We start from the raw sequence: 72,089 nt of genomic DNA, 5'->3' as shown, positions 1-72,089 counted from the left end.
AAGAATAAGTTGCTGGGTGTGTATGTACCCAAAGGAATAGAAATCATTCTACCAAAAAGACACATGCACACACATATTCACTGCAGCACTATTCACAATAGCAAAGACATGGAATCAACCTAAATGCCCATCAGCAGTGAACTGATTAAATAAAATGTGATACATATATACAATGGGATCCTATGCAGCCATAAAAAAGAACAAAATCATGCCCTTTGCAGCAATGTGCATAGAACCAGAAGCCATTATGCTAAGCAAAGTAATGCAGGAACAGAAAACCAAACACGGCATGTTCTCACTTGTAAATGGGAGTTAGACGTTGCACACACATGAACACAAAGAAGGGAACAATAGACACCAGAGCCTACTTGAGGGTGAAAGGTGGGAGGAGGGTGAGCGTTGAAAAACTACCTATTGGGTACTATGCTCATTACCTGGGTGACAAAATAATCTGCACATCAAACCGCTGTGACATGCAATTTACCCATGTAACAAACCTGCATATGTACCCCTTCGAACCTAAGACAAAAGGAAAAATGAAATAGAGACTAAAAAACATAGAAAAGATTAATAACATGAAGTTGTTTTTTAAGAAGATAAACTGCTAGCTAAGGCACCAAGAAAAATAGAAGACCCAAATAAACAAAATCAGAAATGAAAAAGAAGACATTGCAACTGATACCACAAATACACAAAAGATCATCATAGACTATTATAAATAACTCTATACTAACAAAACTGAAAAACCTACAGGAAATGGATAAATAGTGGACACATACAACCTACCAAGATTTAACCAGGAAGAAACAGAAAGCCTGAACAGACCAATAATGGGGAATAAGATTGAATCAGTAATAAAAACTCTCTCAACAAATAAAAACCCTGGTCTAGATGGCATTACTGCTGAAATCTACCAAATTTATAAAGAAGAACTAATGCAAATTCTTCTCAGGCTCTTCCAGAAAATTAAAAAGGAGGAAATTCTTCTACACTCATTCTATGAGGTCAGCATTACCTTGGTACCAAAACTAGACAAGGACACAACAAAAAAAGGAAAACTACAGGCCAATATTCCTAATGAACATAAATGCAAAAATTCTCAACAAAATACTAGAAAATTGAATCTATAATCACATCAAAAAGACAACACACCATGATCAAGTAGAATTTATCTAGGAATAAAAGGATTGTTTGACCTACACAAATCAATAAACATGATACATCACATCAACAGAATGAAGGATAAAAACCACTTTTTATATTGATCATTTCAATATATGCAGAAAAAGCATTTGATAAAATCAACATCTTTTTATGATAAAAATTCTGAACAAATTAGGCATAGAAGAAACAGACTTCAACATAATAAAGACCATATATGATAAACCCACAGCTAACATCATACTGAATGGGGAAAAGCTGAAAGCCTTTTCTCTAAGAAGTGGAATAAGACAAGGATGCCCATTTTTACCACTCTTATTCAATGTTGTGTTACAAGTCCCAACTACAGCAACCAGGCAAGAGAAAGAAATAAAAGGCATTTTAATCAAGAAAGATGAAGTCAAATTGTCCTATTTTGCAGATGACATGGTATAGAAAAACCTAAAGGCTCTACCAAAAACTTCCTAGAACTGATAAACTCAGTAAAGTTGCAGCATACAAAATTAACATACAAAAATCAATGAAGTTTCTATACACTAGTAACAAACTAGGTGCAAAAGAAATGAAGACAGCAATTCCATTTATAATAGCTACAAAAAATTTAAATACATAGGAATAATTTTAAGGAGGTAAAACATCCTTTTTGTAGTAAGACTACAAAACACTGTCTAAAGAAATTGAAAAGGACACACATAAAATGAAGAGATACAACATGCTCATGGGTCAGAGGAATTAATATTGTTAAAATGGCCATAATACCCAAAGCAGTTGACAGATTCAATGCAATCTCTATTAAAATACTAATAAAATTCGTGACAAAAATAGGAAAAAAAATCCAAAATTATAGAAAAGTAAAAGAGCTCAAGTAGAAAAAGTAATCCTGAACTAAAAGAATAAAGCTAGAGGTATCATACTATCTGACTTCAAAATATACTACAAAGCTATAGTAACCAAAACAGCATGTCATGAGTATAAAGACAGACACATAGCCCAATGGAACAATATAGAGAATCCAGAAATAAATCCACATAATTACAGCCAACTAATTTTTGACAAAGACACCAAGAACATGGGGGAAAGAACACCCTATTCAATAAATAGTGCTGGAAAAACTAGATACAAGTACACAGGAGAATAAATATTAAATCTGAAAATATTTTAATGACAATAATAGATTGTGACCAAAAATAGTTTATATTAAGACTACAAGGATAGTTCAACATCAGGAAATAAATCAGTTATGATCTAAACTGTTAGATGCAATGATAGAACAACATATTATCTCAATATGGACAGAAAAAGCACCCAATATAATTCTCCATTCATTTATGATTTAAATAAAAACCTCTTACTAAGCTAGGAGTAGAAGTAAACTTCCTCAGATTAATAAGCAGTATCTATCAAACACCTGTAGCAAACATCACACTTAAAATGGAACACTTTACAAGGATCGTCTGGTCAGGAACAAGACCATGATTATTTATTACTCCTTTTATTCAACTCTGTCTTGGATACCTAAACTAGTCACACAAATTAAGAAAATAAATAAATTTAAAAATTGAAGTCCAATCTGTTCGTATTTTCAGAAAATATGATTGGATTACATAGAAAACATGAAAGTCATTTTAAAATATATGAGAACTAATAAAATAGCACGATTTTTGAACATTAGGTCAAAATTAATAGTTTACTCATAAATGAGTAATAACAATTAGAAAAATTGAATAGAAAAAAATCCCATTTACAAAACTGCAAAAATACATAAAGCATTTAGGAATAAATCTAAAAAATATGTGAAACTTTCATGATGAAAATTATAAAACATTATTAAAAGAAAAGAAAGAATATCTAGATAAATGAAGATATTTGCCATAGTTATATATGAGAGGACAGAAAATCTTAAAGACATTAATTATTCCCTAATTAAATTGTTAAAATCAATGCAATTCCAAAGAAAATACTGGTAGGGTTTCTCACTCAGTTTCACAATTTGATCCTAAAAAGCATGCAAGAGAAGAAAGGACGAAGAATAGAAGATGAAAAGCTGGAGGAATTTATGAAACATGCAACTGGCGTAGGAACAGATCAATGAATAATTAGAACTAAATAGAGAGCCTAGAAACAGACCTAGCCATAAGGGGAAATACACTCTAGATGAATATGGTATCATCAAGTATAACAGAATGAATAGATTATTTAGTGAAAGTTTGTGACAGTTGATTATTTATGTAGAAGACAGAAATTAAAATTAACTCCCTGCACAACTAAAATTAGCACCATACACAAAAAAGTTCTGGATGAGTTAAAAATCTAAATGTGAAAAGCAAAAACTGTAAAACTTCGTAATTGAGAAGCATGTATGTATGACCTCAGCATAGAAAATATTTATTTCTTAAACACAACATGAGTATAGGCCATAGAGGAAACATTTAAGGTTAAATACATCAAAATTAGTAACTTCTGCACAACAAAAGATATCTCAGTCAAAATAACAGGTAATCTATCTATGGTACAGATACTTACAAAATATATAACTAGAAAAGATTCATCTCCAGAGTCTGTTTCTAAAAATGCCTACAATTTAAAAAAATGCCTACAATTCAATAAGAAAATAAAATCAATACAATGAAAAAATGGACTATGTATATAAACAGGCAATTCACAGGAAAGAAAACTTGAGAAGACAATAAATACATGAAAATGTGCTCAAACTCATTAATATCTGCAGAATGCAAATTATAACACTAATGAGATACCATTTCACATCCATTAAATTTATGAAAATTCAAAAGTTTGGCAATGCCAAGTGTTGGTAAGGATATGCTGGTAGGAGGGTAAATTAATACTATTACTTTGAAAAACAATTTGGCATTATCTAGGAACTCTGAAGATGCTCATACTCTCTCCAAAATAGTGTTTTGGAGAAACTCTAACTCTTGTGCATGAGGAAACGTGTAATAATGTCCATCGCAGCTGTTTTCCTGGGATCAAACATTTGGAAATGATTTAAATATCTATCAATAGAAATGAATAAATTTCAATATATTTTCTGGAATGGAATATGTTTAATGGAATACTTAAAATGAATGTGGATAACTTAAAATGAAGTTGAGAGACAACAAATACTAATATTGATAAAACACAAATTGCAGAATAATATAAACAGGATCATTCAGATAAAATCTTAAAATGTGAAAAATTTTGCTATTTACAGTTTAGGGATGCATACATAGATAGTAAAAGTATAAAATAAGCATGAGTATTCAGGAGCATAGTTATCTCTCAGAAGAGAAGCAGAATAGGACTGGCGCTATGGTACCCTGTGGTCTCCAATTGTAACTTTCATTGTAACTGTTTCCCAAAAAGAAAGAAAAACTCTATATATTTTCTGTGTTTGAAATATTTCACAATCATTTTAAAATCCAAAAGGAAAATTAAAATTAAAGTTTTGAAAGATTTATTTTCCTTTTTCATCTTTGTGTTTGTTCAGAAAGGTCAATTCCTTTTTTTCTGAATATAGAATAATTAGGCCTTCTTTTTATCTGAATATTGTGTGAGTGTATGTGTGTGTGTGTATGTGTGTGTATGTGTATGTGGTGTAGCACATATTCCTTTAGTAATAACATTGAAAGTTAACGTAATTGGAAAATTTGCTTCTCCATCAATCATTTAGAATATTTAGTGGAAAAGTGATTTTTCTGGACTATGCAGATAGCTATCTCGTAAAGGCCTTGACATGTGTGGACATGACCTCACCCTTGGTGGTTTCCAGGATTTGGATGGGAACCAGTTTCTGCCTATTTCACCACCTCAGGAGAAATGCGAGGTGTTCTTCCCGGGGGCACCCAGTCAGCGCTGCATCTACCCGAGAGTTCCTGCCCAGCCATGCAATCATTTCTGAAACTAATGAGATCAGCAACTTTTCACGAAACCATGAGTCATACCTATTGGTGAGGATTTCCAGGCTTGAGGAGTGCCTTGAAGTGCCGGCTTCACCAGATGTTCTGGCATCACCAATCCTTCCCCTAATTCTGAGTGCCACATCTGACCTACTGCCAATGGTCACAAGGTCACCAATAGCCAAAAATCGCCTTGGGCTTCAGGTAAGGACCTGTAAAATCAATGCAATACCAATTAAAATTCCGGTTGGATTGTTTTCAAGGAACTTGACCATCTAAAATTTATATTGGTTCACAAATAACCAAGACAACATTAACTTTAAGACGTATTAGAGACTGATAATAAAAACAGTGTGGTAATGTTTCAAAAACAAATTAGCCAATGGAAGAGAAAAAATTAGTGTCAGACAAATAGACATAATAGATTACACATTCATTGAGAGACACTTTGTTTAATAAATATTGAGAAAACTGAAATTAGATCCCCATTTAACTCCATGAACAAGGATAGAGTCTAGATTAATTAAAGGCCTAAATGTGAGCTATAAAACTAAAATAAATAGAAGAAAATGTAGAATATTTTTGTGACCTAGGGGCTGGTGGCAAGGAAAGAGAGAGCATTAATAAAACTTCCAGAGCACAAACCCAATGGCAAAGAAAAAAAACCCTTGAAAGATTTGACTATAACAAAACTGTGGATTTGTGTTCATTGAAGGACACCATGAAAAAAAAAATAATAGGAGAATGACAGTATTTAAAAGGACAGTGAGAGAGCACCTCAGAGGAAGATACTTATAATCTCTAAAACCAATATCTGAAATATTCAAACAAATTCAATAAATTTCCCCCAAATACAATAGCCCCAATAAGAAAATAGAGGTATGAAAATACAATTTGAAAAAGAGGAAACACAGAAGAGTATTTAGTATATTAAAGTCATTCAAAATTAATCAGAGAAAAGCTTTTATTAATTTTGATGTTTTTAATTGATAAATAAAAAAATATATATTTATAGTGTACAAAATGATGTTCCAAAATATGTATAGATTTGTGGAAATGCTAAACTGAGCTAGTTACCATACATTAGCTCCACATACCATTTTTTGTGGTAAGAACACTTAAAATCTATTCTCTTAGCAATTTTCAAGTACACAATACATTGCTATTAACTATAGTCACCATGTTTAGAGAAAAGTAATTTTAAACAAGAAGATATCACTTTCTACCTTCTGGACCAACAATAATCCCAGGCTGGACAGTGGAAGTGTTGATGAGGATGAGATGCCACAAGAAAGTTCATTACTGTGGGTGGGAGTTAGGACCCAAAGATTCCAGGTGTACATCTCAATGAATTCTTTACCCAACCCCATAGGAGACCATGTACAACAAACATATTAAACAGAATGGTCGCCCAAGGTAAGAGGCATGGAAATTGGAGTGGGTAGGAAAATAAGACAATACATAAACATGTAAAATTTAAAAAGAAATGCTTTGGGGCCTAATAATAATTACGTTACATAAATTGTGGAGCGTGATCAGCTCTGCAGCTGAGAATATTCTTGCCCTGTAAGTGCTCATTATTTCATACGGAAAAAATATACTACACATGTCAAATTATATATCTCTATATGACATATATATCATATATACATGGAATTACGGTGTCTGGTAATGTCCAATATACAGATGTTTGTAGTAAGCCAGGAAAATTGTGATTAAAAAAAAAGCCATAACACAGAGTGTATTACAACATAATGCAGAGTGACCAACATTTACTTTTGCAAATACTTAACTCATTATACTTCTTCTCTGGGTATATATTAGTGGCACAATTTGCACAATGAAAAAATCTGGGCATAAATTGTCTGAGATAAGGCATCATAGATGTGTCTGTACAGATTTATGGAAATGCATTTAGAGTACCTAGTTTTTTGCAATTTTCGTCAGCGCATTGAACCACACATTGATAATGAGAGATAGCACTTTGAAAATATCGCCTATTATCTGTTATATCAATAAAATATCCATTATGTATATTTTTCTATGTCTCTAGCCTTTATGAACACCCTGTAGAAGAGCATAGTACCCAGAGAAAATAAATAATTCCTATGTCCTTTTTCCCTCCATCTCTAGAGTTTCTCACCCATCATGTTTTAATGCTTGCTCCTACCCTATTTATATAGTAAATATATTGAAATAAAAGAAATGCCATGAATAGGAGAACAATCAAGCCCATCACTTTTCCCACTTGAAAGAAAATTATATGGTCATTTAAAATAACATTAAAGTAGAAGAAGACTGAGAGCACTAAGGAGGAGATGATGCATCTTGGCCAGGAATACAGACAGATTTAAGAGCAGAGCTCAAGTTTTCTCTGGTGAGTCATTTGGTTGGTATCCTTAGTGCTTTATCCCAACTGCACACCTCTACCAATCCTTTGGGAATTCTGAATGGTTGTTGACAATAGCAGGTCATGCATGGAGAAAAAAAATAAAATAAAAATATATTTTCAAAACTGATTGGGTAAGGGCATAGAGATTTGCAGAGGTATAAAGAGTAATCCTAGATTAATACAACTAAGTTTCATGTATGCTAAGGAGCCATTAATTGTAAGATCCTCCATATTTCATGTATCATTAAGAAAGAAAAAAACACTTTCAATTAAACTATCACATAATACCATCCTTGAAAAAATAGTAATACATGTTTAGCAGCCTGGCAAGCCTGGATTTACATCCCAACTCTTCCACTTTTAGCTGTATGGCTGTGAACAAGTGAACTAACCTTTCTAAGCCTCAGTGTCAGTCTTTGTAATATAAAAACAGTAATAGTACTTGCTAATTTATGTGGAGATTAGATGGGATAGTGGATCTCATTTAGTGGTTAGCGTGGTATCTAGCGTATACTGATTATCAATACTTAAAATATATTAGCTATTTTAATATTAAAGAAAAGTTTATAGTAATATGCAAAGTGCTTAGGGTATGATGATAATTAAAACACAAGACACAAAATTATACTGTAATTTAATCTCAACTACATTTTTAAAAAGTAATGCATAGAACAAGGGCTGGAAAGAAATACACAAAAATGTTAACACATATGTTAAGACATAAAATACGTATTTGGGAGGTAAAACTATGGATATTTTTCTATTTTATATTTATTTTTTTCTAGCTTCCTAACTTCTCTATAATATTAATTGTAATGAGAAATAAGTATTTTTATAAGTTACTCCTAGGTCCTTCTTTTATACTCAAATACCACTATTGAATGAATAAACCAATGCATCCCACTGTACGGTAAATAAATGTGCCTGTAAAACATCCATCCCACACTTCTCATTCCAGCCCAAGGACAGATCTATCCCACAGAGTCCTACCTGAGAGTCCCTCTCCACAATAGTTTAGCTCTTTCCTTCTTTTGAAATAGTATGATGGGTGAAGCCTATCCCTGATCACATGAGTTATTTTTTCCCAGGATATTTGTGTGTTAATAATGAGCAAAACTTTACGCAAAAGACAAAAAGCTCAAGGTGGAATTCTAAGTGGCCCATATTTGGGAAGGGAGATTTAGAAGGCGAGGTTTTTCAATCCCAACAACTTCATTTTCCTCTGCCAAAAGGTGTCCCATGTCTTAAGCTTATGGCAAAAGTCCAGATTTTCTGAAATAGTCATAATGTTAAATACTCTACCACTTGTGCTGGTCAGGAAACATGTTCCAACCTTAGTTTTGCCTGCAAGATCCCTGAACTCATCTCCTTTTATATTCCAGGCATCTGGCTCTCAACACACCCTAAATCAATTGATTGTCAAATGATCAATTACTCCTAGCCCAAAAGAGACTTCTTTCTTTCCCAGCAAAGTCATGATTCCCCTTGCTCGCAGACCTCATTCCTCACCTCCTTAATCTACCTTAACAGAATGGCACAGTGCAGGTGGCTGACACGAGAACTAATTTTCTCAGGCATGTTCTAAGAACCAGTTTCCAGGGAGACAGAATAAGTGGTCAGTACCATGCCCTGCCCATGCTTTGGAAAGCCACTGGAAATGACTGGTAGGTGAGTCATGTAGCTTTGTCACTGTGTTTGTTTACAGGGACCAAAGCTATATTTGTGTTTAAGCATGAAGATTAAAGAATCCATCTCAGGAAATAATCAAAGGCTCATATTACTGCAAAGTACCTGCAAAAGGTGCTGTGTTGGCTGCAGGTGGAGGTATTTGAGCCTTTGAAACGCCTCTAAAAGGCAGCAGACACCTGTTCCCCTATAATGGGTAGTTTACAAAGAAATGTTTACCTATGAAAAGGCAGAAGCAAAGAGGAGATTGTGTCCTTCCACATACTCAGAAGGAGGGATGGGAGGCAGCTCTAGGACAGCCTTTCAAATTGTTGGTTGATGTGGTGAAAATAATGTATAGCATGTTTCAGAAAACTTGCATTCAAGTTCCGCTTCTGTCATTTAATGGCTATCAGATCTTGGGTGAGTCTCAACCTGCCTGAGCCTCAGTTTTCATCATTTTTAAAACAAGGACAATAATTATAGAATGTTGAGATGAACAATTGAGACAACTTATATTGAGTTCCTGGTATGTAGCAGATATTCAATAGATGTTTCATTCCTTATTCATTTTCTTTCCATTTTTCCAGGTATAGAAATGTAGGCTTAGAGAGACACTATGATTCCCCCAAAGGTATCACACATCAGTGAATGGTAAATGACAGACGTCCTTTCTCTCTCTGAAAGTGAAAAAACTGGAACTTTAGTTTTCAGATTTGAAATATAATATATTTCCTGAAAATTCTTTTTACCTTCTCACCTACCAAAGCCAGACGGTAGAGCAGGCAGTTGGGATTGACGGTGAGGAGGAGAGCCAAGAGAGGAGAAATCTCCACAGAAAACACTTGCTGAGCAATCCCTTAGCTCTGTGGAGTGATGTCATCCTCCCCAGCTGGAGAACCAGGTGAAGGCAGCACGTGGGAGGGTCCAGCCCAGCATCATTGCGTGCGGATGCTCACTGTAGTCATCACTCACCGCCAACCCAACACCATGTCATTGTAACAGTAACTATAATAATGAAAACTCCCTCTTACTGACTGTTTCTTTTGTATCCAGTTACAGACCAAACATGCCCACCTCGTAGGTTTGTTGTGAAGATGCACTAAGGCAATGTATATAAAACACTTAGCAGAGCTCCTGGCTTCTAGTAAGTGCTCAACAAATGGCAGCTGCCTGTGCTTTACATATATAGGCTCATTTCATCTTCATAACAACTTTATGGAATGGGCGTTACTATCTCTGTTTTACCAATGGTGATGCTTAGGTGGATAAAGGAACTTGCCCAGGTCAAAACTCTAGAAAGCAGTCGATACATAACCCAGATGTGTCTGAGGCCAAAGCCTGTGCCTTTAACCATTAGGATATACTGGCTCATAGTCCTGCTTGTGAAAGTTGTGATATGCCAAACATTCTAGGTTTAATGTTGCCTGGGTTTTTTCTTTCCCCAAAAATCTCCCATGGGCCCAAGCCCTGGAACTGAGCCCAGCTGGAGGGAAGCAGATGCTGTATTGTACCAAGGGAGGTCTGGCTCCATGCTCACTCTTCATTGCCAGGAGCCTGAGATGCAAGACAATGGCACAGAAAGAAAGACACTGGAGTGAGCTTTTATAATAGGGAGCTTAGAGGTCACCTAATCACCAAAGGTCAGTGGACTTGTTTGTTTGTTCCAGTTTGATTTGGTGTCATTTTGTTTGGAATGTTTTGTTCCAACGAAATTATATAGGAAAGCTCAAAATGTAAAACCAACAAAAGTGGAACCACTCTGTTGAAAATGAGTGGGAAGCCCAGAGCCTCATCGCTTTTGAGGAGCCAGGCATCACCTCCTTATTCAAGAGGGGTGGCCATGCACTTGGAGACTAAAGGACTGTGGCCTCAGCATGTGGACAGAGACAGCTTGGGTAGTGGAACGTGCGTGGGGCTTTGAAGTCAGCCAGCCAGAGGTTCAAGTCTCATCTCTGTCTTTTATGAAGTGTGCAATTTGCGAAAGGAAGATAGCTTTTCTGAACATGTCTTATTGAAAAATTAGCTCTGATCTGAACCTAAGAGGAGAAAAAAATGCAATAATAGATGAAAATATCTTCAGACAGCAAATGCTGCTCAGAAGAGGGGAAACAACTATAAGGTCTGAGGTCACCAATTTTCGTTTTTGTTTTGTCTTTCTGGTTTGTTTTGTTTTTGTGGAAAGAGGAAGAAACTTTTTAAGGGTTAAAATGGATAAAGAAATAATGCCTTAAGATAAGCATACACAATTACAGAGGCTGAAACGTGCACATCCTTGCCTTGATTCAACATTTACTGTATGCCCAGAAGTGTGTGTTACTGGGATGGAATAAGCAATATGACCTACTACCTGCCTTGGAGGCGAGTGTACCTAATAGTCACACACACACACACACACACACACACACACACAGGGAAAAATTCCAAACTCTTCTCAGTGTGGTAAATTAGGACACTGCAGCAGCTTGGTGTTCTCAATCTTGGGAGTCCCTGTGCTGGTTCTTGTTACAGCCGGAAAAAAACACTACAAGTTTCTCATATGGGGCAGGCTTTGTCTCAGGTCTCAACAGCTCAGGACTTAGACTCTGTGTTTTTTCTGGATCTGGTTGGACCCTGAGATTCATTCATCAGCCTCTGCCTTGATTTTCCCACTCCTGGTATAACAGGATGACTTGAAAAGCCTTTCTTTTCTACCATGAGTGCCTTTTCCATCCCCAAACTTGTCTCTGGAAAGAAATATGAGGATCAGAATGCAACAGTTTTTAAAAGGGCACTTCCCTCTGGGGCTCAGATATAAGCTTTCTTAGCTAATATATTGAAATGTATAGATAAAATAGGCTCAGAGGGGAAACAAATGTTCCCATAGCTTCTGGATACATAATAAGCCAGGATTATTGTCTCTTAAGGAAAATAGGCCCAGTCATTGCTGGTGGAGAGGGACCAACCCAAGTCAGGGAGCCCAGAGGCTAATGCTCTTGCCCCTTATGGCTGAAGGCAGGATATGGGGAGGAAAAAGACTGGGGAAACATTAAGATCAAGGCAGATGAAACATTAAGACTGTATTAGTCTGTTCTCATGCCACTGATAAAGACATACCCGAGACTGGGTAATTTATAAAGCAAAGATGTTTAATGGACTCACAGTTCCACATGACTGGGGAGGCCTCACAATCATAGCAGAAGATGCAGGAAGAGCAAAGGGACATCTTACATGGCAGCAGGCAAAGAGGGCATGTGCAGGGGAACTCCCCTGTATAATACCATCAGATCTCTTGAGACTCATTTGCTATCATTGAGACTTATTTGCTATCATATCTTTCCCATGCTGACTAATATCATGCTATCGGTCAGCATGAGAAAGACCCATCCCCGTGATTCAATTACCTCCCACTAGGTCCCTCCCATGACATGTGGGGATTATGGGAGCTACAATTCAAGATGAGATTTGGGTGTGGACACAGCCAAACCATATCAAAGACCGAGGCTCATTAACAAGGAAAAGACAAGTGTGGGATCTTGGGGAAGTTACTGAATATCTTGAACTTAGGATGAAAAACCAAATACATGTGAATTAAATTATTCCAAAAATATTTATCAAGCCCCTATAATGAGTATGTTATTAATAGTATCTATTACTGCACAACAAATTATCCCAAAACTTAGCATCTTAAAATAACAAGCGTTTATTTTCTCACAGAGTTTCTAAGGATCAGGCATCCGGGAGCTGCTTAGCTGGATAGGTCTGGCTCAGTGTCTCCCATCAGGTCACAGTCAAGCTGTTAGCCAGGGCTACTATCATATGAAGTCCCAAGGGGGCTGTAGAATTCACTCCTAAGACCACTGATATGGCTATTGGCTGGAGGCCTCAGTTCCCTGTCATGAGGGCCTCTCTATGAGGCCGTTCATGGCATGGCAGCTGGCTTCCCCCAGAGTGAGTACTCTGAGAGAGAGAAAGAAAGAGGATGCCCAACACGGAAGCCTCAATATCTTCTGTAACCTAATGTTAGAAGTTTCATACCATTACTGTGCCATGTTATATTAGCACAAACCAAACCTGGCACACCGAGGGAGCAGACTATATAAGGATGCGAATACCAGAAATCAGGCATCACTGGGAGGCAATCTTAGAGGCTAGTGACCCCAAAGTGAGACAGTCCCCAATCCCCTTTCTCTGAAACAACGAAACAGACGATAACCCTTCTAACTTAGACATTTTAGAATTCTAAGACTTTATTTAGCTAAGTAAAGAAACTATCTTTCACTCAACAATATCAGAAAGGCAAATATTTTTCATAACATCTAGTAATAGTATAATTATTTCTTCCATTTATTGAGTGCTCAGTATGTGCTAGGTAGTGTGCAGACTTTACATAGATTATCACTGGGCTCTCAGCTACTTGGGAGCATTGAGTTTTGTTTGCTGGTTCACTATCATAGTCCCAGTGCCTACAATAGTACTGGCACACAGAAGTTCTCAATAAATATTTATTGACTGAATGATACAGTTAAACCTTCCAAATAACCTTGCAAAGTGTTATCTCTCTTTTACAAATAAGAAATCAGAAGATTGTAGTGGCTTGCCCAAAGTCATAAAGCAAATACGTGGTAGAGTCAGGCATGGGATGCAGGTCTATGTAGTTCCAAAGCCTGTATTCTTATCCATCACACGCCACTGTCTCCTTTGTTTCTACTATATATCCTGACCAATGAAAATATAAAAACAAAAGGGGGCTGAGGTTATATCAGAAGTATACAACTTCACAGATGCTTTACAATAAGCTATTTCCAATCTACTACAGTTTGAAAAGTTGATTCCCTGTTACTTGTTATTAAGGTAATATAGTAGCCAAGGATGAGCACTATTGCCCTGGAAGGAAAGGCAGGTGATAGATCCCTAAACACACACACACTCTCTCTCACACACACACACACATTCAGATTTTCACTCTGCTTGAAAGACCTGTGAACAGATAACATTGTTAATATGTACCAGTTCCAAGTTTTCCCTAATCCTCTGCTTGCCAATGATGGCTTTTATTTTGGCTACTCAATTTCTCCCCAGACTTCATATTTGGAGAAGAGTTCTTCCATTGCCAGAAGAGTCTTCCAGATGTTGGGATCAGAATCAGAAAAGAAATGGAAGCAGGAGAGATAATGGAGGACAAGGTAGGGTTGGAGGAATAAAGTTTAAGAAGGAAATGAGGATTTCTGAGAGGCACAAGAGAGCAGCTGTTGTGAGAAAGTGGATAGGAGAAGAAAAAGATGTTAAAAGAATTCCTATGAATGTTTATCCTTTACAGGTTTTTACAAACATAACTAAAGAACTTGAGTGGTTTTGAAGTCACTTTTTGGTTTCTGAACAGTATTCTTTGATCAAGGCAGTGCACTGAGACTAGATAATAGAGGATATAGTATTGAATAATTACACATAAGAAACTTAACGATAAGAAGAATTTCATAGACGACAATGGAAGCACCACACTAAGAGATATCGTTGAAGTCAGAAAAAAGAGAACACAAGGAAGGTGAGAACGTCCTGCTAATAGGTAGTGTTTAATATTCTCTTCTTTAGAGAATACTAACAGATCCCCAACTGTGAAGTTATCATGATATCATTGTACTTGAAAAAAAAAAAGTGTATATAGGCTTAAAAGTATATAGATTTAAGTAGCAAACTGCAGAGCCCCTGAGTTTTATGCTGGTCCCAACTCTGATTAAAGAAATTGAAGAAGATACAAGTAAATGGAAAGATATCCATTTCATATGTTCATGGGTTGGAAGGATTGATACTTTTAAAATCTCCATACTAACCAAAGTGATCTACAGATTCAATACAATCTCCATCAAAATTCCAATGACATTTTTCACATAAAGAGACAAAATCCTAATTTATATGGAACTACAAAAGATTCTAAATGGCCAAAGCAATCTTAAGCAAAAAGAACAAAGCTACAGGCATCGTACTACCTCATTTCAAAATCCACAACAAAGCTATAATATAATAATCAAAGCAGCGGAGCATTTGTATAAAAAGAGACACCAATGGAACAGAATAAAGAGCCCAGAAATAAATTCACACACTTTTACTTAATCGATTTTCCACACAGATATGAAGAACACACGATGAGGAAAGGACATTTTCTTCAATAAATTGTTCTAGGAAACTGGATATCCACATGCAGAAGAGTGAAATTAAACCCATATCTCACACCATATTAAAAAATCAACTGGAAATAAATAATTTATTTCAATGTAATACCTGAACCATAAAACTATTAAAAGAAACATAGTGAAAAATCTCCATAACATCTAGGCAATAATTTTTTTAATATGACCCAAAAGCACTGGCAGCAAAAGCAAAAATAAACAAATGAAATTACATAAAAAATAAAAAGCACTGCACAGCCAAATCACCAGAGTGAAAACATAACCTATAGAAAAGCAAAAAATATTTGCAAACCATACATCTGATAAGGTGTCAATATCCAAAATATATAAGGAACTCAAACAACTCAATAGTAAGAAAAAGAAAAGCCCATTTAAAAACAGGTAAAAGACTTGAATAGCAAATTTTCAGAAGAAGATATGCAAATGGCTAACAAGTATATGGAAAAATGCTCAGTGTCACTAATGATCAAGGAAATGCAAACTCAAAGCACAATGAAATATCATACCACATGTGTTAGAATGGCCATTATCAAAAAGGCAAAAAATAACAAGTATTGACGAGGTTGTAGAAAAAAGGGAACTGTTGCTAGAAATGCACGTTAGTATAGCCCTCATGGAAAGCAGTGTTGGTTTTCCTCAAAAATTAAAAATAGGACAACCATATGATCCATGATTTCACATGTGTGAAATCTAACAAAGTCAAACCCATATAAACAGAGTACAATGATGCTTAACAGAGGTTGCCAGTGGGGAGGAGGATTGGGGAGATGCTGGGGAAGAAAGAAAAACAAAGACACTGAAGCAACTTCTAAAAAAAGAGTCAGAAAAGCAATAATCCATACATTTGACCCCCAAATTTTACTTTCAGAAATATCTCTTTGAGCCAAGTGTGGAAGTACATGTCTGTAGTCCCAGCTACTTGGGAGACTGAGGCAGGAGGATTTCTTCAACCCAGGAGTTTGAGACTGTGGCACACTATGATCATGCCTGTAAATAGCCATTGCACTCAGCCTGGACAACACAGCAAGACCCAATCACAAAAAAAGAAAGAAATATTTCTTAAGAAACAAAACATTAAGAAATATAAAGATTTATGGAAAAAGAATATTTATAAAGGTTACTCAAAATTAAAACATATTATGATACAACCTATATGTCCAATAAAAACATAATGGTAAGTAAAATAACAAAAACAATTACTTAAGAAAAGGAGAACATAAATAACTTTTATTTACGTATTTGTACTTTTGTATTTTAGAAATGTTCTTCAACTGGATGTGATTTACTTTGACAGTATGGAAGGAAAACATGTTTTGTTTTTAAAAAGACGAGTCCTAATAGCAACAGGACAGATTCAGTTTGGCTGTGAAGAAATATGGCTAGATGGAACAGGACGCCAAGCCCTGGTTACAGTAGTTTGGTGGTGTAAAATTTTTATTTTGGGGATTTAAGAGGAAAGTCTTTGATGGCTGGGCCAGTGTAATCAAGAAAGAGCTGAGGAAATGTATACCCAGAGACAGAGGAAAGAAGTGAATAATCTTTTTGGGTTCTTTCCAAAAAAGAACAAATATTCTTCTTCCTAAAGAACTGATTTTAGTATTTATTTTACTTTAGTTGTGCTACTGACAAACTCTGTTTTTGTTTGTCTTAATAGTCTGTTTGGCTTTCATGTTTGAGAAATATTTTTTCTGGATATAGAATTTTAAGTTGGACTTTTCTTCAGTGGTTCAAAGAAGTTATTCAATTATTTCCTGGATTCTGTTGTTTCATAAGAAAATATATATTATTATTTTTTTTTCCTCTGCCTATTTTAAAGATATTCTCTTTGTCTTTGCTTTTCATCAATTTTACAAGGAAAGACTGGGTGTAGTTTTCTTCTGATGTTTTCTTCTCAGAGTTTGCAAGAATGATTAAACCTGTGGGGTTTATTCATTTTGGAAAATTATATCCCATTAACTCTTCAAATTTTGCTGCATCACATTCTCTCTTCTCATACTGGAACTCAAATTATACCATTTTTAGAAATATTTACTGTGCCTCATATATCTATTATACTCTTCAGTGCTTTTTAAAATTCTTTTTTTAATCTTTTGTTTCATATGGATGTTTTCTATTGGCCTCTTTCAGATTATTACTTCTGCTTTCTTTTGTATCTAATCTTCTGTCGAATCCATCCATTGAGCTTTTCATTTTAGTTATTACATTTTTTAGTTCTAGAATTTTAATTTGACTGTTGCTTTTAAGCTAACAGCTAAAATTCTCTATCTTTTCATATATTTTCTTAATTTTTTTTTGTGTTTTTCTCAAACATGTTAATCCTAACTATTTTAAAGTTCACATCTGATCAGTTCAACACTCCCATGGGTCTTTCTATCAGCTAGCTTTTCTCTTGGTTTTGGTCACTTGGTCCTAGTAATTTTTGATTGAATTGCATATGAGAAAGACTCTGAATAATGTTATCTTCCTCCTGAAATGGTTCACCCTTTCCTTCACCGGACAGATAGATTGGGCACTATCAACTTTCTCCAATCAAGGACTAAGCTCATTTGAAGTAGATTTTCAATTACAGCTAGGATCATCTTTGATTTATCTCCTCTTCCTGGAATTCTCAATAAGACTTTGAGGTGTTAACTGGAGGTTTTTCTGCACAGTTGGTCCTGAATTCTAATCCTCATCCCTTCGGTATTCTGAGACTACCAAAATTTCATTCTGTTTTTCAGAGTCTAAGTTCGTTCATTTCCTGCCCCAAGAAGTTTCAAATTGACAAATATTAATAGTAGGGAACTGATATGATGTTGGAATCAGTTATCCAGCCCTTTCTTCTCACTGACATTCTGACCCTTCAAATATTTTTTTGTCTCTTCGGCCTCACAAGACTAAAAATCTCACCGAGTTTCTCTGCCCTCTTAGTAGCTACCCCTTGCTTGGGCCCTCTTTCCAAATCCCAAACTAAAAAATTCCCAGAGATAAAAAGTCACAATGTCCTTTCACATTTCTGCATCTCTCCCTCTTCCTTGGAATTTTGTCCCCTTGAATCCTGGCTGCCATAGCAGCTCTCAATGCCTTCTTGGATTCCTTACATTTTTCCAGCTCCAGATAAATGTTCATGTAAGGAAATAGCTTATGCTCTAAGAGGCAAGCCATCACTACTATGTTCTATTCCTCCTTAACAAGAATAAGTCCCCTTGTAGGAGCATGAGAAAAAGCTAAACTCCCCAAAATTGGCCCATGTGCCCTCTGTTTTTTGACCTCTGAAGCTTTGTTGCTGTCATTTTCTCTACAGAACTGTTTTCCATAAGCCCCTGTCACCAGCTACCTTCACAATTTTATGAACTAGTGCTCTTCATTTTGTAATCAACAGAAAACTTATACTATCTAAAATAAGAACTTATTGGCTGCTGTAACTGAAAAGTTTAATAATAGGGGTTACTTCAGGTCTAACCTGGTCCAGGAGTTCATGATATCATCAGGGACCCAGCAAAAGTCCTCCGAAATTTGGTTTGTCCTAACCCTTCCCAATGTGTTGACTTTATCCTCAGGCTAACTTCTCTCATGGAAGCAAACAGATAGTTGCAGTAGTTCTGGGATTTGCATCCTCATATCATTCAATCTTGAGAAAGAGAGTTCTATGCTCCAATATTTCCACCCAAAAGTCCTAAGATTCACTCTGCTTGTGTCATCTGAGGTCATACCATCTGAGGTCACACAGATAACCCTCAAAAAGGATGGAGAATGCTGTGATCTGCTCAACCTGGGTAGTAGGTTCCATGTCTGGAGCTGAAGAAAGAGCTAGTTTCCTTAGAGTCACATAGTTCCCCATGTAAACTGAGAACTACCAGAAAGAGAGAAGAGAAGAATGTAAACTCAGGAGGAACCAAGAAGAATTCATTACATTATGAAATCTGGCCAACCAAGAGGTGAATCCAAATAAAGAAGTACGAGATGAATAATAAATGTGAAAAAACAGGTGGTAAATATTTGACACACATAGATTTAGATCTAAGATTAAACAACTTTGGGGTTCTGATTTTGTCAAAAAGAATAAAAGTATTTAAACCTCAGTAACGTAAAAATAAAAATAGACTAACCCAAATCAGTAAGTAGGAAAGTAAAATGTGAGAAACAACGAAAGAGTTAACTTTATCATCTTTTACAGCAAGGACCCAACCAACCCATCTAAAAATGAATGGATTTTGTAAAAGCATAATTACTCCAATGTCAATCTTTTCATAATTTTATTTTTGTAAACTTACAGATATCTTTTGAAGATACGGTATATTAAAAGAACGTTTATTTGAATTGACTCCATCTCTTTTTCTTCAAGTTGAGTTCAAGTCAAACTGACTAATTTTTAATTTTTAAATAGCATGTCAGGTCGTATCTTTATAAAGTTATTTGTCTGTACAATTATTCTTTTTAATGAATAACTAATGCATTAATATGACTCAGATACAAAGTTTTGCAAATCTTGATTCACTGCACCCTCTCACTTTCCATCCCTCAATCATCTATCTTTTTATTATTCTAGAACCCTGGAAAGGTGTCTACCAAATGTATATAAGGATTCTTTGAGTTGTGGGATTTGTAGTATACATTTTTTAACTTCCTTTGTATTTTCTATATTTCTTCATTTTTTAAATAATGATCAGACATCAGGTTTTTTAAAGTTATAATATTAGAAATGAAAATGATTACTGTCTTTTAATGGAAATTAAATTTCATGCTTTGGGGGAGGCTTTCCTGGCTGTCAGGACCAGAGATCGCCTTTCTTTTTTCTGCCATCCTGTATCCTAACTTTGCATCACTCACACACCAAACATATTCCCTGAGACCAACACTCTTAGTAGACATGTAGCATATTCCTGTTGCAGGAGCTCCCTGAGAGTCCAATCTGTGATTCCATCATTAGCATTGCTGAGACCAACCAGATTCAAGAAAAGGCAACATCTGTCAAGAGTTTTGAATTTCAACTTACACGTGGTGCCCCAGGGACCTGTTTATTTTTACATTTTTGGCAAAAGTCTACTTCCTGTTTCTAAGAAAGCAGACTCAAAGAAAGAAGGGACTTCACTTAACTGTTCAAACCTCAGGCAGTGCTTCCTTTAGCAGTTTAGGAGTTTCACTGAAAGAAATGCCATTGCTTGGGAGCTGGGTTCAAATCCTAATTCTGCCACTTGGGAAATTTCCATAATCATTCTGAATCTCAGTATCTTCCTTCCAAGGGAAAGATGATAATAATGACAGCACCTAGCTCATAGAGTTAAGTGAAATCATACAGGTAAAGTGCAGTACTTTGTCTGACACAGAGTAAACACTTAATCAATATCAGCCTTCACTGTTACCTGTGAGACAGATCCCCAAGAAGCAGTGTTAGCAGATGGGGATGCAATTCTTAGATCCAAAAGGACAGCATCCCTTGGAACTGGCTAAGGATGTCCAGGGATCCAGGCTCTGCTGATTTTTTCTCCACTCCCCTCCCACCTCCTCAACCCTAAAACTCCACTAGAGATGGCTCAGCATTCACTTTAGCTCCCAGCCCATTCTAGGGGGATAAGGGAAGCCATTTTTAAATAGTGTGGCTGAGATATAAACATTTAAAGAAATGTTGGACTTGATTCAAACTTATTTTCATAAATTCCTGGAACTTTCTGTTTGGAATGGCCTGAGATGATCTAGTCCAATCTACTGATTTACAGGCAAATAAACTAAGACAATAGAGTTTTTAACATTTGTGTAGGGTCCATGGCTACTTAGAGTTACAGCCACGCCTGGAAACCAGGCATCCTGTCTCCCTGCAGTTCCCTGTTATTGATCATACTGCAATGTAATACCCTGGTTATTTGGTTCTCTTCCCCAAAAGTATAAGTTCCCACTTAGAACCTCTGCTTTTTCATGAGGAAGCTGAGGCTTGGAGAGGTTAAGCCACTTGTCCAAGGGCACCCACCTTGTAAGTGAAGGTATGTGAATTAAAACAAGGGTTGTTCTAACTCAAAAGTCTATGCTTTTTACCCTGTTAGCCTGTATTCCAGTTTCCTTACTAAAGAAAGAATGGCGCTAGGCACAGCAGCTCATGCCTGTATTCCCAGCACTTTGGAGGCCAAGGTGGGAGGGTTGTTTGAGTCCAGGAGTTCGAGACTAGCCTGGGCAACATAGCAAGCCCCTGTCTCTAAAAAAGAATTTCAAAATTAGCCAGTCGTGGTGATGTGTACCTGTAGTCCCAACCACTTGGGAAGCTGAGGCTGGAGAGCTGCTTGAATCCAGGAGGTTGAGGGTACAGTAAGCCCTGATTATGCCACTGCCCTCCAGCCTAGGTGACAAAGTGAGATCCTGTCTTAAAAAAAAAAGAGAGAGAGAGAGAAAGAAGAATGGGCATCAATGGAGGCAGCATAGTGGAGTAAAACTGGAAGTGAGATGGGCTCTCATGCTGACCTACTGTGTGAACTTGGACCACTCACAACCTTGTCTTCAGTCTGTCTGGTGCAATACGGCAACACCTAGTGCAGTGAATCTTGATTGTCATCAATTCATAGTTGAAAGTGTTGAATAAGTAAAGCACTTATTTCTTGCACCATGAAGCCATGTCCTTCACTTCTTTTTGCTATCTTTCTCATAGGCCCAGAATCTTGCAAGCAACATCCAGGTGAGATATGTCCTCAGGTCAAACCTAAGAGATGCCCTCTATTTTCACAGCTTCAGCAGGGATCACCGATTCTATCTAGTGTGAATACACTGTTTGTTTTCCTTCTTCTCTTTCTGTTTGCCATTGGAAAAGTCCATTAGTGCTGAATGACATGACTAAACAGTAAAGGAGAGAACAGTTGATGTGTTAATAACTCTTAGGTAAATACCATTTGTTATTGTCACCGCTGAGGCTTTCAGAGAGATGGCACCATTCCTGGTCCTGGTCTGTCCTCTTGTTGGCTCTGTCTTTCAACAACCTGGAAAGACAGGTTTGGAGAGGGAAGGAGTCTGAAAGGGATTGGTGAGCAAGAGGAAGGAAGGGTATGGGAAAGGAACAGGGACTCTGAAAGAGACACAGAGAGTAAGAGAGAGAAGGGCAGGCAGACATACAAACAGACAACATGCACACACACACACGACACGACACACACATACACACAGTGAAGCAGAGGAGAGAAGACAGAAGTGATGATTAATGGGATCTTTTACCAGACTCCAGGAACACTCTGTGTCCCTTCCTCAGAAGTGCTGGGACTTTTGCATCCATCATTTCTTAGCAGCGCTGACATGGTCCCTCTGGTTCCATACATCTGCCCTTCCACCAATGTCTAGGATGTGCAGTTCTTCCTCCCTGACTTGGCTGTGGCCCAGAGGGAAGATGACGTTGGCTGGATTTGAGGAATCAGCACAAGAAAGTTGCATGGTATCACCATGCAGGCCAGGAGGAAAGAGGAGCTTCCCTGAAGATGTCTCTGCTTTGGGGATGGAAGAGCCCTGTGAATATGGGAGGATGATAGCCAAGAAGATTCACATTGGGTGGAAGGATTTTTGAAGAGGAAAGTGGGAAGACTGGCTTCCCCTTCTAGCCAAGAGCCTGGGTGACCTTGAGTTTGTTCTTTAACCTCTCTAAACTCTTATGACAAGAGTTTGTACCAAATAATCTTCCAGCTCTGGGGCTGTGATTTTAAGGCAGATCAGACATCAAATCCTCCTTGAATCTTAGTCCTTACCCAGGGATGGTCAGATATGCCCTTTAACACAGGGTAAAATGGCTGGACGACACCAATGTTGACTAGTTATCATTGCATTCCCATGCTAGACACTCTAAATATTAATACCTCTCTTTGGGTCATCATAAATTCAAAAATAAGTTTCTTATTTTGTTTAGTGCTTAATTATTTTCTTAATGCTTTCAAAGGAAGACAATAGAGCATCATGTTTAAGACCTAAATTCTGGTTTCAGCCAGACAGCAGTGCAAATATCAGCTCTTCCACATCAGCAGAATGAACTCAGGTACAATTCTTCACCTCTCTGAACCTCAGTTTCCCAAACTTGTCTCGTGAGGTTAGAGTGAGAGTTACAAGAAAAAATAAAATCAAAGTGTTTTGCACAATGCCTGCACATATAAACCCTTTAAAATTATCGAATGGGCCGGGTGTGGTGGCTCACACCTGTAATCCCAGCACTTTGGGAAGCTGAGGCGGGCAGATCACCTGAGGTTGAGAGTCTGAGACCAGCCTGACCAACATGGAGAAATCTGTCTCTACTAAAAATAAAAATAAATAAAAATTAGCCGGGCGTGGTGGTGCACGCCTGTAATCCCAGCTACTCGGGGAGGAGGGGGCGTAGGCAGGAGAATCGCTTGAATCCGGGGGGCGGAGTTTGCGGTGAGCCGAGATCGTGCCATTGCACTTCAGCCTGAGCAACAAAAGTGAAACTCCATCTCAAAAAAAAATTATGAAATGAACAGGGGCTAGAATCTGCTTGATTCCCACAACAACACTGGGAAGAAGGTATGTCTCCATTTCATAGAAGAAGAAACTAAGGAATGGAGGAGTGACAGGTTCATAGTCTCCAGCCAGTTAGAGTTGAAGTCAGGACCAGGAAGAAACAGCCTGTACCTCCCTTATATCATTATGAAGTTTCTTAAGGCTGAACTTTCAAGAGGCTAAACTTTGAGGCAGAGAATGGGAGGAAAGAAGGGGGCTGAGGATTTAATCTTGGGGAACGCAGACAGAGGAATGGGAAGAGAAAGAACTGAAGAACGAATACTCAGGAAAGCAGAAGGGCAAGAATTTCACTGGTGCAGAAAACAAAGGATTAGATTATTTTCCAAAATTAAAGGGGGCAGGGTGTCACCAGTGTCAAAAATCATAAAGACCTTGTAATTTGAAAATAAGCATGTCCTTTATTTATTTATTCATTCTACAAATATTAATGGGGTCAGGGGGACGTGTCAGGCACATCCTCGCTCTAGGAACACATTGGTCAACATGGAAGTTTCTGGCTCCCGTTCTCCAAGAGCTTATGTTCTAGCAGGGATAAGAAATACTATAAAAGTAATGAATTCTTTTTGAGGGAGTTGGGAGACCAGAGTTTTATTATTACTCAAATCAGATTCCTCAAGCATTCGGGGAGCAGTTTTTAAGGATAACTTGGTGGGTGGAGGGAAGCCAGTGAACCAGGAGTGCTGACTGGTCAGAGATAAAATCATAAGGACTTGGTGAACTAATGAATTTTTAAAAATAATTTCAGATACTGTAAGTTCTGTGAAGATTAAATGTGGACAATGTAATAGGAAGCAACGTGAGGTAGGTGGGCAGCTGAAGCAAGTACAATCAGGAAAGCAAGGTTTTGAACTGAGACCTGCACAACTGGATGGAACCAGCCATATGAAGACCGAAAGTGCATTGTCGCTAGAGGGAACAGCTGCAGCAAAGTTCCTGACGCAGGAATGAGTTTGACTATGACCTCCAGTAGGGCATTGTCAGTGACTTGATGTGAACAGAGGCCAGATCATGATAATAATGAAGGAGAACTGATTTATAAGGAAAGAGTGCCTAAGGGCAGTTGACTCACGCAAGAAGCTGTTCTTGAAAAGAAGGAATAAAGTGGTATTAGTGCCATTTATAGCAGAATGGGCAGTGGCAACCATTTCTATTTGGGGACCCTCTATTTCCCTTCCCATTTTGGTCATCTCCCCTCAATGCCAATATTCTCAACCAAAAAGCCACATCCTTGGAACATTCATATTAACGACTGTAGGGTATTTTTGGGGTTTGGAGATAGGAATAATCAAATCCTCCCACACCAAGGCTCCACTGACAACATCAAACCTGTTTATACTGGCAGATACTGTCATCACTCCAGCAAACACAGTTATTTGCTTTGGATCTTTATTTTTTGTTCTCTACAATTCAGGGTCACCTTTGGTTTCTAAGGCTCCCGGGAATCCTATTTCACTGTTGGTTAGTTTTGATCACTATCCTTTCCACCCTTACCCCACCCTCCCAGGTCAGATTTTAGAGCAGTATTAGCCTATAGAATTTTCTCTGATGATGGAAATGTTTGGTGTCTTCACTGTCCAGTAAAGTAACCATTTAGCCATATGCGACTATTCAGCACTTGAAAAGTGGATAGTGTGACTAGGAACTTAAATTTTAATTTATATAATTGTAAGTAATTTAAACTTAAATTGTCACCTGGGGCTAGTACCTATAGTTTTGAGTAGGTAATTCTAATGAGTTAAAATTGAGGAGAGTTCATGGTTTTCAAAGAGTCACTTTGCAAGATCTTTATGATTACTGAGAAATGCATCAATGCAAATGCATAATGCCCAGGTCAGTAAGTATGGGATTTCTTCTCAAGGAGGAAAAAAATGGAATAGATTCCATTTTGCAGAAATATTATCAGAAAATTTATTTAGCCCAAACGTGAAAAATACTACCTCTTCTGAGAAGTAATTTTTAAAGATTAGGAGTGTCCTAAGGGGTGCTGGTTTCACGAGGCCTACTTTGGTGAAAGGTGTCCATCGTCAAATAGGCTTAGGGAAGTGGGCACACTTTTTCCCTCTCTTGTAGATTCACAATGCACATTATTATAGTAAAAACTCTGAGAATTCTTACAGTAAGTAGCTCTGTTTAACTATAGAAACCTCTGTGTGTGTGCGTGTGCGTGTGAGTGTGTCTGTGTAAAAAAAAAATTACATCCTGAGAAACTAGAGAAATATTATTGGTAGAACATGGACTTGGGTTGGGAGTGGGAGGGAGGAAAGAGGGACTTGTGTAAACAATGTCAGATCTACCCCTTATTACTAGCTGTGTGACCCTCAGAAAGTCATTTAATTTTTCTGATCTTCATTTCCCTCATTTGAAAACTGGAGATAATATCTATATATCTAAGTTTATATGAGGATTGAATATAATAATATATGTAAAGAATATTATCATAATTCCTGGGACAAGTGAATCTTCCCAGAATAGTTAGCATTATTATTTTCATGATCATTTATGAAATTATGTGATTAAATAGCTGAGATTTTCTGGACCCAGGGAGAAATGTGCTATGAACTACTAGAGCTCACTTACTGCCTAGAGACATTTTTAAGTATTGTATTGGAGACCTGGAGATGAGGGTCATCTTTTCTACCTTTCTTTATATCCAGCATTGAATGCTTTCCTGCAATCCATTCTCAAAACAACAGCCAGAGGAATCATTTTAAACCAGAAGTTGGATCATGGCACTCCTCTAGTATCTCCATCACACGCATGCAAAGGAAAAACTAGAGCCTTCATAATGGCCTCCAAGCTGTATGTGATCTAATCCACCAGTACCTCTGTTTCACCATTTTTTACTATTGCTGGTCTACTCTGGCAAACAGACCTCCTCACTGTTCCCTGGGCATGATAAGGAACACACCCACCTTAGGACCCTCTCATATCCCTTCACTATGGATCACTCCCCCAGTTATCTGTATATCTGTGTGGCTCTTTCCTTTAGATCCTTCAGTTCTTTACTGAAATGTTTCCTTCTTAACACTGCCTAAATTTACAGCACGCCCCTATCGTATTAAGTGCTCTAGCACTCTCTGCTCCTCTATATTTCTTTACTACACATCCGATATGCTATGCACTGTTTATTTGTTTGTGTTTTCTCTTGACTGTTTCTACTCAATACAACATAAATTTTATGAGAGCAGAGATTTTTGTCTCTTTCATCCTCTGCTACAATTTGGTGCCTAGAACAACATCTCGCACATAGTAGATGCTCAATAAATGCTTTTTGAGTAAAGTAACACAGAAGCTGTATATGTTCTGTTGTTAGAAATTAAGTGCATTTTCTCTAAGCCCAGCATCGAATGGCTTATTGAAGAATGAAACACACATTTCCAGGCTGGTCTCTGTGGTTTTTATTAGTGTTTCCTGGGACCCATCAAACAAATAAACATATTTTGAAAAATATAATTCTTTCATAAATCAGGAATAGTCTGAATTTAACATAGCTTAAAGGGAAAGATTTCTGATTTTTTTTTTAATAGTAGCAATAGAGTTGTTTCCCACAAATTGTCAACCCAGGAGTCAGATGGGAAGAAAAACAAGAATTATGCAGATAGCTACAGAAAGATTAATCCCAATTTAGTTAAACTTGTGAAGGCTTGTACATTTCAGAAGTTCATAAGACATAGTCTCAACAGGAATTTTTTTTTTTATAAATGTTCTATCACTAGTTCCAGAAACTGAATTCCAAGAAGCAACACTGAGGATAATTCAGCTCTGATATTGTGATTACTGTGATGTTCTTTCATTCATACAGTAAGTATCTGCCCAATACGTAACTACCAAGATCTATTGCATCCTACATAATTAGACAAGCTCCTCACACATATGGGCCCATGCCGTGCACATAGTAGGCACTCAACAAATGTTTGCTTAACTACAGAATAATAATATAATTGCCTTCCTTCTTAACTGTTTTACTTTTTTCTATACTTGATACATTTTAAAAACAACATGCTTGCAAAACTAAAATCTAATATGCATTACTAACTTTATCAAAAGATCCCTCAGTATTTTTCAAAAAGGAAAAAAAATAATAAAAACCAATCCCCAAATACTAAAACTTAGAACTGCTTTACACTTAAATAGCAATTTACATCATATTAACACATTCATAATCTTCATTGGTTAAAACAGGTCAAAGGTTCATTACTGGCTTCTCATACCAGATAAGTCTCACAGTTCCCAACAAGGCAACAGAATTCTCATCCAACATATATTTACTTGTGGAACCCAACGGCCTGTTTTGGTTTCATTTCAGCGCAAGTGAAGGCAAAATAAAGAGTCTCACAGTAAAATGTTCATAGTAGATAATATGTCCTTGAAGGTTGTGCCGTTGTGCTCTTATTCCATTGAAGAAATGATTCACATCCCAATTATAGATATGGTCTCTCAATCAGAGGAGTCTTTTAGGAGACATTCATTCATTCATTGAACAAATATATGTTGTGTACTTGTTTCATGCTAGGTAACAGGAAAATAATAGTGATTGATAAGACATAGTCCCTGTCCTCAAAGAGCTAACAGTCTAGCAAGGCAGGAACTTTGAGAAAAGACCAATGTGTTCAAAGGAAAACTCATAACCTGGATCTCCCTTCTCAGATGGCACATTCAAGAAACTGTTGCTTATGCCCCTGGGAGCCAGAGCCTTGCTTAAGTCTTACCAAGTTAACTATCTAGCAGCCTCAGATGATTTGAGCCTGGTAAGGTCTTAGCAATAGATTTGCTGCCTCAGGTTCCCATGAAAACCTAATAAGGGAGAGGCCTTTCAACTCAGGCATAAGGGGGGTTTAAGGATAACATGATTAGTGACCATGTGGACGTTCAGCACAGGTGAGCTTCTCAAGTGAGAGCCATGCATCCCCAAAAGGAAGGAGGGCTTATCCATAGGACTTTGCTCTCCCTTTCAACACTGTGGTGGGAAGTACTCTGTTCCCACCTCAAGCTGGCAAAACTCGATTACTTTACGTTCTCCAAGTCACGAGCAGCACGTAGAAAATGCGGCAAACTCAAGTCAAGACAACAGAAAGATATGCTGAGAACTTAATACTCCAGCCTTAATCAGGCACCAGGTGCCAAGAAACCTTCACTCTCAACAAACAACCCAATCCACTAATTATCTGTAGAACTGTTGTAGTTGGTACTCTTCATATTCACTTACACCTTAGCAAAGATTGCTCTTGAATGGAAAGGTTGCAGAAAGAGCCAAAGCCAATTTGAAAGAAGTGAGAAACTTACAGGTTTGAGGAAGAGTGAACTCAGAGAAGGATCTAGCCTCCTTAGATGATGAACAGGCAAAGTCAGAGAAGGAACCGCAGTGAGAGCATTGGTAGATACCCCTAATAAAGTCACACAACTCAGACACACACAGACACACCAATATTCATGCATTATACCCATTCAAGTAACTGGATATTTAATTCCTTCTATGTAATGAACAGTCAAATGCTGGGAAGGCCCCATAGTTCTTTGGCCTTGCTTGTAAAGCAACATATGTCTTTTCTGCAGGAATGTCTGAGTTGCATAGTCAAGATCTTTGCTGTTCATTGTTCCTTTTCTCAGCTCTTTCAGCAACTGTTACTTGACAACACCAAGTTAAACCTTTACAGAGGTGACTAAGTCAGGCAGAAATAAAAATGGATTTGGTTGCACCTTCGGAAACTTATTCATGGGTCCTCCAAGATCATGACCTAGAATGGTTCTCATTATAATTAGGACAAATTTTTGACTCTTCCTACTTCTAGCCTTGTGAATATATTACAAACACTTTGCAACCTTTGAATATGAATTGCTTACCTCTACCAGGGAAGACACTGTGGTAGGTGCTCTATTAGTTGATGAAGAGCACTCCCTCTTACTGATACATGTCTTCATTTGCATATCATTGCTGGAGAAAGAGAGGTAGAATGGAGGAGCAAGCCAAGGACATGAGAGAGCCCAGAAGAAAAGCTGCAAAAGGGGTAAGAATATTCAAATCCATTTTCAAAGTGTCTACTGATTCCTGTGCTTCCCAGATTGCACGGCTCAATGATAAGTCTCCAGGACCCCCAGAACAATTCCTCTATTGAAGAAGAAGCTTCCACCAACTCCTTGGTGACAATTGTGCCTGAGCTGAGTTTTCGGTTTATTTTTTTCATCCTTTCTTTCTTTTCTTAAAAACAAAACAAAACAACCCTCTGAGTAAAAAATCTAGGCAATAAACCATTCACTTGGAATCGGTTCAGATGACGCAGTAAACAGATAATCCAAAAGACAAAAAATTATGAGAATTAATACCTGCAAAGAGGATTTTCCCTGGAAATTCTTTTCTTGGTGTTTCCTTCTACAATATAATTTTAATTCTGCTTTGTAATTCCAGTGAAAATGTCTTCTATTGTAGTTTCTGCTACATTACTATGTTTACCTTATCTGACATTGGCTCTCATCTGGGATTCTGAAAAGAAGTTCCTCTAGCTATTTCAACTTATTGCCCCTAACATTTAAAACATAAAGATAGGTTGAGGTTGAAGTCTTACTTTTGCTTCACTCTAAGGAACTAAAAGACCTTACATATCTTTTTCTTCTGAGAATAAACCACCATCCTCATATTGACTAGCTAAACTGGTGGTTCTCAATCAAGGGCAGTTTTGCCCTCCAGGGAACATTTGGTGATGTCTGGAGACATTTTGGATTATCACAGCTGCGGGTTTTCTGGTGTCAAGTGGTTAGAGGTCGTCAGTGGATGCTGCTGAACATCTTACAATGCACAGAAAAGCCCTCACCACAAAGAACGTTCCAGCCAAACAATGTCAATTGTGCAGATTGAGAAACCTTGGACTATAGGGATACAAGAGCAAACTCTTCAGTCATTTCCACACCACCGTCTCCTTTATCCAACTTATTTTTAAGCACTTGGAGCAAAAAAGAACCAAGCTGGGCTCTCTTTTAAAGAGCTAGAAGTAAGCAGAGAGGGCAATTTTTTTAAAGTATTTCACCAACCATCCAAGGGAGAGGAAGGAAGACAGCCCTGGCATCAGATAAACCATTCCTGAATGAGTATAAACACCCCACCATTATTCTTCTTGCTGATTTAAGTATTCCAAGTCATGTGATTATGCAGAGATTATAGCCAACCTTGAGTTTTGGAAGTCCCCATTCTCCACTCACTGGATCCTAAGGCTCAGGTTAAACTTCCCAGCATCCATCCACTTTGTCCTCACCATCTGAGACCCTGGAATTCAACCCAGCAACCATGTTCACCTCCCTTGACGAAGCCATATGGATGCTTACATGTGGGATGCATCACCTTTTTCTAAATCGTGTCACATACAAAACATTTAATGCCCTCTGATTTTTTTTTCTTTCTCTTAGCAAGAAGCACAAGGCTACAAACCCTGTTACTCTTGCAGTGAAAAAGAATTCACAATAGAGGTGAAAACAAATCACAACCACATACAGGATCATATTTCACAGAAAACTGTGTACGTTTTTTCCCCATATAGGACATACTTCAAAGTAACAAAATAATTTTTTTAATCAATTGTAGTGTTTCTTCTTCCCGTTAGAAGTAGTTTCTTTTTCCCCTCATGGTACATAAATATCAGAGAAAAGTAGTCTTTGAAATATTTACGTCCAGGAGTTCTTTGTTTGTGATTAGTTGGTGTGTGTTTTGGTTTGTGTCCAAAGTATTGGCAGCTTCAGTTTTCATTTTCCCTCCATCCTCGGGCATTCTTCCCAAATTTATATACCAGTCTTCGTCCATCCACACGCTCCAGAATTTCTCTTTTGTAGTAGTATCTGTAACAAAGGAGATCGCATAAGGTGACTGATCAGATGAAGGTTGCTAGGTAAATAATGGGTCGTGCAGTCTTATCGTTTTCAGAGACATGAAACTCCTCACCTCATAGCTCGGCTGAGCTTTTCATAGGTCATGCTGCTGTTGTTCTTCTTTTTACCCCATAGCTGAGCCACTGCCTCTGATTTCAAGAACCTGAAGACACCCTCAGATCGGTCTTCCCATTTTATTAATCCTGGGTTCTTGTCTGGGTTCAAGAGGATGTCGCGGATGAATTCCCATAAGTGAGTCCCTCTCGGGTCTGATGAAAAGCAGAAAGGGAGGTTATTAATGGCCCAAGTCACAGCAAAGGTAGGGCAGAGAGCATTGAGTTGGGTCATCTTCCTCCAAGTAGGAGATACTCATTTCTCCCCTACTTTTCAGGGAAGATGGATCACAGAATTACCAGATGTTGGACATTAAAAAGGTATTTAAGAATAAACTAGCACAGGCCGGGCACGGTGGCTCACGCCTGTCATCCCAGCACTTTGGGAGGCTGAGACGGGCGGATCACGAGGTCAGGAGATCGAGACCATCCTGGCTAACACTGTGAAACCCCGTTTCTACTAAAAGTACAAAAAATTAGCTGGGCGTGGTGGCGGGCGCCTGTAGTCCCAGGCTCAGTCCTACTCGGTCCTACTTGGGAGGCTGAGGCAGGAGAATGGCATGAACCCAGGAGGCGGAGCTTGCAGTAAGCCAAGATCGCGCCACTGCACTCCAGCCTGTGTGACACAGTGAGACTCCGTCTCAAAAAAAAAAAAAAAAAAGAATAAACTAGCACAAATTTTATTTTACTATTTTATTTTACAAATCAGGAAACTGAGACACAGAGAATTTAAGTGAGTTGATCAGGGTCACAGCTAACTAGTGACATAGCCAAGACTAAGGAATAGGCCTTAAGTCTCCTAAGCCACAGGGAAGTTTCTTCTAGTTATTATTCACAAACTGCTTGGGGTTCATTTCAACCTGTTACTTCCCCAAAGAGCAACTCTCAACCACTTTTATCTAGTACCTCAACCAATTAAATTGCTTTGACCCAGCAACTGTGTTTCAGCCAAATGCAAATCAATAAGGCTCTAGAATGTTTACTCCCAGACTAGATGAGGGTGGTAGGGAAGAGGGTGGTCATGCAGGGACTGGAGGACCCAAATTGAAAATGAAGCCACTACTGCAATAAGATTATCAACCAAATTCAACTTGACTCCCACTGAATTTGTGATGCCCCACCCTCACCCCACCCACTATTTGAGGGGTTGCATTAATTCAATGTTGTGGGATGATGTGGAATAACAGATAAAGACATTCTAATTCCTTATAATTTCTGGATTATACTTTTTTTTTTTTTTTTTTTTTTTTTGAGACAGGGTATCACTCTGTGGCTCAGGCTGGAGTGCAGTGGTGCAATTATAGCTCATTGCAGCCTAGACCTCTCTGGCTCAAGCGATCCTCCTGCCTCAGCCTCCCAAGTAGCTGGGACTACAGGCATGTGCCACCATGCCCAGCTAATTCTTGTATTTTTTGTAGAGATGGGGTCTCACCATGTTTCCCAGGCTGGTCTTGAACTCCTGAGCTCAAGTGATCCACCCACCTCGGTCTCCCAAAGTGCTGGGATTACAGGCCTGGATTATACCATCTTGATTTCTTTCTGTGTTCCACCCACAATTCCATGTCTCTGATATTTCATATATGTTCATAAGATTTTATTACTGGAGGAGATCCAACTCCCAAAGAGCAGTGTTGAATCTTAAGAAAAAACAGTCATTTCTTGGAATGGGAACTCCACAAAGGTAGGAGGTCAACATTTAGCAAAAGAAAGGATGATACATCTCAACTGGTTCTTCTTATCTCGCTCCTCTTCCCACCCTTTTCTTCTGGGAGAGATGGAAATTGCTAACCCCATGCCTGAAGCAGTTCTTAGGCACTGGGTGTCTCAGTTTTAGAGCACATATGACAGAACGAGGAGGAAATATCCAGTGAGGCTCCACTTTGAGAAACAGCTGCAGAGGGGGTTACTTTGCTAGCAAGTGATGCCTCTGTTTTCTCACTCCACCCTATTTGGGATGAAGACATGAAGGCAGCAGACAGAGGCAATATTTGCTGAAAAACTAGTGGCCTCCAGGTGTGCCCGATGTGATGGGAAGGACAAAAGGCCATCTGAAAGCCAGTCAACTTACTGTGCTTTTTGGTGTGGCACTTGGCAGGGGGGTCTTGCTCCTTTTTCGTATCAGGTGACTCTGCTGAGGAGAAAAATGAGAGCCATTTAACTGACCTATTTTCTATCATTCTCTTTTTACTTCCTGCATCTACTCATTTAAGCAAAATTTACTGAGCACCTACTGCATGCCTGGCACTCTTTGAGTATGTGCTAGTGAACCAGACAAAACAGAGATGATAAATGCTATGGAGAAAAATGATGCAGGGTAAGAAATGGAGATAGATGTATGGACTTGGGAATAATTTGCAATTTGATACAAGGTGGTCATAGGAGACCTCTCTGATTCCACGACCTAAAGAATATGAGGGAGATGGTCATGCAGAGAGCTTGTGCAACAGCCTTCCATGTGTAAGACAGAAGTGCAAAGGCCCTGAGGTTGATGCGTGTTTGGTATATGCATGCTGTAAGAGGCAGAGAGGGAGGAGCTGAGGTTCTGATCATTAATGCCTCATGGGGCTTTTAAGGACATGACTCTGAGAAAGATGGAAGCCATTGAAAGATTTAGATCATTGAAAAATTTGTGTTTTTTTTTTTACATAATACAAAAATGTAAACATTTATAACAAAGGAAGATGGCTTTTAAGCCAGAGGAGTGCCCTTTTTTGGCATGCAAAGTTACATTTTAATCAGCCTGACAAAAGGGCCATTGAGTGGCCCAAGCTCAGTACAGAGGACCATAGTGGACTATGGAAACACAGATTAGTTTAACAAATGACTCATTATGGCAACCTGTGGGACTATTACCAAAGAGGAGATGATGGAGCCGGACCTGGGAAATAAAGATTCTTCTCAGAAAGAAAATTAAATGATCTAGCCGCATGTGTGTGAGTGTGAGTGTGTGTGTGTGTGTGTGTATTGGGAGGACTAAAGCAGATCTTATGAAGACTATCACACTCAAAAACCAGCCAATTCTAATACGAAATAGTCCCCAAATACAATCCAATTATTTTAAGAAATTGGGCCAGTAAAACTGATCTCTTCCATGTGCCCTTCCTAACCTAGGGTCCACTGACCCAGTGTGGCCTTCAAGGGCACCTGGACTGACTGAAACCATATGTGAAGGGAGAGGGTTCACAGTACGCATTCAGTTATCAAGAGAGGCCTATTATTCAAAAAAGCTATGAACTGTCAGCCATTAGCTCCTAATTAAATTGGTTAAGAAAAAAAGCTACTGTTTATTGAGCACTTACTATGTACCAGGCACTGTACTATGCACTTTACATGAATCACTTTATTTAATTCACACAATAACTCCATGAGGCAGGTACTAGTATGATCCACAGTTTTCAGCTGTGGAGGATCTGAGAAACAGAGGGGTCAAATGACTTGTCTAGAGTCACACAGCTGGAATGTGGTGCCAGGATATGAACACAAACAGTTTGAATCCAGAAGCTTTACTCATAACCACAATTCTATGTCATTTCCAGAAATGGTGACCTACACATAATCTCCCTTTGCACATAACAGATTTCACACAAGCCTTTCCTGCCAAGAATCAGGTTCACTTCTATAATGCTCTTGTTAGTGAAAAAGATAATTTCAATCTGACAATTCTATATTTCCCAATGTTCATGGACCCTTTCACCCATCTTATCACCCAGCTAATCAAGACTCAGTGTTCCCAGCAATTTCTCGAAACGTCACGGCAGGATGGAGAGAGAGATTTAATAAGACCTCAGTAAACGAGAAACCTCTCGTCCTGGTTAAGAATTTCTCTCCTGGCATTGTCACTAGCAGGGCCTGCACCTGACTTGGGTTTCTCTGAAATCCGAGAGGATGAATTCACAGGAAATGCAAAGAGACTTCACTCTCCCTCCCTGTGGGTTGCAGGGTGAGGTTGCAACATCCCATCAGGATGTAACAATATTGCGACAGGTCTGGCATCCACTCCGGTTTCCAAGTGATACATCACTCTGACAGGGCCACGTTGTACTGCAGACAAAGAGTGGCATTTACCCAGCAGGCCACAAGCAAAGCTCGTTTTCAAATGACATCCAGGAGGGATGCAGGGCCATTCTTTCAGAGCCAGGAGTTGAATTCAGAAAAATACAAGAGTCTCAGTATATTGGCCTCAATTATTGCTTCTGGGTTCCTAGTTGATCTAGAATCAGTTACTTTAGAGTTCAGGTTCCTTTGTGAATAAGATGAAAACCTTGGACCCTCTCCTCAGAAAAAATGCACATATATGCACACATGAAATTTTGTCAACAATTTCAGGGGGCTGTGGCCCATGTAGCAGTCCATGGACTCTAAAATCCCTAGGCCCGATAAACCATGAGGAAATATTCTTTGAGTTGTCAGCCATTTACCCAAGCTAGGCTCCATCCAGTTTAGGAATGTTCTTTTTTTAATCCCCAAATAAAAATCTTTCCATCATCATAAAAGGGAATAAGCAGTCAAAGGCAAAAGAAGAACCTAACTTCTTCCAGCCCCCTCTTCCTGTTGCAGTGTGCAGGGATAAGCCATGGAATCACTGGCCTGCCTTACCACTGATATCTTTTGATCTTTAACCTCGCTTTAATATGTGTCCTCCTTCTGCCCTAGAATAAAAGTCAAGACTTTGAAGTTAGCCATGTGGTTAAGTGATTCATTCTTATAAAATAATGGCTTGCCCCGGAGAAGTTGTCCAGCCTGGCTTTCTCTTGCTCGGCTCCCAGGCACTCCAGGCCAACGTCCATCCGGTCCAGGCAGGGACAGCAACAAGCCACAGGTTTGTGATGCCCGTGCGAGAGCATGACTTCAGCTAAGCTGCTTCGCAAGAAGCAAAGATTAGAAGCATTTGCATATGATTCAGCTGTGAGCCATTTCTTTACGGGATATACAAATTTCAGTGTTCTAATAGATCGTGCCACCCTAGCTTTAGGCTCAACAAGTCAGTGGATAAACACATCAAGCCCGAGCTGGCATGACAGGCTGGAGGACTGTCGAGCAGAACAGGACACTGGCAGGGGGCATTTTATGAAATGGGCAGATGACAGAGAAATCAAAACAAAGCCTGTTTCCCCACCTGCGTTTATCACAGAGGGCATCAGTTTACGCTGAGCCTCGCCTTAGCTCAGCTGGTAACTAGCATTCAAACATAGAAAGATATTTCACTGCATTCAATTTCACGGGAACTTGAAATATAAAGACTCAGGCAAATGACCAAGGTTTTCCCTGGGGTTCTGGTTCCATGCAGTAGAGACTATCAACTATTCTGAAAGAAACTGACCCATATAAGGCTGTAATTAACTATCCTACTGAAGGGCTATTACCCCAACTAATACACCAACCCCAGAGACTGCATTGATTCTTTAGGGCCTGGGTGGTTGATCTCATTTTCCAGCCTGGTCTACAATTACAGGATAGGAATGGGGAGCTGCAGCAAACAAGGATCAGAAGGATAAGGAGAGCAGATTCCTGAACTCATCTTTTTTTTTTTTTTTTTTTTTTTTTTAGAGACGGAGTCTCGCTCTGTCGCCCAGGCTGGAGTGCAGTGGCCGGATCTCAGCTCACTGCAAGCTCCACCTCCCGGGTTCACGCCATTCTCCTGCCTCAGCCTCCCGAGTAGCTGGGACTACAGGCGCCCGCCACCATGCCCGGCTAGTTTTTTGTATTTTTTTAGTAGAGACGGGGTTTCACCGTGTTAGCCAGGATGGTCTTGATCTCCTGACCTCGTGATCCGCCCATCTCGGCCTCCCAAAGTGCTGGGATTACAGGCGTGAGCCACCGCGCCCAGCTCCTGAACTCATCTTAAGAAGGACTATTGAAAAATACAACCGGTGGACTCGGGAGACAGTGAGTTCCTTGCTGCTGCAAATGCGAAAGCAGAAACTGGTCTCTAAGGCCCCTGTTGATTTTGAGATTCTAGAAGGTGTAAGTCAAGATGTAGAAAAGAGGATGGCCCGGCTGTCAGGGCAGCAGAGCTGTAACTATGACGTTTTGGTTTCCTGGGTACCTCAAGACACACTAGCCCCTGAGGCTCAGGAAGTGGCTGGTTCAGCTTTATTCTTAGTTGGAATTTTTTGCCATAAGTCAAAGACCCAACTGGAAGGATGGAAGGATGTGGGAGATGACACTGTAGGAAGTCGCAGAGGAACTCAGAGTGTGACTCGGGAGGTTTCCTCAGCCCTGAACCCCGTGGTCTTGACTGAGTGGTAATGATTGCCACAGAAATTTTACCTCGGTTGGCTCAGTTCCCCCAGAATAGCAAATACACAGCCAAGCCTTGACAGTATTTGATCTATTTCCTAATTTTAACAAATACTTCAAGTGACATATAATGCTAAGGGCTACTAGGGGAAGGAGAAGTCGAGAGCTACACTGGCCTCAGCTTTTAACCTCAAATCCAGAAGCATTTACACTGGCTCCCAGCCCCATCTCATTTAAGTGGCTTGACCCAAACAAAACCTCAAACTAAAACCTTTCATTATTTCAGTTCTCAAAAGCAAAAACAAAAACAGAAAGAAAAAAAAAAAGAAGGAAGGAAAGGTTACAGACTAATTTCTTTCACAAAGACCCAATTAAATCCCAGTTCTGAAATTGCTCCAAATTTAATTCCAGGAGAGAGGCACTATCACTTGTGACTGATGTCTAAGTGCCATTTCATAGACCCAAAAAGATCCACAAGTTTGTACCCAGATCACAGGAAACCATAAGATCCTCTTTCAACCAATTCCCACGGTGTACATGCCAATGCACCTATTTGTAGGTGGGGGTGGTAATCTGAAATCCCCTCTCCCAGACTCCTAACATCCCAACCTTCTCACCCAGTGTAACCTTGGTTAAGAAGCATGGATAGCCCCAGTTGCATCCAACCTTAACCAAATGCAGCTAATGTGAACATAACTCATAAAATGCAGGTGCTCTGACTGATTAGAGCACTGATAAGTCATCAGAATTAGACTTAAAAACTGACAAAATAGTGTAACTGTGGGGATTCTGGAAATTTCCAATGGCTGCCCTTTCACCCAGAAACCATCACTACAGGTTCACGGACCTTTGAACTTCACTATGAGGTATTCTTCCTCTAAAGCCAAATGTAGTTTGTTGAAAATTAAATATAGCCTTATTTCCCATAAGTATGCCCAAATACGAATAATTTTATCAGCTATATTGCAAGAGTAAGTTTTCGTTGAAAATAAAGAAAACCCTAAACAACTTTTATTGTCACAACAGAGTGACTAGTTTTACAGGAGACCAACATTTGGCCTAGAGGATCCCTACTGGTCATCTTCAATGTACAAATAGCCTCAAACACAAACCTCGTCTAATGGTAACTCTATTCCTTCCCTAGCCCTTCAATTAGAAAGACTCCAGCAAGGCAGAAATGTAGATTGCTGGTAATTCCCACCAATTCTCCCTAAGTATTAGGCACATCCAGCCTCAGATGTGATGACAGCTTACCAATAGGAAGGTGACTGGTGGTTGTCATGGAGATCTGAGCCCGGCAGAAAGTTTTGCTGTCCAACAGATCTGTGGCCATGAAAAGATAAAGGACATTTAGAGTCCCCCCACCTCACAATAGAACACTGCAACTCTTAGACAAACAGAATAAGAACGTAAAGGGCCTTAAGTGTCAGGGAGTTAGTTACCTACTGTGCTACCATAGTTGGTGTCATATAAATAGTTCTCATCTTTCCAGGTGTTCATGATGGAAGGGTCTACAAAAAATAGAGAAGGAGAATAGTCAGTGATCATTTTCCCCAGGGAGAAGAGGCTGCGTTTTCTAACTCATTGTTTATCAACAAGGTATGGTGGGGTGAGGAGTGGTCCTCAGAGACAAGGGATATGATTCTGCTTCAGTTGCGTTACTTTATAATAATGTTGTCTAATTTTCCTTTCAGCATCCTTGGGGAAATGGCCTCATCCACGTGTTCCATACCTATTGCATTTTTAGGGAAGTGAGAGAAGTTGCAAGAATGGGAACCTGTCCTAGACCAGTGGTTCCTGGGAATTTTCCTAACCTGGCTTGGCATTGTTTTGCATTCTACTGCATAATCACCACAATATTTTTACCCTGGGGTGTGGTTGGGGGAAGGCCTTGTGAGGGATAAATTTATTTAAATGTATAATAAATAATTAACGAGTATCTTTTTCTATTAATGTCTTCCTTGGAGGGTTAATGATATTTCTTTCAGGAAGAGTCTAGTCAATCTTATCACAGTTTCTTTGTTGCTGAACTCCAGAGATTTGTCATCCAAGTTGGATGACAGCCCCCTCCCTCTAGGATTTTTCCAATTAGCTTAAAGGATGACATAAAATTCTCAAAACAAAACCAAGGAGAAGGGGTGGAGACTGTTACTCAATCAAACAAACACCTTTTAAGAGTGGAGCCCCATTGCCCCATCGCAGAAAAGAAGTGCTCTTGTACTCTGTCTCTCTCTCTCTCTTTCTTCTGTGTGCTGCGGTAAGCACATCTCACTTTGATTGACTCTTCAGATTTCAGATTCAAAGGGAACTCCCCTCCACCTACCCCAAATGGAGCTCAACTCCCACACAACCCCCAGATCTGGGCTGGTCTCCAACAGAAGCACTTTGTTTCTTGGCTAGCCAAAAGCTGTAAGATCTCTCACCTTGTCCTCACCAGAAACTTCCTGCTTTCTCCTTACCGCAGACCTAGGTTACCCTCAGCTCCCCTCCTTGCTAGGTTCTGAGTTTTAGGGCCGGGGTGTAAGCCACTGACTGAGTTTCATTTTGTTTTTATAGCACAAATGATATAAAACCTGACTTACTGGCTAAGTCCTCCTGTTTACGACATAGGGATTTAGCCGGTATTTTAGCTAATAGCTACATGTTTGGACACCCCAAGCCCAATCTCTTGGGGTTACACCCTCTCTCCTTGTTGGGTCACCTTGTACACCTGTTGTTGTCTCTGAAAACAAACTGAACCAAAGAGGTTTGGGGGTGTTGGCCCCTCTATGAGTGTCTTCTCCCCTCCTCCTAGGGTGGACCTTCTTCTCCACCCTTCCACTCAGCTTTTCTGAACTGGCAACACAAGAATGTCTGGATGGTCAAGAAGGGATTATCAAGTTATTTAGGACCTCTCCAGTATTACCCTGGCTCCTTCGGTGGGGCTCTCTGTCAGGTCAAGCAGGGGAGGGGGTGCCATCCTCCTGACCAAGTCCTGCATCCATCTCCAGGGCAATGCCAGGCCCGTAAAGCACAGAACATCCAGATGGCCCATCCCCTGGCCTCTGAAGAGAAGGGCATGGCTAGCAAAGCCTAATTCGCATGCTTAGCAGCTATTGCTTTTTTCTTTAATAATGAATGGTAGGCCAGCCCACTTATAAAAGGGTAAATAACTGCATGGGCCAATTTTGGCCCCAAGTGACTCACAAATCACCTGCATGTCAAATTCTGTCCTTGGTGACTGGGAAACATCCTCAGAGAGGCCTGTGGCAAGCTTGGTTGGCCCATGTGGCTCACAGGCTCCCTGGCATGAACATGGGGAGTGACCTAGGAGCAAGAGTCGCTGCACAGTTTTATGATGGCTCATAGACTTTGGAGGACCGTCTCCAGGAGACAGATTTAGGACAGGGGAAAGGAAATGAAAATGAATGTAGATGCTATGGAACTGTAGCCTCTGCTCAGAGCCCAGAATTGTGTCCTTCATATAAAAACACACAGAAGGCAGGAACTGAGTTGCAGGTACCTTTGTGCATCTCTGCAGAAGCTCCCCAGGGCCCCTAAAAATTTGTTAGCTACAACACCAAGTCAACATCTTCCCCCTTTTGGTGAAACACACTCCCCTCAAGGGAGGAGGGAGAGAAGAGGAGACATTGCCCCTTCCTCTTCTCTTTCCAAACTCGGCCAAGTCCAGTCCCTGACACTTTTTGTAGTGGGGAGGCCCACCTTATATTCTGCATTTCCTTGGCTACTGGCCTGAGGTCTGGATGATGCCACAACCAGGAGTAGGAGGTAGAGAAGTGTGGCTTCCCAGAAGTCTATAAATCGGAAATAGGTGGCAGTCACTGGTCGCAAGGGCAAGAATGAGGTTCATGGTGGGGGTGGCCTATCAGAGACAGCCAGGGAAAAGGCCTCCCTGCATTTCCTGCAAAAACTTGCTCCCACATTCTCTCTTGCCCTCTCCCAACTATCCTCCCCAGAGCTTTGCCTGACTAGATTGGCTCCCTTTGCCCACTACTACTCACCAGTTTGTTCAGTCTTGACTATGACATTGTGTGTGGACTGGAACAGGTCACTACTGCACTGGCCTGTGAAGGACAGATTGGGATAGTCAGAGAGGATGGAGCCAGAACTGGGTGCTTAAATAAGGACAGAACTGGCTTCTTTGCAGAGCTTCTGCCATCCTACTGCCTGGTCATCTATGTTTGTTTATGGGAGGGGGTTTCTCTGTTAGCCTCTACAAACTCAAGCCTGCAGTCTCTGACCCCAGAAAATCAGAAATCTAAGGCACTACATTAGAAGCAATTCTTTGATGTGGTGTAGTAAAGGCATCCAGTATGGTGGAAATAGAACTTCAGAAGCCCTGTTTTTCCACTACTAGCTATGAGGAAGGTGTGTGCCCTTTACCTTTCTGGGTCTCAGTTTCCCCATCTGTAACAAGATAAAACTAGATAAGGTCACTAGATGACTTCTAAGGTTCTTTCCCATACTAAGATATGATATGAAAATGAAAATGTAGGGAAAACCATTTTAACTAGCTTGATTCTTCTTTGATTTAAAATCTAATCAAAGCCATCATGATTACATCCAATCTGTGAGATATGTCTGGACAAAATGCAGTGACTCTTTCCTTATTTATGTCTCAGCACATGTACAAGCAGTGCACGTCACATGTCCTTGTTTGCTTGCAATTCCTCTCCCATTATCATATATAAAAGCATATATATGCATGCTCATATATATATATATATATACACACACACACATATATGTAAATGCACAAATGAATCTAGTATGCTTTTCTTCCCCAGACAGATTATAAACATCTCAAGAGCGGAAGTCATGCCTTTAACCTCTCTGACATTCAGTCTTCCCACCTGTAAAATGGGCACAATATTTACTTTGTTGTAAAGTTATTAAAAGAATTAACTCACTTACAGTGCCTAGTATAAGTAAATACTCAATAAATGTTAGTTAATAGAATGTCTACACAAAGGCAAACAACAAAAGAGTGAGAAATCTGGCTGGACGTTAGGAACTCAGAGGCTACAGCAGCATGCGGTGAGACCAAACAAGCCATGGGAGGTCAGAGAGGGAAGGTCTAAGACGGCCACAGCACCTCCCAGGCCTCCCTGCCTCAGGCCTCAATTAGGGTAAAGCTTTAAAAGAGTGGATTTAATTGGGGGTGGAGGTAAATATTTTTAATTATTCAAGTGTAAGTCTGATCTTTCTGAAGATTCCTGAGGGTTATTTATAGAGCCTTGTTTGGTTTGATTCTAGTCAAAGAAAAATGAGCAGCCACCAATGTGAGGTGGGTGGGAAGCAGGGTGTGGCCAGGGAGTTGAATGACATCATCTAAAATGGCCTCCGCAGCCACAAGCTCTGCTGCAAGGCCCCAGGTTCTCTCAGTGTTGATGGCTGTTGCCAGGGTATGACTCTGGTTCACAGCCCTGGAGCTCATGCTGCCCAACTCCCGGTTACTTGCCCAAACATGGGTTCTACCAAGACATAAATGCCTTTTCCAGTGCAAACAGGCCAACTCCCTGTTCTTAAATATTGCTACTTTTCAGGATGCCCATAGTTCTCAGAAGAGCTAGATTTTTACAGCCACTATCAGGGGAACCTTATGCCGGTGTCAAAACCATTCTGCAAGGTCAGTTGTCCACCCTACTAGGTCTTACATGTCATTATAGGATGTGTTCGTGTGTGAATAATCTACCATTCAAGGACAACATCTGGAGTGGTGGCCCATCCCTGTGCTAGGGGAAGCCTCAGAGAGACATCTGGGACATTAGGGCAACAGAAATTCCAGAAACCACCACAGAAATATTCCCCATACACATATCTAGACCATATGTTCTAACCCTTTTTTTAAGTTACAGACCTTTTAAGAATCTGCTGAAGTATTGTGAGTCTTTTCCCCTCCCAAAATACAAACATAGTTCTAATTTCATATATCTTCTTACCACCCTTAGGACCCTATCTTAAGAACCTAGGTCTAGAAGGTTGTTTGAGGTTGTTTGTGTGTGTGTGTGTGTATGTGTGTGTGTGTGTGTGTGTGTGTGTGTGTGTTGTTTGTTTGTTTTGTAACCATGATGATCTTTAACAAGTAAGTGATTGGATGTTAAACTATTGAACCCTGTTTGCAAAGGAAAGAAGAAGACATTTTCCAAGGGTAGTAAATACTCTATGAATTCCTAGCCAGCTTTTGTCTTCCTGAGAATTATCACCATAAGGAGAGGATTAAATTACACTGGCGTTTATAAGGGATTAGACACACCAGGTACCCTAGGCTTCAATCCTGTCCTCTCATCTTCCTTCCACTTCCCTGTCTTGGGACATGGTAATTTAGAAGTGAGACCACTCTTTATTGTCCCTGACAAAGAATCCTGTCATCTGCAGAATCTCTGTTCTTCCGGCTGGCTCCTAGCAGGGTAGGGAGAGACACAGAAAGAGAGAGTCACCGTTCCACTTAAGATGCTGCAAGTTGCTGTAGAGAAGCTGCCCCGCCGTCCCTGCCGCTCGGGTGAACTCCTGCAAACTCATGCTGCAGAGGTGCTCGCCGTTGATGTCGAACTCTTGGAAAGGGATACAACTGGCATCCAGCTGGTTGGTGTCCAGGAGGTGCTGGAGCCACTCCCACACCTGGTACTTGGTCCAGTACTGAGGATGAATTTCATGCCACTGGCCTCCAAAAAACCCGCTGGAAACTGCAAAACAGGAGGCAGTCTCGTGAGTGACCCCTGGCTGTTCCTGGCCATAGTATCTGACACAGGGATGCACTATTGGCTGCCAGATATCTCAGAGACACAGCCACAGTCAGTGTATGTGCCAGCATGGTGGATGCAGCAGAAATGCATATTCATGTCCTCCCTAGCATGCTATCTACCCCTGGGCACTGGATGAGAACAAGAGAGCTGAAGTGCTCAGAGCTCATTCCCCCCCTCACCCACAGTAAAATATCATGAGAGCTAGAGCATTGCTATCATTTCAGCAATTTATTAGCTTATTGTTCATACCCAAATAGTTCTGCTCCTCTTTTCTCTCACTCACTCTCTGTCACTTTTTTCTCTCTTATACACACACACACACACACACCCCAAACTCAGACCATTTTCAACCAAAAATAAGGCCTGAAATTAAGGTTCTTTTCTATATAATGCCTTTGCTTTTCCTCAAAGTGGTCCAGATTATTGATCTGCTAACTGGACTGATATCCCACTGCCCCAGCCTAGTCATTATAGCTATCATGATGTCACTTCCCTACTCAGTTACCTTTAGTAGTTCTCATCACCCACTGAAATTAGGTATAAAGCTGCCTAGCTAGGCATTGAGGCTCTTCACTAACTCTTGTCTTTTTTCTGTGCTGTTCTTTCAGTTCAGCTTGTGTTCTACCTCTCACTCCTGTTGAATTCCTACCCATCTTTCAAACTCTGACCACCCCTTAAATTCATCACCAATCCCCCCAAATTGCCTCAAGGGCTCACTGTCCTCTTACTCTCCAGGAGACATGCTTGGTATTTCTCCTAATGGCTTTGTCATGTTCTGCTTTTCTCTACAAGTCTCTAAGTGCCGTCTTATTCTCCTTTGTAAATTGTATACTTGAGGTCACAGACTGGTTTACTCCTCTTTGTATCACCTATAAAAATGACCTCAGAGACCTTGCCATAGTAGATGCTCACCATATATTTATTTAATGGAATATGTTTTTGAAGAAGAAATAAGGTAGACATCTGAGGAGCTGGGAGGTGCATTTACAAGATGGTGCATTCAGATACTGATGAAGAAGTGCAGTTCATTCACCTGGATAAATATTGCTGAGCCTAATATGTGCTAGCCATCTAAATATGTGACTCATGCTCACTTAAAAAAAAACATTCCATAGCCCGCCCGAAGTTTTGGGGCAATGGAAAAGACAGAGCCAGCATCTGAGAGCATGGAACAGGGTTGAGAGAGCTTACAGTTCGCTTGAGAATAGACGTCGGCAAGGAGCTCTCTTTCAGGAAAGGTGAGTGAGAGGGGCAAGAGGCAAAGACTATTGCATCCCACCAAGCTGAAGCAAGGGAAATCCAACTGAACATGACACATGGATATTCCAGCAAACTCGAGGGTGGACCAGTAGAAGAAAATGTAGTGCAAGAAAACTGTCTCTAACTTTTTCTTCAAGGTCACACCAGATCAGTTCTTCTCAAAATTTAGTATGATCGTGAATCACCAGGGAATATTGTTCAAATGCAGATTCTGATTCAACAGGTCCGGGGAGAGGCCTGAGTTCCTGCATTCCTAGCAAGCTTCCACGTGATGCTGATGTTGCTGGTCTATTGAATTACAAGGAGCTAAAGGCCTTAGAAAGGTTTGACTCCCAGAACGCCCGTGGTCCAGCCCACAACACCCTCAGAGGAGAGACTGAAGGGGAAATGTTTCTGACCCAATCCCTCTTCTTCCTCATTCATTCAGAATCCATCCATGGCTTCCAGACCTCAGAAGCACTAAGAGCAGGAGGTCAGGTTTATCTAGTGCACAAAGGTGACCGCCATTAGCAATACCCACCACTCACAGTATGCACTTAGCTCCTCGTACCTCATGGCCAAACAAAAGCAGCCCCCAGTCCTCAACGTGTGCTCTAAAGAGGAAGCCAATAGTCAGGGGTTGGGGGAGGAATGGAACAATCTAATCCAAAAATCTAATTATATGGAAATAGTCCCAGATACACAGACCTTGGGCTGGATCTTTCTATTTCCCCCAATTTTTGATGCCTCACAAATAAAGCTGTTTAAGGATGGAAAATATATTTTTGTGGCTCCCCAAGTCTTTCGTCTTTCTTTTTCTAAAATAATTCTGATGCTATGACAGTACAGCTCCGGTTTTGGCAACAAGAGGCACCAACTTTTAATAACCTAACAGCACATCTAGAATAATCTCATCTGCAAACTTAATATGGTCTAGATTAAAAGATAGTCCCTGCTAGTGTATCTTGTTCAAACTTGGGAAAATCAGGGATTTTTGTCTGAAATTAACTGGGGAGATTCCACATTAGACAGAGAACCCACCAAATTCCTGAAGTTTCAGGAGAAACAATAAAAATTCCTATGAGTTCACATCCTCTCTGCCATTCAACTGATCTCCTTCTCCTCTTCAGTCTTGATCAAGGCTGAGCTTTCTTTGAGATCTCTGGAATTTAAGAAATAAAAGTGGCACCCCATTTCTACTTCCTGCTGAACACATTTCCCCAACTTTCTTCAGAGCAAGCAGGAGAAATGCTACCTTCATTGAGGGGCCAGGGTCCGGGGAATGCCAAAGACCTCCAGTTTTATTTAGAATCCACTTTCTGGGTCCTCATAGGGTATCTGAGGCTCACAACAGAAAATGCAACTGCCCAGAAAGTGCAGCAGTTTGTGGGGGGGGCAGGTGACTGAGTAAGGGAAGCTTACCTGCTCACCCTTTCAACCATGTTTGACTAGGATTCCAAATTAAAAGAGGTGGAGCTCCACATGGATCAGCACTCCCTACAGAATAACTCTCCCATTATCCTCCCACTCCTGCTTCCTCCCAAGCTCTGGTCATCAACAAACCATCTCCATATTTCAAAGCAAACTCAAACAGCAGAGCCTCTGGCAGGGAGATTAGCAGTGGGTGTGGATCAAGAAGAGGCCCAGAGCTTCCTAAACTCACTGTTGTTGGATGCACAGCTGAATGCCTAAGCTGGACGGCTTCACAATGGGGTGTGGGGTTCCTGATTCAGCAACAACTTGATTCAGGGATTCAACTTGATTTAGGGATTCAGCTTCATTCAGGAAGCCACAGGCTTGATCACCAAACCCCCTGTACGCCCCACCACCAGGTCTCCTCTTCTTCTAATAGAAGTGTTCTAGATTAAAGCACTAGGGAGAACACCTGTTCTCCTTACAAATCTCCTCTCCCCTTTCAAAGAGAGGCCACTGGAAGATGAAAAATAAAGACTAAACTGCTATAACCCTCTCCTTCCTAACCTCTATGCACACACACATACACATGCACACAGACACCCTTTTTCTCCTAGCCTATCTTGGTATCCCAGCAAAACACTATTAAAAGCTTCAACAGGGAGTCTTTCCTTTAGGCATCTCTTCTACCCGCCTCACTGCCAGGCTGTCAATCTGGAACCTTTAATTTTGGGAGGAGGCAACAGAATATCTCAAATGAGCTTTTGTCTGGAACCCTGGGGGCCGGTAGGGAACTCCGAAATTGAGTTTTCTCCATTCCTTCTTGTCCCACATCTTCTGCTGAAAAGCCTATATTTTTCAAACATTAGGCTGGGAGAAGAAGTAAAGCAAAGAGTCCCCACAGCACAGCAGTGACACCAACACCCACGGGCCCCCTTACCATTGCACGTGGAGTAGCTGTCTGTCCAGGCTGGCGGCTGGTGAAGGAGGTTGTTGCCGGGGTTGAGATTCATTACACCACCTCCTTCCAGAATCATGATCTGTTAGGGGATCAAACAGCCTGTTCAGTCATTGCCTCTTGGACAAATGTCATTTGAAAGTGCAGATCACAGAGTAAATTTAGGAAGAAAACAAAGAGAATTTGTCCTTCCACCCATTGCCTGCCACCCATTGCCAAAGCCTTTTTTGTAAAAGCAAAACTCACAGCAATTAAAAATTTCCAGGTTCAATTTTCATATGCATGAGGCAAGTTTTTACAGCCACCCATTCATAAATGAATAATCTCTGATCAGGAATGAAGCGGGAGGAAAATGCAATACCTGCTCCCAGGGCGAGGCTGGCTGGCATCCAAGTGGTTTTTTTTTTTTTACAAAAGTGAAAATGCCAAAGAGATTTTATTTAAAGTATTTAAAGTGCAATTTCAATCAATGAAAATCCAAGCCGGTGGCAGCACAGCCCCAGCACCTGTGTGGGAGCTCGGACGGCAATTGCACCTGCACACCCAGTAACAAGTTTTCTCAATGTGCGTGTCTGCCACAGGCTGGGCTGGTCATCAGACAGCCTCAGTCATATTTTAATAGAGCTCTTCAAGTATCTGGCTTTGCAATAATATCAGGAATCAGTTGGTTTCTCTGACAGACACTGCCCATTTCTGATAAAGAAAAAAAATTTTCCTTTCTGGTAACAATTATAACCATTTTTTTTCTCTCCTGTTAGAGACCTGGAGAATTTAGTGGGTTTCCAAGCTGACCTAAGTAAAAGTGGCTTCCTCAGTCTGTGGGATCATTTTCTCAGTAAAGGACTTGGGAGAAGAGATTTCTTCTGTGGGCCTGTTTGGGTTTATTTTATAGCAATGTAAACATTTTACACTTCAGAAATACTGTCTTCAATTCTCTGGTATTTATAATGTCCCTACTCCCAAGCGGGGCACCCTCCACCTTTCAGACCACAGCCCCAACTGTGTGTTCAGTCATTTAAATGAAGAGCAGCCTGTTTCCAGATCACTATTGGGCAATATCCAGAGGCTGTAAAAGTCACTTGCTCTTTATAAAAATGTTGGGGTAGGGAGAGGAATTCAGCTTTATAGCAGCAATTCATGGAAAATTTTCTGCCTGTTTTGGGGAAATTTTGCATCCTAGGGTATTATCAATGTCCACAGGAGTAAAATTGCCACTCCAGAGGATTTTCAGCCCTTGGCATTCCGTCCCCTAATTTAGCTACCACTCCTCTGGTTCTGTGTAGGGCCTGTCGGGGGGGAAGGGGGGTCTGCAGAAGGCATACGAATATATTCATGTATTCATTTATTCGACAAGTATTTATCAGCCTAGTAATAGGCTGGGCACTATTCTAGGTGCTGGGGAGACAGCGGTAATTAAAGGCTGAACTAGGCTGCACACAAACATGTATGATGATTATTAGCATCATCATCACTGTTGTTTGGTAAATAATTAGGACTGAAGTCTAAGTAGAAGGTGGAGAAGGAAAGACAGGGTAGGGATGGTGGACATTATAACAGCAAAGAGCCACTGGGTGGGAAGGTAAAAGAGCTGGATTCTATGTCCTGGCACCATGTATTGGAGCTTTGAAGCCAGAAGAGCTGGGGTCAATTCCAGGTCTTCCCACTTACTAGGTTAGTACTCACCCAGACATGTTACCTAACCTCTCAGAACCCCAGTGTTCTCATACGCAAAATGCAGCTAATCATACCTCGTCTGTACATTGGTTGGAGATTAAATGAGTTTCTGTACCTCGAGCACCTGGCACAAAGTAGGGCACGAATACACGTCAGGTGCTATGATGAGAAGCGTCACTAGCTCTGTGGATAGGCTGAACCAGAAATGACGCTGGGCCTCAGTTTCCCCACTTGAAAATTTAAAGATGGTGACTATACTGATTCGTAAGTTCCCTTTCTGAAAACCTCTTTGATTCTTACCCTCAGAGAAAGAAAACAAACTCATATCAAACCTTCTTTTCTTTTTCACAATAACTGGGCATTTTCCCATCCAGCTTTGTAGAGCAATTGCCCTAAAGCTAAGAAATCAGATTGGGAACTTCAAGGCGAAAGAAAGTCTCTAAGTCCCCAGACCGGGTGGCTGGGGGAAGGAGGGGGGCCCAGGGCCCAGTCTCTTGTTTGCTCAAGGCTGGGCTTGTTCCTTGCTAGCATTTGCTCAACCACAAGCAGTGGAAAGGTTACTGTTTAACCCTGAAAGGGCTGAAGCTCAGAGCCCAGCCCATTTGCAAGGAGCGATTGGCCTTCCAGGCTCAGGGAGGACAGGCAGGGGAGGGCTTCTCTAAAATTCTTTCACAAGGATTTACCTGCGGGGTTGTTTCAAAGTGGTCATTTCAGTGGCAGCACCTGCCTGGGCCAACTATGCTTCCTGACAAACAGAAAGCAGGGTGGTGTGGAGGCTGAGCACGCAGGCTTTGGAGCTGGAGAGATGCAGACTCAGATTCCAGTTCCCCTGCTTCCCGTGGGTGACCCTGAGCCAGTGCCAAGTCTGTCTAGCCAAATACATTCTGTTCCTCACTTTCTGTACCTGATAAATGGGAATAATACCAAACTCAAAGGGCTGTAAGAATCAAATGAGGTCATGCACATAGAGAGCTCGGCAAGTAGTGAAAAAAAAAAAGAATTTAATAAATGTTGCAGAACAATATGGGCCAGTTCTCCACCTGTGGCCAAATGCCCACTATCCCCTCTCCTCAGGGCCGACGTCATTTTCCATCCTGACCTTCTGGAAGCATCCAGAACTTCTCCCGACCCGCAGAGATACCTTTAAGACTATGGGATGGCAGCTGCCCCATCGCTATCCTCCCACAAAAAGATGGCCTGTGCACAGCCCTGCTCCCTGCTGGCACTCCCTTTCCAAGGAAAAGCAGCCAGCATGGTGAGGGGCCCTTTTTTACAGGGCACATTAAGTGGTTTCCACTCATAAAAGAGTTTGTGTGGCTTAACCCTTAGTGAGTCAGAGTTCACTTGAGCTCACCTGGGCTTGTAAGCAAAGAAGGTCAGAATCTCCGACCAGGCAGGGAGCTGCAAGGAAAGATGTCCTCAGGGTGGGCACATGAGGTCCATGGCCAGTGTAGCTGAAGGCCTTTGGCCAAGTCCTACCCTCCTCTGAGGCACAGTTCTTCAGGTGTAGAGTGAAGACACTTGCCCCCAACGGCCTCACAGGACTGTTGAGATGGAATGAGATCATGGATAACAAATGTGACTTGAGAGTTGTGAAAAAGCCTTGTTATAACCAACTGACCCACACCCCCATATGCTAATGTAGATTTTCTATGGTATATAGTCATTGCTTTCTGGGGTATACAAAGCAACCCTTTTAATTAGAAAGTAGGGGAATTATTGAATGCTCTTATTTCAGCTCCCTACTTTACCTTCAGCATAGCTTTCATTATTTCTTAAAAAAAAATACCATCAAATGTGTGGAAGTAGAGATTTCGGAATCTGAGAATCCTGGGTTAGACTCTAGGTCCCATCTTTCAGCCATGTGACCTTGAGCACATTAACCTTTCTGAGCCTCCATTTCTCACACTGGTTTAGAAATGGGAGAGCTGGAGGGGATTGTGGGAGAGTATTCGTGTCTCCTGAGCCTAAAGGCTGTTTTGAAAGATAAATAATTATAGTGGGTCTAAAGGTGTCTTGTCTAGCCCCTGGCAAACATATTCCCTGTCAAAATCAGTTTCCTTTCCCCTCTTTAAACATTAATTCTCAAGGTGTTCCTCTAACACATTTTATTTCTTCCAGGATTGAATCCCCAGTTCAGAGCCTAAGTGAGAATGACTCTATCCTGGGAATCAAAAGGAAGCTGGGAAAAGAACTTGCTTCTCCCCATCTTCTGCTGGAGGCAGGACCCTCGGATTGGGAGGCAGAGGAGGAATCCTCAGTCGCCCTAGGTTGTGGTTAAAAGCAGAGTTTCTCAACCTCTCCACCACTGAAATGTGGACAGTCCTTTCTGTGGGGGCTGGCCCGTGTATTGTAGGATGTTTAGCAGCACCCCTGGCCCCTACCCTCTAGATGCCAGCAGCACCCCCTCCACACACACCATGTCCCCGAGGCAAAAACCACCCCCAGTGGAGAATACTGGTTAAAAGCTTGTGGAGGCAAACAGCTCAGGCTTTGCTCTTACTGATGTGACAAACTTGGGCTGTCCTTTAGCCTTCCTGGACTTCCATTTCCTCTCCTGGGGAATAGGCATAGACTTGCTGGAGGGTTAAATGAGACAAGGCACCTCAAAGGCCACAGCAGAGTGCCTGGTACCTATAGAGTAATTGCCTGATCTATGAAGGTTTAAGAGAATACACTGGGTATCAGAGCCACCTTTGTCTGTTCCCAGGTGGTATATATTCTGGAGAGGTAGTATAAATTATTACCTGGGCTATTAAAAACTGCACACATGCAAAGAAAAACTATACCTTTTATTTCAAACTCAAAGAGTGGAGTGTGACCAGGTACGGTGGCTCACGCCTGTAATCCCAGCCCTTTGGGAGGCCGAGGCGGGCGGATCACTTGAGGTCAGGAGTTCGAGACCAGCCTGGCCAACATGGTGAAGCCCTGTCTCTACTAAAAATACAAAAATTAGCTGGGTGTGGTGGTGCACGCCTGTAATCCCAGCTACTTGGAGGGCTGAGCCAGGAGAATCGCTTGAACCCAGGAGGCAGAGGTTGCAGTGAGCCGAGATCATGCCCCTGCACTCCAGCCTGGGCAACAGAGCAAGACTCTGTCTCTAAAGAAAAAAAAAAAAAGGAGTGAAATGAAATGTAGATTATCCCGAGATTTTTTTTCATATATATTCCCCTATCCTTTTTTATAGGTAGGAACAATTGGAGGGAACTGTGTTTGATTTTGAGTCACTACTGATTGTCCAGAGGTTGACATTTGTCCCAAACTTCACCTCTTTGTGTAAGACCCACAGTTGTAGGGCAGAACTGTACTCTTTATTTGAAGAGAAGAGCTACCCGATAGACTGAAGAACTGGCGAGTACATCATGCCAGGCTTCTTGCCAGGACATATTTAACCTTAGGCAGCAAGTCCCCTACAACGTGCCGTCAGCTCCCCTAACATTATGGGCCACTGGGGTTTGGCCAATCTGAAATTCTTTTTCCAGCAAGAAAGCACTGTTCTGTGCTGAATGACCACAGCCTGAGACATGGCAGGAAATAGGCCAGCCTCCGCCTCTCACTTCTTTTAAGGGCAGTTTCAGGTAAACACAAACTCCCACAGTGCCCTGAGTTGCTAAGGACTTGGACTACTTCTGCACCAGTCACACACAGAGACACATCCCAGCCCCCTGTGCCTTCTTCTCCTGGCTTGCTTTGTCGAGGGCTTGCTTCCAGAAAAGCACCACCCTGACCACCATGCACAGCCTTGACCAATGAAGGGGAGCAGGGAGAGCATTTGGTCTAACCTGAAAGTTTAAGAGTCTCCCATTTTGGCTGCTGGTCAGTAGCAAATATGGGCATAGCAGAAAAGCAGCCTAGTGGTGCCGCATGTCTTGAGGGAAACTCTTAAGCGAATAAGGGCTCATGATTCAAACGGCCAGGGTTGAAATCTTGGTACTATGGCTTGGTGGGCTATGTTGACCTTGGAGAATTTCTATCCTCTCTACCGCCTCAGTTTCCCCACATAACAAAATTCCACTTTGGAATGTGGAGCTGATAAGAGGATTAAATGAGATTGTTTGTAAAGTCACCAGCATAGCATCTCATATGTAGCAAGTGTCTAGTCAATCTCTATGCTTATTAGAAGTTCTGCCCATGAGTCTCTGTTTAAACTGTGTTGGCTGGCACTGGGGGCATCCTCATGGTAGGGGTACACTCCTCAGAAGCAAGATCATTGTTGGGAGCCCCAGGCTCTGGAGTTACATGGCCACAGTTCAAATCTTGGCTTTGCCAATTTCCTAATGGGGCAAGCTTGGACAAGTTATTTAACTTCTTGGGACCTGAGTTTCCTCATCTATAAAATAGAGATGATATGAAAAGCGTTGTTGAAAGACAACAATGAAATTATACCTGTGAAATGCTTGGAAAAGCATGACACATAGTAAATATTTGATAAGTGTTTGCTGGTTTTTAAATAATAATCATAATCATACTTGTAGTTTCTATTTTATTGAACACTTAAGGAGGAAATTAGAGCCAAGTTCATTTCAAGCAAGGCTTCAACGCTCTCTTATCCGTACTGTCTTCTCCAGTTCCAGCTGACTAGATCTTATGCCTCCCCACTCCCTATCCTGAGAGCTGCTGTGAAGACGCACCATTATGGCTGAGCTATAAACAGCGGGGCTTGGACCCTGCTTGCAGAAGCCATGATGTTTCCCTCTGACTGGGCACAGTTCTTACCCAAAGGATGAAAGCCATCCCTCCTGCCCCCCTTTCTCTCACCAGACACACTGTCAAGGCTGCCAAGAGCAGTGGTAAGGCATATGCTCCTAAACTCTGTGTTGTCAAAGGCTATGCACTCCCACATACCATGGCTGGTTTGCAGGTGCAAAAAAAAAAAAAAAAAAAAAAAAAAAAAAAGACCAGGAAGAGCAGCATGTCGTCTAAAACACGAGCCCCTGGCAGAGAACGGCTGACCGTTTCTCTATCCTCCGAGTCCCTTAGCACAGAGAATGCTCAAATACTGCAAAGAATACGGTTTGCTACTTGGGAGGCTGAGGCAGGAGAATCGCTGGAACCCGGCAGGCAGAGGTTGTGGTGAGCTGAGATTGCGTCATTGCACTCCAGCCTGAGCAAAAAGAGTGAAACTCCATCTCAAAAAAAAAAAAAAAAGAAAAGAAAAAAAAAGAATAAGCTTTGGGATTGGGACTGGGGTTGATAGGGACAGATACGCAAGAAGAACCCCTGGGCCACCGGCAGGGAGCTGGAACCACACATCCCAAGGCCCAGGAGGCTCTGCTCAGCCTTGGGATTCCTAACAAGCCCAAGGACTGCTCCACTGGCCTCCCTTCTTAAATATACAGAGCAAACCTCCCAGAAGAGACCAACACAGGCCAGCTTGGGCCTGCTCAGTTACAGGGAGGTCTTTCTTTTGCTCAGTGATGGGGCTATTTAGACTCAGGATTGAACACTTTAAAAATAATAATAATAATAACTATATTATAGTAATTAGGACTTACTGAATACTTAAAGTGTGCCAGCTCTGCACTGCTGGTTTAAACATATTATCTCAATTAATTCTCACAACAACTCTAGGAGGCATTATGTCATTTAACAGATGGCTTCTCTGAGGCACAAAGGAGTTAGGTGACTTGTTCAAGGTCACACAGTTTAGCAAGGGAAGAGAATTCAAACTCAGACTGTCTTGCAATAAAACCTGGGAACTTGACCACTCTCTGCTGAGAAGAGGGTACTTTGCCAGAGAAGACTCATTCTCATTTTGACCCCCATTCTAGACATGGTCATGGCATTCTCCCTGGACCATCTGCTGCCTTACACCTTTATCAAGTTTACATACATATTATATATATACACATATTCATATGCCTGCATATATACATGCATGCATATATAATGTAAATTATCCCCCTATGACTCAATAAAGTTATTTTAATTTTGTATTTGGGAAATAGACTGGTCCATAATTACTTATGCTTTACCTGAATCAGACCTCAGGCCAGAGAGCATGGTCTGCTCCTGCTGCAAGGGTGAAGGAACACTGGGAGCCACCAGGGCCACAGAGCAGATCTTAACCAGGGCTCACACCTGCGTTCCCTGTCCCCAGCCCCAGGGGACTGAGAGTCAAGGCCACCATCAGCCATCTTCCTAGCTCCCTTATTCATCCAACCACATCATCACCAAACTGCCGCAGAACTGGCTGCCATGTGGGCATCTTTACTCCTGAAGCCAAAGAAGCAATTAGTCCTTTTAAATAATTACTTTTGTGATGACAGTGATACCGACACCATTCTCAGTCCTTAAAGTTACCAGCAGGTAAATTCACAGCATTTGCCCTAAGGATGTTGCAACAGCTTACTGACTTCCTGTTTCAATATGACTGTCGTTTCAAAGGACCACTCCCAAATAAGAGAAAAAAAAAAATCATGTACATGTGAAAGGCAACTGAATATAATACAGACAATCATTTGTGTTTTTACAAATGAATTGAATTATGAATCAAGCTTGGGGAATGTATTTGATTCTCTTGGGATTACATCACAGATAATTTCATAGCCTTATAATGTGTTTTGAAACAGACATTTTTCACGTTCCCAGGGGCAACATCTGAAGTATTATTGCTGGGGTTTCAAGGGTTTTCATGACCAATAATGTGGCACTGGGAGGCCAAGTCTGGATCCATTATAGGTACAATTTATTGACTGTAAGCCATTTGGAAATATACATAGTATGCTGATCTTTATCAGTCTTGGTGTCAGACCCAGGCTAGGCGGCACATACTGACAGTGGCAGGCACCCAAGTTGATCAAAAGACAAGCTTGCCTAAGATGACCCCCAGGGCCTTTATCAAACCCATTCAGATATGATAAAGTAAGAATAGGGCAAGCTTCGGATTGTAAAAGGTCACAGAGGCTTTTGAGGCCTCAAAAGAAGCTTTGCCTCTCCTCTTCTTCTAAACATTTACATCTTCCTGGTTTTGCTTGTTTTCTGTGGGCCTCTGTGGACAACCTATCACTATGTTATTTGCCAACTTGAAATAAAATAGGTCCTAATGCTCAGTACCCCCATATTGTTAGAGTCAACAATGTTTGATTGCTGAAACCCAAGACCTCTAAACTAAAATCTGCATTTCTAAGAACCTCCCTTAATGAAGTCTTGAACACTCTCACCATTGAGATTTTCTGGTCTATAGACTCACCCACTTGGCTCCCTTCCCTTTCCCACCACAAGATGACAAACTCCAGGAGACACCAGCCTTGAAAGAAATGTCCATAAATGCAAGCAAGTCCTTATAAAGTCAGAGAAAAAAGATTCAATGTAGAGAATTCAACCTCTAATCCATCTGCAGATAGCCTACTGTTACATTATTTGCCAACTTGAATTAAAGCAGGTAATTGCTTAGTTCTATTAATACCAAATGGTCAAATTCAGCAATGATTGGATACTTAAAAGTATGAGTCTCTGAAGGCCGAACAGACAAATCTGGTCCCAGAATATAGCGCTTGCAGAGGATCTCTCTGATGGTTACTTCCATCAGGAGGGCCTCAAGGCTGGCCAAGCCACCCCTTACCCCATCCCACCCCCATCTCAGTCCTTCAAAAGATTACTTAATTACCCTGGACTTAACCCCTCATACCCAAGACAGTCTCTCAGCCTTTAGCAGAAGGAAACTATCACCTAGAAATGCTTATCCAGCCATTACAATATTGTCTCAGACCCTCTGCAATTCATATATATTTACCAAGTGTCTACTAGATTCCAGGCACTTTGCTAGCTGCTGGGGACACAATAGTAAATAAAACATAGACGCTGCCCTACCCTGATGGACTATCCACAAGGACACGGCTTCCCAAACAATAGTGGCTCCTTCCAAAATCATCTGAGCTCATTCCCCACCTCCTGTTGTGAATGGAATGGGGCAAGAGTGGAGAGAGCCAGGCAACCCTCTCTGGCATTTGAGAATGACCAACCTTGAAAAGTATTTCAACTAGTCTTAAAAGCAGGACCAATCCTCTTCTCTCCGGCAACCCCATGCCCTTGCCTTCACAGAAAACTCTGACTAGGACGTGGAGTTGGCAGACAGGATAATGCTTCTGGGTTTCACAAAGCAGCCTGAGCCAAAACCAATCTCCACTCAGGGCAGAATAAAGCAGTGGGTTGTCCGGATGGCTGAATGCCTCTCTCCAAGACAATGGTGTGTTTATGTGTAGGAGGGTCAGAAGCAGGTTGTTAACATAAAACCCACCGTAAACAGAGCTGTTAATTCAGTTGCTGGCAGGGGCTTCTGTTATCTTCTGAATACCTCCCAGAGGGTATAAGCCCTACCGTTTCATTTGAGTTGGCAGCAGAGTTATTTTTTTGCACCTGTTGCTCTGCTCCGATAACAACGCAGTTAAGCATTGATTTGTAGGAAAATAAACAGAAAAAGGCAAAGAAAGGCATCTGCCCAAACAGCCTGAGCTGGTTTGACTGAGTGTTCATGCCAATTTGTTTTTCCTATAAAAAACCAAAGAAAAACCTGCATTTTCAGTTTGGATGCTACATTTCCACTCCCTTAATATAAAAGAGGGTATCAAATAGGCCAGAGGGAGCTGGCAAGGCTGAGAAGCCAGAAGACACTGTACTTTTCCATTGGCTGGTTCTGTGAGGGCACTCAGGGGTGTCCAAGGTCTGCAGAGTGACATGGCCAGCCTCCAGCCAGCCCAGGTTCAGATCACAAATCAGATTAACAAGGGCAGAGAAAAGACTGCTGGGATACGATCGAAACCAAAACCACACTCTTCCAAATGGTTGACTTCCAAAAGTCAATACAGTTTAGGGAGTAGGTGTAGTCTCTAGGTTACCTCCTAAAGTGGAGGCTCAGTGTACCCAGATCTCAGTCTAGCTTCTCCCCCAGACATCCTACATCCAGCCCTGGGCAAAGAGCATAATTTGAAAACCCTTAGTTCCCAGTCCACAGTTTTCCCATCGCATAAATGAGGCTAGCCACACCTACCTCAGAAGCGGGCTGTGTAGACCCACTCCTCTCCTGCCAAGAGATTTGAGGTCTCAGGTCCCAGGTAGAAAGGGCCTGAGATGTGCTAGATGTGATTTCTGTCCTAATCCAAGCATCATCACATGCTCACTTCTCATTAATTTGTCAATGTCACATGATAAGCTAAGTCCAAAAGGGCCACAAGGAGTTAAACAAATCGCCTAAATGGAGATCATGAACAACATTAATTAAGCAATGGCATCAGCACTCAGCCTTCAGCACACACAGTCAGAGGGAGTTTTTGAATATCTCTTTTTGGCCAGGCGCAGTGGCTCATGTCTGTAATCCCAGCACTTTGGGAGGTCGAGGCGGGCATATCACTTGAGGTCAGGAGTTCGAGACCAATCTAGTCAATATGACGAAACCCCGTCTCTACTAAAAATATACAAATTAGCCATGCATGGTGGCATGTGCCTGTAGTCACAGCTACTTGGGAGACTGAGGCAGGAGAATCACTTGAACCCAGGAGGTGGAAGTTGCAGTGAGCCAAGATTGTGCCACTCATTCCCAGCCTGGGCAACCAAGTGAGACTCCATCTCAAAAAATAAAATAAAATAAAATAATATAATATCCTTTTTAAGCTTTGTAGAAGAAAGCACAATCAAGGCAACATGCAACATTTCCGCAGACAAATACCTTGCCCCAGTTTTCTGAGGGCCGTGGGGGGTTCATTACTACCAGACCACTGGCTTCATGGGGGAGGGGGGCTTATGGCAGTGGGGAATGGCCTCAGAAATGTTGCCTCTCCAGGAGCATTAAGAACTGGGTGTTCCTACGGGGGAGGGATATGACTGGCTGAGTGTTCCCAGGCATTCTTGTCATGAGCAGCGTAGGGAGTGGAGTGCATAGAACCAAATCGGGCAGCAGAAAAATAAAAGATTTAACAACACCTTTAGTTGACTGAAAAATAAATAAGACCAACTGTGCAGGAATGTGGGAAGGGTGGAGGACGGTAAGGGGTGGGGATTGGAGCCAGGGAGGGGTCAGGATGGACTAGGACAATGGATTGGACCATTTCAAGAGTCAAGTTTCCTCATAGGAAAAGACCAAGATGTTCAAGTCAAGGAAAGAGCAACAGCCCCCAGCTCAGAATCTTGAAAACCACATAATTGCAAAACAACAACAAAAACTATGACAGTGATAATAGTTCATATTTGTTGAGGGTTTAAAATGTGCTAGAAATAGAACTAGGCATTACATGAATTACCTCATTTAATCCTCACAATAACCCTGAATGTTAGTACTAATATTAGCACCATTTTACAGAGAGAGGTTAAGCAACTTTTCTAAAGATATAAAGCTAGCAAATGGACTGGATATATTATAATAAGTGTACTTGGGAAGGGGTGGGGAAAGCAACATAATTCTTTTGAAATTACTTGAAAATGGATCCTTGTGTTTCTAAGAGAAGGAGGATGTCTGTTAGGACCTCATACTTTCAATTTCAAAATTGAGATCCTTTAAGCACGGTTCCCACAACTTTTTCCCCCAAATATAAATAGGAGACATATTGATCATCCTTGTGCCCTAATACAGAAGCTCCCTTTCTGTGCAAACCAGTCTGGATGCTATAGAAACACCACTTCACAGCCACTCAAACCCATCTATCAGAACTTCAGTCTGGCTTCCCATTGGAGGCCCCAGATTGACTCAGGGGTTAGGATTGGCTGCCTGAAGCCACCTCAGACTTATTAGCCATGATAAAAGAGCAGCAATAACAGGAAGAAAAAAAAAAACTTGAAAAATGAAGGGTGAATTATGGCTCTCTTGGAAGAGCACCTGATGTCTTAGCCATCACAGATTTGTCCTGATGACAGGCTTGCTTGTGTTATGAACATCACTGACTGACCAGAGAAAGACCATGAAAATGTTATTGGGGAAGCCTGAATTCCATCCCAGAGACAAAGAAATTGAGGAAAAGTCTTCACTTCTTCCACCATCACTATGTCCATGACCCTGTTTTGAACAATGGAACAGTCTCTAAAAACCTAGCCCTAAAACACCACCAGAACTTCATGAGACTTATTTCATTAGCATCCTTGCAGCTCAAGAAGCAAATAACATCTGAATTTTCTCACAAGTTAGACGACCTCTTCTTTAGAAGAAGTAGAGTTTTCCTTTTATAGCGATAATCATTCAATAGCAGCAGGCAAGAAAGCCAAGTTTGTTTTTAGATCCTTCCTATGAGAACACTAGACTCATGGCATACCAGGTCTCATATTTCCTTCCAGATCAGACTTTATTCTGCTTCTCCTGGCTCACTGGTTTATGCAGCAAGCCCTCTGGAAAATGAAATCATGAAATTGCCAGCAACTCCCTACCAGAAAGGTTTTTCAAGGAATTAAATCCCTTCCAGGCAATTATTCAGCTATCCTTCCAGTTGTTTGGAGGAAACCTTTGGAGCTCAAACAAAACCGTAAAACTCACTAACTCAAAAATGACATCCTCTCTCCTCAACAGGCCGTAGCTTCCTACCAGAGGTTGCGTGGCTGAGCCTGATGAAAATGAGGAGGGGGCTCTCTGCAGCAGCTTCCCAGACTCCCAGCCCCGGGAGTTGTCATACATTCCATTTCACCACAACCAGAGGCAGGACCAGCTACATCATTTGCAGAGCTCAGTGTAAAAGGAACATGCAGGGCCCTTTGTTCAAAACTTATGAAGAATTTCAAGATGGCAACAGCAGAGCCTTAAACCAAACACGGAAACTTTCTAAGCATGGAGTCCTGTGGAACTGCACGAGTTGCACACTCGTGACATCAACCTTCTCCAAGGGGTCAGTAACCACATTGGCCTTCACCCGTACCCATGTTTCATTACCGTGGGTGGGCAGGGGTCTCTTCTGTCTTTGTTCCATGGACTACCTCCTGAGGTCGTTGGGAGGATTAAACTAAACATGACATTGAACAGGCCTGTAACCACCTGGCTTACAGCAGGCACTCAACAAATTACCATTATCATTCTTATTATCATCTTCATTATGCCAAAGTCTCTTCACAACTCCAAGGCTACCCATAGGCAGGAACATATGGGAAGATCATATTCCCCTTTTGGCAGAGACCATCTATCAACTGGTGCTGTTCAGAAGTCATTTCGTTAGTCGTGTGTGAGAGAATGCTGTAAATGAGGTGTTCTTAACCTTTCAACTGTACGATGGATCTGTTTTGTCATCTAGTGAGGCCTACAGGCCTCTTCTCAAAATAATATTTTTACATGACAAAGTAAAATATTATACGATTAAAAAGAACTTTGTTTTAAAAGACAACGTCAAAATACTTTTTAAAATAAATGCATGATATCACATGCTGGTGCAAAAGTAATTTCAGGGTTTTTAAATTTTTTTGAGACAGAGTCTCACTCTGTTGCCCAGGCTGGAGTGCAGTGGTGTGATCTCAGCTCACTGCAGCCTCTGCCTCCTGGGTCCAAACGATTCTCCTGCCTCAGCCTCCCAAGTAGCTGGGATTACAGGTGTGTGCCACCACCACACCCATATTTTTAGTAGAGATGGAGTTTCGCCATGTTGGTCAGACTGGCTATTTTTGTAATTACTTTTAATGGCAAGAACCACAATTAATTTTGCACCAACCTGATAACAATATATGTGCTTCTTCATTAATACATTAAATAAGAGTATCTACCTAGTGCAAATCTAACTTGATATCAAATACCCACATTTTGTGATATATGTAATAGGTGTAATAAGACATGAAAATGTGATTTCTCTTGGTGACAATCACAGTTGCAGTTAATACTACCATGGAGTTTTGCCTACATTCATATTGAAAGAAAATATTAAATTCTAGTTAGAGAGTATTGAAAATAAAGACGATTTTTTTTTACATCCAAGTTCACAGAACCTGAATTTACCCTTGGACCCCAGGTTAGGGATCCTTGCTGTTTTACTAATAACAAGAACTACTTGTTCAATTCAAATGGACTCTAGAAACCACATTTGCATGACCAGAAACCACATTTGCATGACCAGAAACCTCATTTGAATAATTTACCAAGAGGTAGACCCCAGAGTGCCTGGGCAAAAGAAGTAATTTTTTTCCCCAAAGCCTCTAGAATGCCCAAGATTCATGACCTCAGCATCAGTGGTCAGTAGACATCTGGAGGCTTGATCAAGAATTTTAGAGGTGGGCAATAGTATACTCACTCCTAAAAGCTAGTCATGTGAACTGCCTGGAGGAGAATCAGTATTTTCTGCAGGTCCCTATGTGCCAGGCATCAGGACACAAGGACAGGAACGTGCTGTGTACCCAATCACCCCAGGTCTCCCAGGACCTCCTTGGTGATGGTTTGCAGCTGACTCAAAACAAGGTTCAATTTGGAGGTCCCCTCTTAATATGGTTCATCCATCTCCCTGCTACCCACCTTCCCAGTAAAAACCCTATTGCATTTCTTTCCCAAGGTCACAGTGAAGAACCAACGTTGATCTCTACACACACACACACACACACACACATACACACACACAACCAAAATCCCGGAATTTAATACACATTCACTCTGACCCAACAGAAACTCACTGAAAACACCCAAATTGAAGATGTCCCTTAATGTCCATTCCACAAATTACTAATTTTTACTCACAAGGTTTTGTTCGGGTGCTTTCACATTCTTTGTTAATTTAATCCTTACAACAGCCCAGTGCAGTAGACGTTATTAACTCCATTTGCCAGATGAGAAAATTTAGATGCTACAGCTTATATAACTCACTCAAAGTCATTCAACTATCCAGTGGTAGAGTCCAACTTGAGCTCAGATATCTGGACTCTAAGTCCAGTGTTCTTCACACCACATCTCAGCAGCTTCCAAGCCATAAAATCTCTTAGCCTTCTACCCCTTCAGATACACATGCAGTCAAATTTTACTCCATCAACATTCCTTGACCCATGGCCTTCTGCCTACTGGAATTAAGATGACTAAAAGGTGAGCTAGTTGCACTCTTATTTTCTAAGTGGGCATGATCGAGACAGAGGCTGAATTTAGAGTCAAATCTAGAGTACACTGCAAAGACAAAGCAAGTTTTATCATTAGTCAGCGTCATGACAAGATTGAAAATTGCTCTCATCTTTCAGACTCTGCTCACCTTATTGTCCAGAATATATCATCGGCCATACTGAGGAGATTTTTTTTTAAGGTTCCTAAGAAGAAGCCTGGAATAACCTCCACAAGATGACCATATTTTCCAATCTCCATTACTCTATTCAAAAAGTAGAAGATCCTCTTCTTATTCCAGGAAAAGCTCAACAGACTTTTGGGGGACGTTGTATCAGGCTGAGAAAGGGCTGGACAGGCAACCGAAATTTTTTGAAGCCACAATTGGGCCAATAAGAGCCCACCCCCCAAGATTATTTATTGTGCTTCTGTGATAGAAAGTGGGGTGGAGAAGCAGCTATGAAATTTTATGTTCATAATTACAACAACATCAAAGAAAAAGGACATTGAGACAGGGTCATACAAAAGTAAAAATAAGTTGTTATGGTAAAATGGCAGGGTTAATGAAGTGGTCTATTAGTCTAAAAATCCAACTATTATAATAGGTATTTTGGTTTCTTTTTATTTTTGGCTTTGTTTTAATCAGAAAGCACATCTTGTATGCACTTATACTGGCCATATTTTAAATAAGTAGGCAAGTACCCCTAATAACAACTAAGATGTTTCTGAGTAAAGAAGTGAGGAAGGCTCCAAGGGCCAGGGTGTGCGGCAAGATAGGAGGAGGAGAGATAATGTGGACCAATTGACCAGAACAAGGGGCCCAGCCCTGTAAAACAAACCGAAGACAGAATGTGGTTAGGTGCTTGTGAAATAAGTTTTCATAGGAGTATTTTACAGGGTGTCTCTTTTAAAACAAGGTCAATTAAAACCCCAGGAGCCTCTTTAAATGGGCCACCCTGCTTGGTCCTGTTGCAAGTTCTGGTTTCTCCAGATACAAGGTTGAGGCTTTCTGGGTACATCAGGGTCTCCAGGTTAGGGTGCTCAATGTTTGGGTCAGCCACAGGGTCTTCCTCTAGGAGAAGTGAGTCCACATACATTCGATCTACTCAATAAGCCATGGATAATCAGTCAAGCAAGCTCATCAGTACCATACAAACTCAGTAGACACCATGAGTGCCTAAATGTCCATTTTCTGGCAGGTTGCTTTGGCGTTTTATGGAAGACACCAGTAGAGCACCTGCCCCTGTGCTTACATGGTTCCCTGCCATCACAAAACAGTCTGTTTCGTCCACTTCTACATTCCCACCAGCTTGAGACACACGAGGCAAATTGACACAGCTGGGATGTTGTCATGGGAGTGGATTCTAACATCCCTAATAAAGGCTCCAGGTGTCAGATCTTAGTACCTCCACTAGGTATAGCCCTTAGCCAAAATTCTGAAGGCCCTAAAGAATCCATTTAAGGGTTCTTGCTAACCTTTGCTGCCTTATCCTTAGAAGGCTTCTCCCACCTGTTCTCAGTTCTCACAGATTCGTGCTTATCCTGCCGACCCCCAGGCACTCCCACCACTCCCAATCACCACAGCCAAAGAATCTGAGGGTTAAAATGGATCTTAAAGATGATTAGGCTCAAACCCTTTTGTCCAGAGGTGGAAACTAAAGCTTGGCAAAGGAGAACGTGTGCTCTGGGCCACATCGCTCTGCCAGTGCTAGAAGACCAGTTCCCTAGACTACTGCCTGGGTACCGCCTCACATCCCACCTTCCCTGCACTGTGCTCCCATCACTCCAAAGCTGGAGTTCAAAATTCTTCAGGGAAGATTCTTAAATAAATATTTCCACCCCCCTCTGAAGTATAATAAACATTGTAGCAAATAACTCTGAGGGATCCCTGGAAATTTCTACTTCAGCACATCCTGGCTTCCGGACATCAATGCTGTTTAGCTTGAAACTATGTCCCACCCTAAGAATAGCTGTGGTGAGGAGCCATTCTCCTCACTGTACTGTTTGTTTCCTGCACAGCTTAGTAGCTTGGCCCTTTGAAACCTGTTCAATTTAAGTAAACACGTTTTTAATAACATCACAATTGTTTGCTCATTAGAACAAATCTATTATTTTAAAATCACATTCCTAAAAATTAGATCTGAAAAGTGTCAAATAAAGTTAATTATCTATGCCCTCCTTTCAGTTATACAGCAAGAGATTTAAGAGAACCTGGGCAAGGTGTGGCTGCCCTCCTGCATCTGTCTTCAGATGGCGATCCCTGCCACAGACCCGGCTTACCCAAGCTGAAAGCCACAGCGCCGCGTTCGGTTTCCCAGTAACAAAGGCAGGGTGAGAATGTGGTCTCTAGACACCCAGGCTACAGTGGAGCCGATGCCTCCCAACCAGGGCCCCACCCACAACAGAAATGAGTGTCACGTCAACTCTACCAGACAGCGTTCTTAACAAGAGAAATGGGCTGAAACGGCAGCAACACGGTATCCCTGAAAATCAGGTTCAAGCTTTAGATTGAGTTCCTTAAAACCACGACATTGCTTCTCAAGTGTGTTAGCAGATTCTGCCACGAGATTCTTGCTCGCCACCCGACCCCTAACCCAGAGGTCTTTGTAAATCACATCTGTATGAAAGGGCATAGAGATGACTCCATCTGGAGGAAGGGAGAAAAGACAGTAACTTCTCAATTATATAAACTTCTGTGTCTGTGCTTGATACTGTGACATGAAGCAGGGTCTTGCCCTGGGCTTTCAGAAAAGCAAGATGGTTGAATAATCACAACCCAGTGCTCAAATCCCCAAATTTGTGGAGATTGGGTGGGGCGAGGGCATGGGAAAGATATGGAGGAAATAAAACATCGCAAGATTGCAGAAAGTGAAATTCTACTTCCTTAGAAGTGAACTTTGGCCAAAAGCACTCACGTTCTGACCTGAGACCCAATAGGAGTTCCTTACAGTTTCCAATTCGCTAATTGAATTCAACCTAGTAAACCTTTTAACCTCTCAGTTTCCATTTTGTCTCATACCTTAAAGGAGTCAGAAAGATATTGAAAGAAGATCAGGGTAAAGTTGGTCAATTAATGGGAGCATTTAGGGTACCCATAAACATGGAATCGCAAGTGGGAATGTAATAAGGCTTTCCTGATGTCCACAAAGGTCAAAGACACTTCCATTGGGAGATCACATAATAGATTAAAAATGAAAACAATACGGCTAGGCACGGTGGCTCAAGCCTATAATCCCAGCACTTTGGGAGGCTGAGAAGGGCGGATCACCTGAGGTCAGGAGTTCAAAACCAGCCTGGCTAACATGGTGAAACCCCGTCTCTACTAAAAATACAAAACTTAGCCGGACATAGTGGTGAGCACATGTAATCCCAGCTGCTCGGGAGACTGAGTTGGGAGAATCACTTGAACCTGGGACATGGAGGTTGCATTGAGCTGAGATCACGCCACTGCACTCCAGGCTGGGCGACAGAGAGATACTCCGTCTCAAAAAAAAGCCCAAAAAGGATTGTTTGAATTTAACAAATAGGTGCTTTTTAACCAAAGAAAAAGAACAAATACAATTGATTTTGAGCCTTTCCATAACAAATGAGGCCTGAATCAAACACATCACCCTACCCACACTACCTTGAAAGGTCTTGATGAAGGCCACCGTCTTGCACGGTTATGTAAGAGAACTTACAGCGCAGCTATTCCCTCAAAGTGACTTTCATTTAAAATGCCTCTCTAAAATATTTTGGAAACATAGTGAAGTATTGTCTCCATTACATTTATTATTTTTTCAAGTTCAACTACAGACCTCCAAATGACTCTCAATTCGCATTCCATCATGGTTTTTAAATACCATTAGCCATTGGTGTGAAAATAGTGTTGTCTACGTGACTCCGTATTACAAGAAGATGGAATTGGTGAGTTATTTCATCGTCCCGGAATTTTAGGTCACAAAAAGAAGAAAAGTGGATCCTCTGCAAACTCCAAATGCAGCTATTAAAGTCATTCTTAAAATCTCTTAAGAGCCTTTTCTGATAGTATCTCCTAGCCATGAAACTCTTCCTAATAACGTATCTTCTTCTCTTCTGTTAGAAAGAAATTTTTCCCTTGACCCCAGTGGAATTAACACACAGCCACACAGAATCTCTAATTGCGCTTTTACACATTGAAAGACTATCTGAACACATCTTCACCTCCATGGCTGCAGAACCAACTCCTGAATTAGACCTTCCATCAGTAAGTTATTGGAATCCATTCACTCACTGTCTCGCTGTTACCAAGGTGAGTGCAGATAACCAGCAGAGGCCCCTGTGAACTTGGACTCAGAATCATACACTCTCCATCTTAAAAACACACGCTCCCACTATCCTGGGAGCATGGTAAATCAGCAAAGACGGATGGTGAAAATGTCGCTTTCTCACCTCAGTCTGATATTTACCAATAAGAAGTTAATTTCCCACTGTTCCCAGATCAGTCCACACTGGGGCTAACACTTCTCCACAATTTGTCCATGCAAAATCAAAAGAATCCCTGGCTTAGAAGGCATTTGTTACTGCTGAGTCACAACTGCCTGTCTGATCATAGTCTCCCAAAATGGAGTAAACAAAGGGTTAGTTTGTCCCCTTGTTATACAGTGAAGCCCTTTGCCAAAATTGATTTTTGTTTTTTCTGGATTTTTGTTTTTTTTAGATATTCAGCTCTCCCAATACCCCTGCCTGCCGTGGCTGCCTGGCCACTTTTTCCAGTGTGATTGTGTATATTCTTGCCTATTTCAAGCCATTTTCCAGTCCTGGAACATATTAAAAACAAATTGGCCTTTCCCTATAGCTCATGAGTCAGAAAAATTACCAGCAGAAGATATCTCTAGAAAGCGAGATGGTGTACTCTGAGTCCTAACAGCTACTTAGCCAACCAGTTCTTCACTGAGCTATATCAGAGCCACCTATCTCTAGCTGCCTATTTGTTTCAGAAGAATTCAACCCAGGGGAATGGTTTTGCCACATAGGCATAGGGAAGCAAGGGGGCTTTTAAATTCACAGAGATTAGAAGTCCAAACAATGCAGGAAATTCACAGATAATATCCAAAGTAGCCAGCCTGCCCTCCAAAATAAAATTCTGATTTGACCCAGTGAGGTAAGCCCAGGTAAGGTGAGCTTCACTTCCTGCCAGCCGTCTCCAAGAGTCTCTTCTAGTTTCATCTGTCCGGTTTAAAGCAGGCTTCTCTTTCCACTCAGGTGTTTGGATTCCAGACTCAAAAGAAGTTTTAAAAATCAGGACTTACCTCATTTACCTAAAGATTCTGGGTGGGAAATCCAATAGCTGTGGCTGATGGAGGGGAGGCAGCAGGCTGCAATCTCACCAGCTCCTACAGGGATGGGGCACCACGGGCGTTATCAAGTCTGAGCCCTCATCAGAGTGAAGATAAATGCATATGACAATAATTTTAAATCATTTTGTAGGATGTTAAGCAATAAGCTACCAACCGGGAATTCCCTAAGTCACTTCCCCCTCTTCTGATTGGCTACCTAGCCCTTTAAAAAAATAAAATAAAGGATTACAAACATTGGCTCATTTGCATTTGGCCAACTCACACGTTAGTGTTCAAACAAAACAGGTCTAACCAGGTAATGCCTGTGTCTCAAGAACAGAGAGACAACCTGTTAATGGATGAGGAATTGATTTGGTGGTGACTGTTCTTTTCAGCTCAGAGGCTGTTTCAGGTGAAAAGCACCCTGTTCACCAAAGACACCATCAGGAAAGGGGAATGTAAAAGCAAAGTGAGTAGAAGTTCAAATCTGGAGGAGATGATGGTATAGGGGGGCCCTCTTAAGCACCTGTCTCATTTATTAGTCTGTATTTAGTCCACCCTGCTTTGGCATCAAGATCTTTGCCCTAGCTGTATAAGTACCAGGCTCTGAAGGGGCTCCCAGCAAGTTCCCTCTCCAGGCACCATGACTGCCTTCTTGACAGAGACTCTTGGCAATTCAATGGACTTTGAAAAGCCTATCTCCCCTGGCCCCAGGTAAGAGCCTTGAGAGGTTTGAAAGGGAAGATCCTGGGAGGGAGGGTCCCTTCTGAGGAGATGTTCAGGTCAAGCAGTCAACTCTCAAATATGCAAGAGCTGATTATCCGGTTGGTGGATTATCTAGGTTCTTCACTTCCTCTTGACACTTACATGATCTTTTTAAAAAGTTTATTGACACTCCCTGTAGGAGTTAGAGATGAGAAGACCAAAATGCTGAAACTGGAAATAAAAAAGCAGAGTTTGGACAAGAAGAAGGTGGAATATTAGGGAGGATCTACAGATTTAAATACCCATGCAACCTCTATTCCCTTGGGCCAAGGGACATTTGGGGAGTTACCTGTACCTGCTTCACTGGGTCACAAATGTACCTTCTTTCATATGGGTGAGTGACTGCTCCTAGCAAAGAGAAATACACCCCCCAACCATTAACTTTCTCTATCGAACCTTCCAGGACACTGGCCTGGCATGAGCAAAGTGTCTAAGCAGATTTCTTTGACTCAACGGGGCTCCCCTTTGTGGGAGAGGGAAGGGAAGTTGAGATTTGGCAACGAGATAAAGATTTTGTGATCAAAACCAAGAAATCCCTTGGGTTAAAAAAAAAAAAGAAAAAAGAAAAAAGTTCTGCTTATGGGCAAAGGCTGACCAAATAGAATAAAAACTGGTTATTATATTAAGGGGGAACAGTGAGTGAGCAGTAGTATTAGTCTTTTCTTACTTATTTTTCTAGTTTCAACATGAATTCGGAGGTTTCTGAAAGTGTAAAAGACTCAGTGGGAGGACAAGGGTGGACTTGGGAAGGTCTTGGAAGCTGGGCAGGTCTTGAAGAAGGTTTTGAGGCTTTGGGCAGTGCAGTTTAGGGGAGTTCTAACAAGCCCCTCTGCCTCCCTAACCTGCCCCAGACATTCCCACCCTTTCCTACAGTTCAACCCTGTGAACTTGCCAAGGGCCCTGTAAAAATGCAAATGTAAACCCCGCCCCACACACACACTGATAAAAACAACAAATGTCATTATTGCCCATTATCACATTAGCCCCAATTAGTCTATCAGTTCCAGATCTGAGAGCAGGGCCCTAAGGGAATGGCCTGCTGGAGTTTTGCTTGAGAGACAAATCAGGCACAACCTGAAGTAACTACATTCCACCCACTGCAGGGCATTTGTGTGTGGTGATGGTGAAGGGGGGTGGGTGGGGGGCACACGTGAGAAAAGGGAAGCATTAGTGCTAGAGCCCGAGGGACTCCAGGGAAACAAACTTGGCCTTCTTTACCCCATTGCCTGAGATTAACCTGAGACAGCAGGGTGGGAGTAGAAGGGGTAGGGTTGTGTGGTCAAGAGGTAGTGAACTTCAAATGCAACCCTAAAAGTGATGTGGCTCTCTGACCCAGTCCCAGTCACCTTTAATTATAGGCCCTTTAATTTCTAGCTGAAGAATTCTGGTTAACTCTCCATTTCTTTATCCACTTGTATTTAGTCCATTAGATTGGAGGACTCCTGAGAAGAGTCATATTGGGGTGGTAATGGTGGGAGGGGAGGGAAAGATGTCACCTCATACTCACAAGCCACTTTATTTGTGGAGGGTTTTTTTTGTAAATAAAGTACCTAAAAGTGTGCCTGCTACTTAGTGGGTACTTATTAAGTATTGATTCTTCTTTTCACTTGGGTCTTAGTTGAAACTTCCAGAAGAAAAACAAAAATGAAAACAATACTCCTCTCCCCCAACCTAAAAAAACAAAAAGCTAGAATTGCAGGTATATTGCATCCATAGGGAAAAGTCCTCTGGAGTTTGAGGTCTTTCACCCTACTGCGAACTTCAACAAGACAGCACTGGCAACAGGGATGGATAGATAGATAGATAGATAGATAGATAGATAGATAGATAGATAGATAGATAGATAGATAGATAGATAGATAGATATGATGGGATGGGATGGATGTCTCAAGGCCTTCTACTACAAGTCTCAGATACATCAAGTATGTTGTTTATGGATACGAAGTTTAAAGTATGATCACAAAATCATCAAACACAGCAGATCCTTTATATGGACACATTGTAAGTTCTCGAGGACTCTGGCAAGAGAGACACCAACACTTGTTCTGTGCTCCTGGATTCTCTGGGG

At 41.2% G+C, this 72,089-nt stretch overlaps 1 protein-coding gene across 5 annotated transcripts; it reads right to left on the bottom strand.

Moving 5' to 3' along the window:
- Window positions 1-27,130: 27,130 nt before the first annotated feature.
- EHF (ETS homologous factor) lies at window positions 27,131-70,579 on the bottom strand. Of its 5 annotated transcripts, none has more exons than XM_021925921.2 (9): window positions 69,230-70,579; window positions 48,299-48,398; window positions 44,401-44,646; window positions 41,962-42,024; window positions 39,403-39,471; window positions 39,215-39,283; window positions 33,789-33,848; window positions 31,681-31,876; window positions 27,131-31,577 (listed from the first exon to the last, which is right to left on the bottom strand). In XM_021925921.2, the coding sequence occupies exons 2-9, from the start codon at window positions 48,393-48,395 to the stop codon at window positions 31,478-31,480; spliced, it is 900 nt and encodes a 299-aa protein (XP_021781613.1). In that variant the 5' UTR covers window positions 48,396-48,398; window positions 69,230-70,579; the 3' UTR covers window positions 27,131-31,477. The 5 variants fall into 5 exon arrangements, with proteins under 5 accessions (XP_021781613.1, XP_009184582.1, XP_003910096.1 ...); XM_009186318.4 differs by having other exon boundaries at window positions 33,789-33,851; window positions 69,230-70,572; XM_003910047.5 differs by lacking the exon at window positions 69,230-70,579 and adding an exon at window positions 66,240-67,213 and having other exon boundaries at window positions 33,789-33,851.
- Between the last annotated feature and the right edge of the window lie 1,510 nt (window positions 70,580-72,089).

The sequence above is a fragment of the Papio anubis genome, chromosome 12 (assembly GCF_008728515.1).
Source record: "Papio anubis isolate 15944 chromosome 12, Panubis1.0, whole genome shotgun sequence".
In the NCBI taxonomy this organism is placed as follows: Eukaryota; Metazoa; Chordata; class Mammalia; order Primates; family Cercopithecidae; genus Papio; species Papio anubis.
The sequence above is the reverse complement of the archived record's forward strand: the minus strand, read 5'-3'. Positions and strand labels throughout refer to the sequence as shown.

Bases quoted from the DNA above. Each gene is read 5' to 3' on its own strand.
- EHF (XM_003910044.5), bottom strand. From the start codon at position 58,017: ATGGGGTTGCCGGAGAGAAGAGGATTGGTCCTGCTTTTAAGACTAGTT. The intron at 31,877-33,788 runs GTAAGTTGACTG...GCTTTTCATCAG, and splicing joins GTGCCACACCAAAAAGCACA to ACCCGAGAGGGACTCACTTA. The intron at 31,578-31,680 runs GTGAGGAGTTTC...CCTTTGTTACAG, and splicing joins AAGCTCAGCCGAGCTATGAG to ATACTACTACAAAAGAGAAA.